This window comes from Schistocerca nitens, chromosome 3 (genome assembly GCF_023898315.1).
Source record: "Schistocerca nitens isolate TAMUIC-IGC-003100 chromosome 3, iqSchNite1.1, whole genome shotgun sequence".
In the NCBI taxonomy this organism is placed as follows: domain Eukaryota; kingdom Metazoa; phylum Arthropoda; class Insecta; order Orthoptera; family Acrididae; genus Schistocerca; species Schistocerca nitens.
Genome location: NC_064616.1, coordinates 213,081,331 through 213,153,419, shown reverse-complemented (window position 1 = coordinate 213,153,419; position 72,089 = coordinate 213,081,331). Strand labels below are relative to the sequence as shown.

The following is a 72,089-nucleotide window of genomic DNA, read 5'->3' as shown; positions in this document are numbered from 1 at the left end:
AAACAGCATATTCCAATCATAGATCAGTTCTCCACTCCCATCTCTTACAAATATGTTGCTCACCCTCTCACCTTCCTTGTAGTGTATCGTTCCCAACCGTAGACCTGTTTGGGTTAGATACGTTTAGCACTTTTGGTTTCTACATCAGTGATGAGGCAGATTGAGTGTCACATCAAGTCTCACATTAGCTACTGGAGTCCCTCTGCTCTGAGTTTTTGTCTCTGTTTTCCCCTGTGTTTGGATGTGCTACCAGTTTTAAGGTCCATATTACCGTGAAAAAGTCCACCGGCCCTCATTTTTTTCAGGTGCCACATGTGCCTGTCATGTTGCACTACTCTGTCAAGGCTGAATTAGACCATTTGAAATTGCTCGATGTCATTCAGCCTATTTCTTCCAATTAATGGGCTACTCCACTGGTTACAGTAAAAAAAGAAGCTGACGGGTAAGCTTCATCTCTGCGGAAACTTCAGTGTCACGATTAATGAGCACAGTCCGTGATAGGTACATACCTTTTGCTCTCCAGGACTAGTTGCTCACAAAAGCGTCAGGCAGCCACAAATTTTAGAAGGTTGATTTGTCAGAATCATACCTCCAGCTCCCCTTGGATGGGGCCACTAGGCACCTTCTCATTGTCAATACACCTTTTGGCCTATTCCAATATCAATGCTTGCCTTTTGGTGTCGCTAGCACACCCAAAATTTTTCAGCATTTTTTAGAACAGGTGACAGGCTCTGTAGGTAGCTGCATCAATTACCTCAAGAACATCGTTGTTTCGGGTTTTTCCCCTGAAGACCACCTAAGCAATCTCCGATCATTGTTTCCTGTTTTCAGATCTGCAGGTATCACGTGCAATCCTGCCAAATCTCAATTTTTCCAGCTATCAATTGAGTATCCAGGTTTTGAGATTTCTCACACAAGGGTCAAGCCAGTGCAACAATGTGTTGATTCAGCTGTGGCTTTGCTCCATTAAGGAACTGTAGGCATTTCTAGATAAAGTTGCATACTACCATAAGTTTTTACCAGATGCATCCACTGTTGCTCAGAGTAAAAATGTGCCTTTTTCTAATTCCCAGCATGTAACTGAGCATTCACTTTGCTTCAATCTAAGCTTCAATCTGCCCTGTGTCTGGCCATTTTTCATCCAGGTCAACATTTTGTGTTGGCTACAGATGCCTCTCAGCATGGTCTTGGCATGGTGTTGGCATCCAAATATGCAGATGAAACTGAATAACCCATTGCTTATGCTTCTAAGATCTTAACTCCTGCTCAGCAGCAGTATTCACAGTTTGAAAAAGAGGATTTAGTGATTGTGTTCACCCTCAGGAAATTTCTTGTCTTCTTGTATGGTTCTAAGTTCCATTTAATCATGGATCACAAATCATTGGTTGCTCTTTTTAACCCTTTGGCTTCCATGCCAGACAAGGCAGTGAATTGTTAGCAGTAGTGTGTGAGCCGTGTATGGCTCATGTTCCCATCATTATGTATTTTACACCCCATTTTCAACGTAAAGGAAAAGGATACAAGAAGGGAATAGAGTTTACTTTGTAACTATAAAACTCTTCAAAAACAGCCTTGTTACAAAAAGAACAAATCTCATTATACATAGCTCCCTAGTTTCACCAGTTATCACATATGGGTCAGAGGTATGGATTTGATGGAAGATGAAACACTCTAAGAACCTTTGAGTGAAAAGTACTGTGTAAACTTTATTGCTCAATAAGGGAGGAAGATGGCTGGAGGATATGCTATAGCACTGAGCTACAAGCACTAATACAAAGAAGAGATATAGTAAAATTTGTTGAATTACACCAAGTCTGACATCCACATGGAGGACATGGCAGATGAGTACAAAATACAATGATGAAACATACTATCTATTCTGCTAGACATAACGCAAAACTTAGGAGAATGTTGACTGATGATGTAATAGATCATTTCACCAACAGGGGAGTCTGTGGGTTGAAAAGAACAGCAAAAACCTAAAAAGCATGGAGCAAAATAATTGAAGAAGATAAGGCTAACCAAAGGCTGTAGCACTACTACAGAAGATGAAGTGCTCCTGAGAATGTGATAGTGAGTAAAGATGAATACATTGACAAACACGTAGGAGACAGTGAAGGAGATATACAAGCTGATCAAACATTTCAAGGCCACTGTGAATCATATGAGATAAATACTTTTTTCCCTCAAGTGTCTTTCAGTGTCATTCTTCATTATTTCAGTTTGTCAAAGCAACAGGATGAGATTTTAGTTTCAGAATTAAAAGGATGGAATGTTCTTTGTGATATGAAAGTAGGTATTTATCATGATTGCCATTTTTTTCTGAACATTTCACTACAGAAGGTAACATGGTATTTTATAATGATATTGAGTCTGGTGTGGTGACTCTTGGCCATAAGTTCAGTGTAAATGAATGTCACTTCTTTGTTGCTTGTTCATAAATTCCACAAAGTTAGCCTGAAAGTAGTACTTCTCCACATTGGGAACAATTTTACATCTGTTCCGGTTACTCCTACAGTTGATCTGAAGGTGGCATACAAGAACTTTAAATTGCTATGCACATTTATCCAGTATGAAAAATACAAATGGCATATACATGTGTGTCAAAATCTCAAGATAACTGCAGTTCTCCACAGCATGTACTCAAGTACACAAAAAGCATTGCTGTTTTCTCTGTGAGTCAAAGAGTGAGGACAGAAATAAGCACTATTATGTGGAAAAATATGACTTGTTCAGAATGTACTACCTGGATAGAATATTGTGGTGAACATGCATGTCATTAACCCTAAAAATGTGTGTCTACCTCTGACGTACATCAAATTGTGTCTTGTCAAAATCTCTGTGAAGTCATGGACAAAGCCATGAACTTTCAAAGACAGGTTTCCAATGCAAAAATAAGGGAAGGAATATTACTGGGACCGCACATTAGTTAATTAATGTCTGTTGAACATTCCCTTGAATTGCTGAATGACATGGAAATAATGGCATTGCTATCTTTTGCAAGCCTTTGCAAGCATTTATAGCCAGTCTAGAGCAGAAAACTATGTTACAAGAATAATAATAATAATAACAATAAAATTTTACTGTCACACAGCTCTTACAGCAGTAGAAAAAGTCAAAAGCACACATTTATACATTAACTACTTTCTCAATGTAATTTAGTTTACATGAAGTAGGTAAAACTAGAACCTACATGTTAGAAAGCAGTATTTTCATCTTTAAAAAAATTTTCAACTATGTAGAAAGGATTGTTTACTAGTCACTTATACAATTTAGCTTTAAAATATTTACAGGCAATTCTTTAAAATCTATTCTTAGCCTGTTAAACATCCTTAGTCCAAGGACTTGGTAGGAGTTATGTGATTTAGATAATCTGTGATGTGCCACATCTTCACATGTTCTATTTTTAGCGTTATAACTCCGTACATTACTTCTCAATACAAAGTTAGAAACACTGTTTCTGACAAACAGTAAAACATATAGATGAATAAGTTTACTACAGTCAGACATTCCAGTTTAATGAACAGAGATTTACAATATCCTGTTTTATCAGACTCAGATATTCTTCCTGTTACTTTCTTCTGAAAGAGTAAAATGTCATCTGCAAGACAACTACTATCCCACATTAAAATTCCATATGATAAGATACTTTCAAAGAAAACAAAATATGCTGATCTTATATAAATATTTGAAACATACCTTTTTAAATTTCTAATTTAATAAATAACCATTGTGGTAATAAGTAACTGTTGAAAGTCTAACAGATATATTTTTAATGTGTGGTTCTCAGGTCAATTAATTGTCAATAAGAACAACAAAATTTAACAGTTTTTAATTCATGATGGTTAGAAATCTCTTCCAGACTAAAGTTAAGTACCTGTGTTTCGCTTTCATTTAATAGGAAACCATTCGCTCTAAAGTATAATGAAGAATGAGCAAGGGTATTTTTGGTAAATGTTTTCATGTGATTGGGTCTGAGCTTTTATTTAGAAAACTTGTGTTTGTTGGCATATAATACTGCATGAGAATTTGTGAATAAAGGCAGATCATTAATCATTAATAAATACAATAAAGGTCCGAGCACCAACCATTGTGGCATTCCAGACCTAACATAAACCAAATCTGGCTTCTCACAGCCAACGCACGCAACTTGTTGGCGGTTCTCTAGGAAAGATTTGAACAAATTTGTTCTGTTGCCATCAAAACCATAACTGAATACTTTATTCAACAAAGTATCATGCTCTATGTAGACAAAAGCTCTGCTCAGGTCGCAGAATGTAGCCTGGTTGTAGCCCCTAGCCTTGAACACATCTAGGACAAATTTTACTAGGGAATCCATTGCATCAGTTTCCTGAATCCAAATTGTTTATCATTAATTATATTTGATTTATACCAGTAAACACTAACTTCATCATGTATAATTGCTTCAAAAATTTTAGACAATACAAGGGTTATGGATATAGGTCCATAACTACCAGGACTGGTCTTTTCACCTTTTTTATATATATAGCCACAACTCTAGAAATTTTTAGCATATCAGGGAACTTTCTATCAACTAGATATTTATTTACAGAATAAGTTAAAGAATAAATTACACAATCGATAACATCTTTCAACAAGTAACATGAATGATCATGGTAACCAAAACCGGCTGAGCTTTTGAAACTTTTCACTATTTTCAGGATGGTTTTTGGACATATTCTGTGTAAGTAAAAATGCCTAGGGGAGGCTTTTTAAAGCAGTTATCCATGCTAAGAAGTGGAGGTTTATTTATAGTACTACTAATGTCTTCAACAGATTGGATGAAAAATTTATTAAATTCTTCTGTCGTTATGGCAATATCATCATTTTATTAAGTACGTGCAATAGAGTTGATTACACTCCAGGCTTTTTTTCATTTGTTTTTGGACTTTTCAGTGTTTGCTATATTATGTAGTTTATTTACTTCATTGATTGCCTGCCTATACTTATACTTAGCTTTAGCATACAATTCTTTATACAATTCAGAATTTCTTTTTTGTACAGACCAGAATACAGCATGACAGTATTCTTCAGTTGCCCTAACTCTGGAGTATGCCATTCCTTGCTTTTCTCTCTCCCTCTCTCTCTCTCTCTCTCTCTCTCTCTCTCTCTCTCTTTTTTTCTTTTTTCTTTTTTTCTACTAATATTCACCATAGTGAGAATATCAAAGGGACAACGTTGAAGCCCACTGTAACAACTGAGGGCATGTCTAAGCCTCTTCATCTACTCCTATATGTATATAGTAGACTACTGAGATCATATCACCTTACAGGATGTAACAAGTGACTTCAACTACATTTCCTTGAATCATCATTTGGAGTCATCCCAGACAACTTTGGCCGTTTTAGTGACAAGCATGGGGAATGGTTCTACCTGGACATTTCTCAAATCGAAAGGCATTATCAAGGCAATTGGTGTACCAGCACCAAATTTTTGTCCGAATATTGATGGCCCTTATGAAGTAAGGTTTTCGAGGCAAAGTATCACAGAAAATGGCACTTATGCAGTTTAGGCGGTACATGCGCTGATCACAAGAAAAGTACCTATTTTTGAAGGAAACGCTTATTTCTGAAGATATAAGCATATATATGCATGGAGTACCAAAAGAGTACTTATTTTCATATGGATGCAAAAAAAAAAAGAAAGGATCAATTAACTATCTGCTTTCACCAACTTATTCATGTTGCTATGCCAATATGCTGCAGACACTTTAATATATTTCTTCACAGAGTTCTTTACCCATAGGTGCTATGCTGAATAACTACCTGGCGGAATTTCTCTGGCGTCATCGTTTTGGGGAAAAGCCATTCCACAATTTCATTGAGCATATTCGAAAAATCTATCCTAATGCTGCAAATTAACTTGAGGTAGCTGTTTTTATCTAATCTGTGATTCGAGCTTTAATGTATATCTGTGCAAAATAAACAAATATGATTTTTTGAGAAAATTTTGTTATTAATTCCTCTTTTTTGCAAAAAAAAAAAGTTTTTGAAATTCCGTGCATATATATGCAATACATCATTTTTTATAAAAAAATTTTTTTAAGACATTTAATTGATCTTTTATTTGCATCTATATGAAAATAAGTACCTTTTTGGTGACGAGCACATCAGATATGACTGTAACACACTATTTTTCAAGTAAAAAATTTTTTGGTATTCCGTGCTTATATCTTCAGAAATACGCGTTTCCTTCAAAAATAGGTACTTCTCTCGTGATCAGAGCATGTACCCCCTAAACTGCATTAGTGCCCAGAAACTCTGGAAGGAAATATTTTAGGTTTTTTCCCTTCTCTTTACTCGTGTGTAACTTACATCTTTGAGTCCTTCGTGTACTGACAGATTTTATTGCTATTTGCACTTGGAACACTTGTTGTGTTAACATGCCAAGTTTGGAGGCACAAATAATAAATAGACTGCCATAAGCATTTACAAAAACTGTTATTACATAAATACTGAGGCTACTACAGAAATTCTGAAATTCAATCTGGATTCAGGTGCGAATTATTTTCCAGAAACAGTCTAGTCTATATTGTTCTTGTGAATGAAAAGAAATAATAATTTACGAGTGTTATTAGCAAGTTTATTGCCTCCTTGAAGACTAATTAGTTTAGGTAGAGACTGCGTTTTTACTTCTTAACTTACACAATACTAGCGACCAGTTGCGGCTTCGCATGGGTAGCATTGAGTATCTTTATTTATTTATTTATTAGTCCATATAAATCTCTTTTTCAGTACATATATTGTACACAGGATATTGGGCAGAAAACCTTTTTAGCTATTGGTTTTTCAAATGTCAAACATACATTCTTTAAATTTTTATGACAAATTGGATCTATACAGTTAATAATTACAAATTTTTGAAATACTGTATATTTATAACTTATTTCTACAATTAAAGATACAAATTACATTTTTTCTTGCATAAGATACTGTGAGATTGAATAGTAGCTGTTTTTCAGAAGGTATGATGTCACAGACTTTTTAAAGCTTTGTAGTTCAGGAAGAGATTTTATGTCTTGGTAATCTGTTGTAAAGTTTTGTTCCTGCATGATATACACCTTTTTGGCATAATGTGGTGTTACAATGATTAACATGTATGTCACTGTCTGACCTGGTACTGTAATTATGGACACTTTTGTTTTGAGGAAAAAGGCTTTCTTTTCTCAGTACGCTTTTTTTGACATGCGTGACTACCTCCAGTATATAAATGCAGGGAACGGGTAGGATCTTTAGATCTTTAAAAAAAGGTTCGTATGGTTTTCTGCTGCTCACTTGTTTCATTATTCTTATAATCGCCCTTTGTTTCCTGAAAACTGTTATGGCCTGGTGTACATTTCCCTAGAAAATGATACCGTACTTCAGTATTGAATGTACGTGAGTAAAGTATACAGCCCTAACTGTTACTGCACCAGTATTGTTGCAGAGAATTCTTACTACATAGCTCATTTTTGCTAGTTTTGAATTTAAGGCTGTGATGTGAGTGCTCTATTGAAGATATTTCTGGATATGAATCCCAAGAAATTTAGTTTCATTGACAGCACTAATGTTTTGGTTATCTATGCATATAACAGGTTGTGCCGGATTTTTATGACGACTGCAGTAGACATATGAATAACATTCAGAGAACAACATTAAATAAATGAATATCACCACTTTCATATAACGTACGTGATACAAGCAGCGCACGCCAGGAAAACTGACTCATGTCATGAATGTTAATTCACACAGAAATGGCGTGGCGCGAACGCCTGGCGGCGGGGAGTCGATGACGTGTCGTGGATGGGACGGTAGCTACACACACAGCAAGTGGTGCTCAAACAGACGCGGGACGGTCATGCTACGAATGGATCAGACTATTTAGTCTTCATCAGACGAAAATATTGATGCACTGGATCTTTTGTAACTCATAAATATCAAGCAGCGAGCAAGATAATGGGTGTACATCCATTATGGCTGAAGAGAGGGAAGAAATATGGCACAATCGAGCGTAATGAAAAAACTGAAAATGTATCGCAAACATTTCCAGCTTTTTAACAGAATGTCGCAAAAGTGTTTCTACAGGGTGAAAAGTATTTAAACCGACAAACTCGTGGAGGTTGTAGAGGACATCAAAACAAATATTTTTCCCTAATGTCATTTTTTTCCTATGTGGATTATTTAAACCGTTGGAGGCCGTATTACGCTCTTCAGTTCTAGGCAACTGCTGTCCACCAGTTTAGTAGTGCATTGTCTCTGTTTACTAATGGAGCGATACACCTGGAGTGAGTACACTGATATGGTTGGTGCGTACTACGTAGCGCACAACGGACGAGCTGCACAGCGGGTTTATCAACAACAATATCCTAATCACCGTATCCCGCATTATACGACCTTTGCTGCTGTGTACCAACGTCTGCGTGAGACCGGGTCATTTAGCAGATTACCTGGACAGCGACGCCTTCGTACGGTAAGAACGCTGCAATTTGAGGAAGCTGTCTTGCAGCATGTGGAGCGGGATCCTTCAATCAGCACTCGTGCAATTGCACGTAACATGGGGACGAAACAGGCGAATGTAAGAACAGTCCTTCGAGAGCAATTGTTAAGTCCATTTCACTTACAGCGTGTCCACAATCTGGAACCAGTTGATTATCCACCCAGAGCACAGTACTTTATTTATTTTTATTTATTTATCTCTTGTTCCGGTGATCCATGTTGCGACACTATCACAGGATATGGAACGTGTCAATTTTACAAGCTTTTGGCCAGAATTTATGGTAATACATAAAACAAAACAAAAACAGTAACAGGTCCCACTACAAAAAAATACATTTTAGAGATAGATAGAGATTACAAAACAAAAAACAGTAAACAGTAACTTAGGTCCCACTACAAAAATACATTTTAGAGATAGATAAAGATTACAAAATAATAAGTGTTACAGAGAAATAAATATTGAAAAATATATGTTTACAATAAAAATATTCGGTATTACAAATACAAATTTGGGCATACATTTGCAATTTACAGTACAAAAAATGTTAAACATTGTAGTTCAGGAACTCTTCTAATGTATAAAATGATCCTTGCAATAGGAACTGCCTTAAGGCTTTTTTAAATAAGAGATCATCATCTACCAAACACTTAATTCTTGAAGGGAGGGCATTAAAAATCTTACAGCCACTGAAATGGCTGGAACAGTGTGAAATGCATTCTACATTTCCATTCTCCGTGCTGTTTGCCGATGAAGCAACGTTCCAGCGTGATGGGAGTCTTCAACATGCACAATTCGCATGTTTGGAGTGATGCCACAGTTAATAGCGCTCATCAACTGCGGTTCTTCGTTAATGTGTGGGTCGGTGTTGTTGGGGACTGTTTAATTGGGCCGTATCTGCTACGTAGGCCATTAAATGGCAGGCACTACTACAATTTTCTCGCCAGAGCGTTGCCAGAATTGCTGGAAGACGTCCCGCTCCCTACAAGACAACGCATTTGGTTCCAATATGACGGGGCGCCGGCACATTTCAGTCGTCGTGTGCGTCGATTTCTGGACCGACGGTTCCCAGAAACGTGGATTGACAGAGGTGGTCCTGTACCATGGCCTGCTCGATCCCCTCTGGACTTTTTTGTGTGGGGAGAGATGCGCAACCTTGTTTACGCAACTCCTGTTGCATCAGAAGAGGATCTGGTTACCCGGATAATAGCAGCAGCAGGAACAATTCAGGATACTCCTGCGGTTTTTGCCCGTGTCAGACAGAACATGAGCCGGCCGCGGTGACCGTGCGGTTCTGGCGCTGCAGTCCGGAACCGCGGGACTGCTACGGTCGCAGGTTCGAATCCTGCCTCGGGCATGGGTGTGTGTGATGTCCTTAGGTTAGTTAGGTTTAAGTAGTTCTAAGTTCTAGGGGACTTATGACCTAAGATGTTGAGTCCCATAGTGCTCAGAGCCATTTGAACCATTTTGAACAGAACATGATCCGACGGTGTAACCTTTGTTTACGTGTCAATTGAGGCATTTTTGAAAATCTACTGTAATTGAAATTGGGTTGTGTTAATCTGTTGTCTCTTGGTCATAAAAAATGGAAAAGTGTTTGTTGGTTTAATTAATTTGCCGCCAGAGAGATCGCCCTCTACCGGTTTAAATACTCCTCATAGGAAAAAATGACATTAGGGAAAAATATTTATTTTGATGTCCCCTACAACCTCCCAGAGTTTGTCGGTTTAAATACTTTTCACCCTGTATATTGCATTAGACAAGATGAAGGGCATCATCCGGAGAAAAACAACGAAATTGGAATGTTTTGATCATAATTCCTATTTTTCATATGATTTTCGTTTGAACCTAACCGTAAATATTGCTGGTTTTGTGAGAGATCTTCAAAACATTAGTATACTACTTCCAAAAGCTGATCATGCGTAAATATTTCACTTCTGTAGACCACCGGTTCCTCGTTATAGGACACAGTTTCCTTCCATTTTATTGAGATTTTTTCCTTATATAGAGGAATAAAATATCCTTTCTCTCAGAAAACTAGATGCCAATCATTACTAACCCCAAACACAACGGACTGCCTCTGTGCAACATGGAACTAGAGGGATCTTAACGCACTAGACCACAGGTTGCACAGAGGCTCATTCAAAATAACTGAGAATGTCTGAATAGCTACACATTTCGTCTGACAACTCTACTACACTAAGGGGAAGAAATTCAGCAACAGTGGATTTGTCAAAGCATCGCAAAGAAGCCGGCTGGTGCTCAGAAGAGAAATCTAGAGCTATACAGTATTAAAGTTTTTCCTATCTTGCGTGATAAAATTCTACCAGATAAAAGTGCCAAGAACAAAACTTTCTTGACATGTGACAGTATACCCCCAGCAGAAAAACAGAATTTCGAAGTACCAAGTGAATAGCGGATTTGCACGTCTATCCGGCAAAAACCATTGACTGAGGACAAAAAATGTAATGCTAACTGCCACGTTTAGCGTAATTACAACAGGAATACTGTTAACTTTTTCCGTAACTTCTGCTGCGGCTTATGGGGATTTGTATTGCAGTAAACAATGTGTGTTTTGACCTGTGTTGGGCTTTCTCAAAATAAGTTTCGGATTTCTGCAATGGGTAGGCCTAACACAGAAAAACCAGAGAATTTCAGCAGCACAACGTTGTAATTGCACAGATTCTACGGTGTTTGTCCAGGAAAATAATAAACAGATAGTGCTATTTTTCGAAGATAACACACACAATTATTAATAACTGTTCCAAAATTTGCAAAATAGCGAGATTTACCTCATATACACTGCCTGCATCAAGAAAGCCCAAATGCATAAGCATAAAATAGGTGAGCATAAAATATCCAGAACACAAAATACAAAAGCTATATAAATAGCAAAATCCCATTTCTTATTCATCGCTCCCTGGAACACACTCCATTTGTTCGACACTATGTGAACGGAAACGGTTATTAAATGTTTCGTGGATTAAACTGTTAGTGTCCACAAGGAAAATTAACGTATAAAGTATCTGCGATTGTCTGCCTCAAGTGAATATAACTCTTAATGGAATGTTAATTTAAAATGTAACTGACTTCATAAACAACATACCAAAGAAAACACGAGCCACAAATCTGCTTAGGGCACGGCCATAACATAGAGTATTGAGCGTCATACACTCCTGGAAATTGAAATAAGGACACCGTGAATTCATTGTCCCAGGAAGGGGAAACTTTATTGACACATTCCTGGGGTCAGATACATCACATGATCACACTGACAGAACCACAGGCACATAGACACAGGCAACAGAGCATGCACAATGTCGGCACTAGTACAGTGTATATCCACCTTTCGCAGCAATGCAGGCTGCTATTCTCCCATGGAGACGATCGTAGAGATGCTGGATGTAGTCCTGTGGAACGGCTTGCCATGCCATTTCCACCTGGCACCTCAGTTGGACCAGCGTTCGTGCTGGACGTGCAGACCGCGTGAGACGACGCTTCATCCAGTCCCAAACATGCTCAATGGGGGACAGATCCGGTGATCTTGCTGGCCAGGGTAGTTGACTTACACCTTCTAGAGCACGTTGGGTGGCACGGGATACATGCGGACGTGCATTGTCCTGTTGGAACAGCAAGTTCCCTTGCCGGTCTAGGAATGGTAGAACGATGGGTTCGATGACGGTTTGGATGTACCGTGCACTATTCAGTGTCCCCTCGACGATCACCAGTGGTGTACGGCCAGTGTAGGAGATCGCTCCCCACACCATGATGCCGGGTGTTGGCCCTGTGTGCCTCGGTCGTATGCAGTCCTGATTGTGGCGCTCACCTGCACGGCGCCAAACACGCATACGACCATCATTGGCACCAAGGCAGAAGCGACTCTCATCGCTGAAGACGACACGTCTCCATTCGTCCCTCCATTCACGCCTGTCGCGACACCACTGGAGGCGGGCTGCACGATGTTGGGGCGTGAGCGGAAGACGGCCTAACGGTGTGCGGGACCGTAGCCCAGCTTCATGGAGACGGTGGCGAATGGTCCTCGCCGATACCCCAGGAGCAACAGTGTCCCTAATTTTCTGGGAAGTGGCGGTGCGGTCCCCTACGGCACTGCGTAGGATCCTACGGTCTTGGCGTGCATCCGTGCGTCGCTGCGGTCCGGTCCCAGGTCGACGGGCACGTGCACCTTCCGCCGACCACTGGCGACAACATCGATGTACTGTGGAGACCTCACGCCCCACGTGTTGAGCAATTCGGCGGTACGTCCACCCGGCCTCCCGCATGCCCACTATACGCCCTCGCTCAAAGTCCGTCAACTGCACATACGGTTCACGTCCACGCTGTCGCGGCATGCTACCAGTGTTAAAGACTGCGATGGAGCTCCGTATGCCACGGCAAACTGGCTGACACTGACGGCGGCGGTGCACAAATGCTGCGCAGCTAGCGCCATTCGACGGCCAACACCGCGGTTTCTGGTGTGTCCGCTGTGCCGTGCGTGTGATCATTGCTTGTACAGCCCTCTCGCAGTGTCCGGAGCAAGTATGGTGGGTCTGACACACCGGTGTCAATGTGTTCTTTTTTCCATTTCCAGGAGTGTAGATCGTAGCGGCCAAACGTCAAAATATAGCACTTATTTACTTGGGAATGCGAAATAGTGTCGCTCTGCTTCCACTGTTAAAAACAATCTCGATATACTAGTTAGATTCCGTAAGCACCAAACTATGTTCTAAAGCCCACAGTACGTAAACTGGCAAGCGTCTACATTCTTCAGCGTAAACTTTTCATAGCATGCCCAGTGATTTATTTATTTGGGATGTATTACAATAACTATGGGCAATACCGGAAATAAAACCAATTGTGATGTGAGACTATAAGATGCCGATTTTTTATTATTTTTTTAATTTTTTTATTTATTTATTTTTTTATTTTTATTTTATTTATTTATTTATTTATTTATTTATTTATTTTTTTTTGCGAACAAGTTCCTCAAAATCAAACGGGAAAGACTGCATACCTGGCACAGAACATGTGCGAATCCCAATACATTGGTTTCAGACTTCGTACGCGCAAAGTAAGAGTTTCACTGAGAATCCATCTACAGAGGTGGATGTAGCTTTGGTTCATCTATATAAAGTAACTTTTTTGAGGCACATCGAATGAGTTATGACATTCCGCCACGCCTCCATTCGTGGCGACAAACGGATATGGCACGGACCACGAAGCAGCGCATTGTCGCCACGCCATCTCTTGTGAATTGCTCCATTCGTTGACATGAAAATGGCGCGAAATGCTGTCACTTCCGTTTCAGACTTCGTGTGGTGTAGACCCTAAAGATGGAAGAAAAACGTTGTTTCCCGTAAGTAGTACGTTTACAGTCTACGTACATGTTGTATGCGAATCATGGGTGTGCATAATGTGTGAGTGATCTGTAAGTATCAGAGGTTTGCTGAGTTGGCACAAATAAGGAAAAGAAACTTGCATAATGTACATGTTTAGCTCGTTTTGTAGCATTCCTCTTGTGAAGCACGTGATGCATTGTTGAGTCCCATTGCCACAATTTCTTGTCGTGGACCCTTTATGGCAGACCTCTTCGTTGTGCCAAGCAAATAATCGGGTGTACGTGTAGATTTGGTGTATGGAAAGCAGAAAGTTGAAAGTGGAATCATCTGCTGCGCTGCAGAAAGGACGTAATGTATGTAAATGAGGCAACATTGCTGAAGCGGTTTTTCAGAAAAGGTTTTACTTGAAGCGTAAAACATAAGACACCACATATTTTACATTAGCACATTTTTTATATATCCAATTGTTCTCAAACAATTGGTTAAAATTATGGGTTATTTCAAACCATGTCTCACATCACACCCTGATCATGGGTTGGTTATCATTTCGTTGTTGATCATATTTAGTAGAGTATCTCACTGCCGTTGTGTGAAGCATTTGCAGTGAATTAAGAGAGCGCTGCGATTGCTAATCTCAGGGAAGCACAAATTGCCAGTATGAAATTGTCATCGTATTTCGAAATGTGCCCCTCGACCATCTATAGAAGTGTTTCGAAATCTTTTGAATTCATCTGCAAGAAATTTCTTTATCCCATTGAAGAAGATGAAGCCCATGTCTTCGTGATCTCTAAAGGACCTAAATTTCGTTTTCACAAGTGCAGATTCATTTACCAGTCTTCTGTAGAAATTGAAAGTCTCCCACAAAATAATATAGCTTATTTTGCTCCACCACGCAAAGAATTGTGTTCGGACCTATGTTTGATACTAGGAAAGCAGAAAGCTGGAAGTTTAGTCTTCTGCTGTGATGGTGCCAAACTTTCTTAATATAAATGAAGCAGAGTTGTATCCCATTCTGAAGCAGACTGGCAGAAAACGTTTTACTTTATGGATAAAGAACTGAAAACCGCAGGTTTTGGGTTTGCATGTTTTTTTCACTGTACAGTTGGTCTGAAGAGATGGCACTCATTTGGGTGTCATTTAGGCGACCTGCTTGCCCCTAACCAATTGTCCAACCAGGGAAAGGGGGGCTACTGTGTAACGTGGAATTTGAACTTCATTTCATTTCTCTTCATCACTGAGAGGGGAAAGAAAGGTTAAGAAGCAGAGTGAAGAAAGAAAACCAACTGGATCCCAAATCTCTTTTTCCCACCACATGCTCTTCCACTAGACCACTGCATCATGTGCAAAGTTAGTTGGACTTGCTGCATTGTCAAGGAACAACTGCTGTCTCGAATTATAATGACTGTTTACAAGGTGACAATGGCGTCGTTTTCACAACATATATTTAATTCATCATAATTCAGACGATTTGTACGAAATATTTGTAAATTATGCACAACAACCTTCCTTTGAAATCAATGTATTTACTAGTGAAAATGGGATCAAAATCTCTACAGCCATTCCTGAGATTAGCCTGTACATACAGACAGATGCGAAAAGGTGGCTTACGTTTATGGATATAGGGAGGAGAAGAGATGGAGAAACTGATTGTACTTTTGATGCGACTGAATAGATATTTAAATAATATTTGAATTTCTTGTTTACTAACATCACTCCAACAATAGCACAGAGCATGATGTATATATTTCATGTATGTGGGGCTAGCAGCTATTATATTTCTGTGATCTGGTGCACTTTGCACTGTCACAGAACCATCTTAACCTCAAATGGTAACTGAAGCCATGTACACCTACTATCATACGAATGTTGTATATTGTTGTGTTTAACTCATATTGGACATTGTGTATGAGGCAGAGATGGGAATACAGCCAAACATTTTTGTGGAGAGGGGTGGGAAAATTCTGTACGTTAAGACCGAACGAGGTGTTGCAGTAGTTGGCACATTGGTCTCGCATTCAGTAGGATGACAGTTCAAATCCGAGTCTGGCATCCTTGATTTAGGTTTCCCGTGATTTCCCTAAATCGCTTCAGGCAAATGCCAGGATAGTTCCTTTGAAAGGGCACTGCCGATTTCCTTCTCCATCCCTCCCTAATCCGAGCTTGCGCTCCATCTCTAATGTCATTGTTGTCGATGGGACGTTAAACATTAATCTCCTCCTCCTCCTGTGAGTTCAGTAATTACATTGGACAATGAGAATTTTCAGCAGAAAGCCTCAACTCAACAAGCCTGTATTCAGTTCTTCCATTATTGCTTCCCAAAACAACAAAGAACTCCTTTTCAGATGTTTGTGTGTTTGATGAAGCCTGGAATTCAAACAGAAATAAGTGTCACAGTTGAATGGCCAGGAATGGTTATGCTGTTTCAGATAGAAATAGCATGCTCTTATCTACACAATAAATAGAACTGCAAGGGAATTCAGCTACCTTTTTAAGTTTTTAACCACTATGTTTTAAATTTATGTAAACCTTCAGAAACACTTGAATACTTGCTGTGAGTTTTTATAAAATTGTAGTTCAAGATAACACCAATTTTGAAATGAAATTTAAGGATTTGCTTTTGATCTTTTCATTAAGCACATTTTGCACATAATTTTTCTTCAGTGATGGAATACCAACTTTGTGACACAAATGCATTGTCATGCAATTACAGATTTATACGAGTATGCTGGAGTGCCAAAGAAACTGGTATAGGCATGCTTATCCAAAGTGAACAGACAGACTACGGCATTGCAGTCAGCAACACCTATATAAGGCAACAAGTGTCTGGCGCAGTTGTCAGATTGTTTACTGCTGCTACAATGGAAGATTATAAAGATTTAAGTGACCTTGAACGTAGTGCTACAGTTGGTGCATGGGCGATGGGACACAACATCTCCGAGGTAGTGAGAAATGGGCATTTTCCCATATGACATTTCACAAGTGTATCGTGAATATCAGGAATCCAGTAAAATATAAAATCTCCGACGTTGCTGCGATTGGAAAAATATCCTGCAAGAACGGGACCAACGATGACTGAAGAGAATTGTTCAAAGTGACAGATATGCAACCATTCCACAAATTGCCTCAGATTTCAATGCTGGACCATAAAAAGTGTTAGCATGTGAATCATTCATTGAAATATGATCGATACGGGCTCTTGGAGCTGAAGGCCCACTTGTGTACCCTTGATGACTGTGTGACACAAAGCTTTATGCCTTACCTAGGCCTGTCAACACCGACATTGGACTGTTGATGACTGGAAACATGTGTTACCTGGTCAGTGAAGTCGCGTTTCAAATTGTATCTAGCGGATGGACTTATGCAGCCTCATGAATCCATGGACCCTGCATATCAGCAGGGGAATGTTCAAGCTGGTGAAGGCTCTGTAATGGTGTGGGGCGTGTGCAGTAGGAGTGATATGGGATCCCTGATATGTCTATATATGATTCTGACCGGTGACACATACATAAGTATCCTGCCTGATCACCTGCATCCATTCATTTCCATTGTGCATTCCGACAGAATTGGGCAATTTCAGCAGGACAGTGTGACACCCCACACGTCCACAACTGCCACAGAGTGGCGCCAGGAACGCTCTTCTGAGTTTAAACACTTCCGCCTGGCACCAAACTTCCCAGTCATGAACGTTATTGAGCATATCTGGGATGCCTTGCAACATGCTATTCAGAAGATGTCTCCACCCCTTGTACTCTTACAGATTTATGGACAGCCCTGCAGGATTCATGGTGTCAGTTCCCTCCAGTGCTACTTCGCACATTAGTCGAGTCCATTCCACATCATTTTGTGGTACTTCTGCATGCTCATGGGAGCCCTACACGATATTAGGCAGGTGTACCAGTTTCTTTGGCTCTTCAGTGTAGACCCTACATCAAGCTGAATTACATGAAGAGTTCCAGATTCAGTTACCAAAATGTAATGTAAAATGTGACACAAGGAAGTGGTGGCATTAGTGTCTTTAAATAACTTTGCATTTTTGTGAAAATTAGTGACGTGTCCTGCATTTTAGTGTGAGACAGGTTAATGAGACAAGTCCTGGTATTTTAAGTTAAGAACTGTTGCCCTTGTACACTATGCAACATGGATGTGCTTTTTATGTGGTGCCCTGAAGTGAGTTGAGGCAAATGCTGCTTATGTCCTTTAATTTCTGCCTGAAAAATATGAGGCATGAGCAACATAAAAACACACATAACAAAATTTACATGATAGTCAACAGGTGGCTTAACACAATTTTCCCTCCTATTTGGATTAAGATAACAGAGCAGAAGCAGGAAGATTATCTATTGACATAAATAAACTAAATGTAAAATTCACATAAGAAAAATAAATAAATGGACTGGATTTCATGTGAGGCTAAGGTTAGGAAAGTAGAACTGTGTGAAACGAAAGTTGTGTAACTAAATATAGAAAAAAAGACCTGAAGTTGCTGAACTTAAATGTGGCAGTGAACTGAGAACCTTGATTGAACTCTTTCTTCTTCTCCAATTATTTCTACTTGAGCTTACAAAAGGTTAATGACAGTACAGTTATTTGAGTAGTAGTGGTGGTATGAGTGATGTGTTCTTTCAGTACAGCGGCTCATTTGTTTCTGTCTTCAAATTTTATGTGAATTTTTTTTTCAAAAAATAGGACTGCCCCCCACAGTATTGAGGCTGTGAGGAAAATGAAAGAGAGCCAGCTTCTGAGAGAGAAGATGGAAGGAAATGTAAATGAAAGAGACAAAGTGAGACGAAGGGAAGACACGAGAAAGCCACAACCAAATTTGGAAACTGTTGTTCACTCAAGGTAAGCTGTAATTAGCTTATATTTTTTCCTTCTTTCTTCTAGGTAATGATAAATTCAGTATTTATGCATATCCTCCTGACATTTCAATATAGGTCACGAGAGCCCACTGTAATCTTCTTTTGATGTTATACTGATACTTCAATCTGATTCCAAAAGTTTTTGTAGATTATGTTTATCGCTTTACATTTTGTCAAAATAGTTCACAGGTGAACTGCTGATTCATCAGCACACCTGTTGATGCCAACGTGGTCGTTCGCCAAAATACTGTGTGCGCTGGACACTGACATCCAGCAGCTCAGTCATGAACTATTCGGACATGAAGTATGCTCGGAGAAGCTGATAAATCACACTTTACATTCTACTGATGTCTGGCTTCTTTCTTTGACACAAATGTGTGGCAGTGGCAGTGCCCCACACTTTCACACTGGGAAACCCGCAACATTGAGACAGGAATTTACCAGATACTACAGAAAACTACCTGTGCTAATAATGGGAGTCTGCAACTTGTGGGTGACTCGGCCAGACAGTAATTGGAAGTGCTATTCAGTATGCAGTGACACAAATGAAACTGTATTTGAAAGTGTTTTTGTACCTCATGAAATGGTGATTCCGATACAAGAATGAAAACTTTGCAAATATACAACATGAGTAATAACAAACCAGGAGATGTGAACATTGGTGGCGCTCCATCATGAATTGCAAATTTAGGGCAGCTGAGAGCACAGGTGTAAGATATGCAATGGCAGTACCAGCTACATAATCACGAGCAACAAGAGCAGAAACAACTGCTGTATTTGCAGCCAGAATCCCTCCTGGGCCAAGTATGTCATCTACATCTACATGCATATGCTGCAAACCACCTTGAAGTGCATGGCAGAGGGTATGTCACATTATACCCATTATTAAAGCTTCTTCCTGTTCTATTCACATATGGAGTATAGGAAGTTAGGTTGTTTGAATGTCTCTGTGTGCGCTGTAATTTTTCTGATCTTATCCTCACAACCCCTATGTAAGCAATATGTAGGGGTTTGTTGTATATTCCTAGAGTTATCATTTAAAGCCTATTCTTTAAATTTTGCTAACAGACTTTCCCAGGATAGTTTTTGTCAGTTTCTTCAGTATCTCTGTGAAACTCTCCCATGGATCAAACAAACCTTAAACCATTTGTGCTGCCCTTTGCTGCATATGTTCCATATCACCTGTTAGTCCTATTTGGTACAGGTCTCACAAACCTCAGCAATATTCTACAAGGTGTGGCAGAAGCGACTAAGCAGTTTTAAGGAGCAATAAAAAGTAAATCTAGATGTATAGAGAAAAAATGTTTTTATTTTCTAAATTAGTATAATATACCATTTTACATTCATTTAGTTTTGAAAATAAAGTCCTCAATATGGCGGCCGTTAGCATCAATAAATCGTTGTAGACGATCCCTAAAGGTTTTAGCAGCTTTTGCACATATATTGCTGGGTATGCCATTCACTTCATAGATAATCCACTCTTTTAACACTGGTAGGGTGTGAGGACAGCTTTTGAAAACCTTTTTCTTCAGATACCCCAAAGAAATTAGTCACAAATGCTCATATCTGGTGACTGCGCATGCCACCCGACATCACCCCTCAAAGAGATGAGGTGTCCCGGAAACATTTCTCTGAGAACATCGAGTGAAATTCGAGCTGTCTGAGCAGTAGCTCCATTCTGTTGGAACCACAAGTTCCCCAGTAGATGTTCTTTGACAATTTCGTCCATTCTTGGTTGCAGAAAATTTTGCAACATTGAAACGTAACGTGGAATTCACTGTCACTCCTTCCTCAAAAAAGTAAGTGCCTACCACGGCAAGTTGTGATATGGCACATGATACTGTCACTTTAGGAGAATGTTGTGGTCTTTCATGAATAATCCGTGGGTTATTTTCAGCCCAGGAATGAAACTTTTGCTTATTCACACACATACTAAGATGAAAATGTGCCTCGTCACTATTGAAGAAAGCTGCACTCAGAGGGGTCTGAGTCTGAGGAAGCATTTGCTCACACAGATTTTGATGGTTGGCATAGTCTGCTGGGTGTAATAATTGAGCAATCATTATCTTGTAATGATAGAACTTCAAATCACATTGCAGAATCCTTCTCAAACTGCGGTCTGAAATCCCCAATGCAACAGCATGTCTTCGAGTAGAAAGTTATGGCGATTGTTGAACTGCTGTTCTCACCTGCTGCACATTTTCTGACGTTCTGATGGATCTGTGTTAGCCATGTCTGCTACCAGTTTTGGCCAATTGCCTTACCCTTCAGATATCCCCAAAGAAAGTAGTCACAAATGCTCAAATCTGGTGACCACGCAGGCCACCCGACACCGTGCCTCAAAGAGATGAGGTGTCTCAGAAACATTCTCATCCGCTGCACAATTTCTGGCATTCTGATGAATCTGTGTTGACCATGTGTATCTATTCTTATTGTGCTACCAGTTTCGTTCAACTGCCATATCCAGGACTGATTTGTGTTTGCATTAGGAATGGCATTGTTGCGTGGAATGTTGAATTATTGCCGTAAAGCTCATTGTGTAGCTATCACAGATGTGTTGTTTTCCTAATAAACATGAATGCCAAAACCACGATGTGCACTGGTCCAGACCATGTTGGTTACTGAAATGCGGCCAATTGAATGAACAAAGTTGGACCTTGTGCAACTGCCTACACTCACCACAGTCCCACCAGTAATAGGTAGAAACTGCTTTGTCTGTTCTGCCACACTTTGTAGAACTGGCTGCACGAGTGGTTTGTTAGCAGTCTACTTTGTAGACTGATTGCACTAACCTAGTATTCTAACTTTAAACAAGAAGACTACCACCTGCTTTACTCACAAATGAGCGTGTGTGATCATTCCATTTCATATTCCCACAAGGTGTTACACTATGGTATTTGGATAAGTTGGTTAATTATAACAGGGATGGACTGATATTATAGTCATAGGATGCTACCTCTTTTTTGCATAGTTTTACATTTCTGAACATTTAAAGCAAGTTGCCACTCTTTGCACCACTTTTAAATCTTATCAAGATATCATAAGAAACACCACAAGTAGTAACAGACATCACCAAAACAGTATGGTGATAAACTTTCTTTGGGCTAGCAAACCTGGTTGCAACTAACCCAACAACAAAGCAGGACACTAGATGTGAGACCAGTCACAGTAACAACAGACTGCCTGCAGTGATAATGCCAGTCAGCTACAGCTGCATTGTTTAAGGCATCCAGGTGCAGAAGTGCATTGTATAACTTTCAAAGTAGAGATTCTCTGGACTGACTGAGGAGACTATGGTTCAGTTATGTCAAGAAGCATTTTGCTGGTGACAGCATAACCCAGGATACAATGAAATATAATCACAATGTGGCATCATCTTTGAAGTGAACAAAAGGATCACGAAATACCAAGCAACAGACTGATATAAGTGACGGAAGAAAGAGATTGTGTGGCAGCTATCAGCCACACGCATGTAATGGTTGCAGCAGCTGCTGAACTAGTAGTGGCTAAGAGACAGAAAACCATCTTAGTTCCTGTCTCATCTTTGCCTGTTGGTGAGTTCAGAAGTGCCCAGCATCCCTGTACTCCACACAGATGATGCTAGCAATGTGCTGCACCTTATTGTGAATATGATATGAAATAGAGCTAACAAGCTCTAGGAGAATGTGAAGGATGGATAAGCCCACTGTTAGCCCACAGGGAAAGGGAGTGTCTTGCTTCTCATTGACCATCAATGTACAATCCTCACTTTCAACAGACTGGGAAAAATGTTACTGCCATAGCCAGAACATTCAGTGTAGCTCACCATACTCCAGGTCAAGAAATGTGAGTAGCAGAGTCCTGTATCTTTGATCTCTTTGCAGCAGAAGATTTCTCCAGTGAAAAATCTGAATCTAAGCTTGTGGAGGGCTTTCGAGTGATGGTCTATCATTGCTGATACACTCACATAATTGCATTCCAGGTTTTCTTTTCTTCTATGATCTCAAACTAGACATGCTGAATTGTTGTGTCCCGGACTGAAAAACTTCAGCATGAATGACCGGCCAGCTAATTCAGTGCAGTGATCCGACCATGCATTCACTTACAAGACTGCCTCTTAATGGGGTGTTAGTCTATTATGCTATGCATCCACTGTGTGTGTGTGTGTGTGTGTGTGTGTGTGTGTGTGTGTGTGTGCGGGCATGTGCACATGCATGCGTGCATGCGTGCTGTGTGTCAGACCTCCCACATCATTCAACAGTGTACTGTCTTCTGTGTACCATGGTATGTTGATCCTGACAAATTTTGAATAACCTTGTTGGAATTTGCCACGGTGGTTCAAATAAGAAAAACACAGTCATTGGAAAGCACATGAGCTTTGCTGCTTCACTTGGTTGTTGGCTATGCCATGAATATAGAGCACTGAGTGACCAGACAATTTTGAGACTCCGGTCCATTGTGACACACAGGAGATTTCATATGGTATCTTTCCAGTTGTACTGAATGTTTCAGTGCCTACAATCAGATTTCAGTGGCCCCAAAGGATAAACACAAAATGGTTATGACAATACCATTTGGAGTGTTTGCGTTACCCTACATGTTGTACGTGTTGCACAACACTGCTCAGACATTTCAAAGATTTCATGAAATAGAGCTAAGTGGCATAGACTACACTGATAATATGCTGGTGGTGTCATCTTTGACAGAAGAATATGAACATCACCTCTGAGAAGTTTTCTTCTGCATCATTGATTACAGAATACTACTGAATCCCACGAAGAGCATTATGGAAGTGAACTGCATTGAATTCAAAATATCTGCTGCCTGCTCATGCCCACTTCTGGAGTGGGACATCACCCTGGGCCCAAAGATAGTGTGAGAAGTGTGTTGATACCTAGGCATCAGAAACTTCTATTGCTGCCTTATACTTCATGCTGTGAAGTCCAGGTTCCACTCCACATGGTTCTGAGGCAAATCTGGCGTGGGTTGCATTGCTTGACCATCCTGATTCAGAATCCCCCTTGGTGATCATTTCAAAAGGTTTATCCGATTCTGTGTGTGCAGTTGTGCAGCAGAGAAGTCTTCCGAAGTAAGAGTGATTTCAGGTGTGCCACAGGGGAGTGTTGTAGGAACATTGCTATTCACATTATATATAAATGACCTTGTGGTTAACATCGGAAGTTCACTGAGGCTTTTTGTGGATGATGCTGTAGTATATCGAGAGGTTGTAACAATGGAAAATTGTACTGAAATACAAGAGGATCTGCAACAAATTGGCACATGGTGCAGGGAATGGCAATTGAATCTCAATGTAGACAAGTGTAATGTGCTACGAATACACAGAAAGAAAGATCCTTTATCATTTAGCTACAATATAGCAGGTCAGCAACTGGAAGCTGTTAATTCCATAAATTATCTGAGAGTAAGCATTAGGAGTGAGTTAAAATGGAATGACCATATAAAATTCATCATCGGTAAAACAGATGCCAGACTGAGATTCATTGGAAGAATCCTAAGGAAATGCAGTCCGAAAACAAAGGAAGTAGGTTACAGTACACTTGTTCGCCCACTGCTTGAATACTGCTCACTGGTGTGGGATCCATACCAGATAGGGTTGATAGAAGAGATAGAGAAGATCCAACGGAGAGCAGCGTGTTTCATTACAGGATCATTAAGTAATCACGAAAGCGTTACAGAGATGATAGATAAACTCCAGTGGAAGACTCTACAAGAGAGACGCTCAGTAGCTTGGTACAGGCTTTTGTTAAAGTTTCGAGAACATACCTTCACTGAGGAGTCAAGCAGTATATTGCTCCATCCTGTGTATATCCATGACAATAAAATCAGAGAGATTAGAGCCCACACAGAGGCATACCAACAATCTTCCTCTCCACGAACAGTACGAGACTGGAATAGAAGGGAAAACCGATAGAGGTACTCAAGGTACCCTCCGCCACACACACACAGGTGCCTTGTAGAGTATGGATGTAGATATAGATGTAGAATGTCAATGAATGCAGTGGAAACTATAGATTTTTCTCCAAAAATTTGACAGAAAAACAATGCTCTTGGCTACCACCCTATTTTCAGAGCTCCTGGCTATCCATGAGGCTAGAACTTATTTCTGTTTTATCGTCAAAGGCTACGTTTTGCACATATATGCACAACTGATATTCTTATTTTAGAAGCTCTGCCTATCCAGCTAAAACCATCTGAACTGAATTTTGTTACCCAGTTCACAACTGATATTTTGCCTTTCATTGGTGCTGAAAATGTGGTGGTGATCTGCCCAGGGATGGCCCAGTATTCCAGGGAATAAATTCCAATGAACTGGCAATGATAACACAGAACAGAAGTACCTAGGTTGAGGACTCTCGGCTGTACAATTGGAGCATGTGACACCGCCAGACACCAATGTAGCAGTGTACTGTGACAAAACCATTAGTCCAGTCAGTGAAGGAAAATTAGGGGAAAAAATCATGTAATCACAGTGCTAGGAGTGTTATGTACAAAATATTAAAAATCCAAACTGGTGGAGTGTGAGTGTTTGAGTGGAGGTTGGTTTGAAGGTTATTTTTTTTATAATTATCTTGAGTAATCAAAAACCATAGCTAAAATGTTTCCCAGCACAAGTTTAACTTACTTTAAATTTTCTACAGAAAAGGTCCTATACATTTGTTCTCAAGGACTCATAGGTTCTGCATCCAGGGGATGGAGAAATCACATATTATTAAAAATATTGTTCTAACAGTACCTAGGTTAAAAACAAATGTTAATGTCTGTACCACATCTAAATGCAGTAGAGCCCTATTAAGGGATAAATTGCGTTCTGGAGGTGTAACAGGGTGGAGGAGGAGATGTGTGGTGTAGAAAAGTGAAGGAAGGATGGTCACTAGCTTGTGTTCATACAGCTCCGTCTTTCATAGGTGTACAAGATGAAGGTCGAGTAGGTGACCATCCACTCTGTCTATCCAACTACATCACAAGAAGCAACTACAGGGTGTTTCACAAAGTTATATGGGCCCTCCACAGTGCATAGTGCACAGACATGTCTGGGGAGTGTTTATTTTGCACAAAATGAGTTAACACTACATGGAATGCAGATTTGAGTTACTAGTAACACTAATGCAGTAATGCATATTTACAGAATCTACATAAATCTCTGCATAATCTGTGCAAGAGGAGAAATAGATTGTCATCCTGCACAGCTGCTGTAGCATCGTTCCTCACCATGAATGCTGCTCAATTTTCAGTTTAACACACAGGCTGTAAATCACCAGCATTTTCTGTTCAAATGGTTCAGATGGCTCTAAGCACTATGGGACTTAGCATCTGAGGTCATCAGTCCCTTAAACCTAACCGAAGTACATCACACGCATCCATGTCCGAGGTAGGATTCGAACCTGCGACCATAGCAGCAGCACGGTATTGGACTGAAACACCTAGAACCACTCGACCGCAGCGGACGGCAGCATTTTCTGTCCGGTTCTCTAATGTGAGTAGCAAAATACCTTCACTGATACTGTGTTTACAAAGTGGAGTCATTTATCTGTTTATAAAGTACTTATTTGTGGTTATTAAGTGAGCTATTATGTAAAAAAAAAGCTCAGCAGCTGATGCTGTCAACTCTCTACCACACTGAAGAGTTCTTTTCAAGTCTAACATGCTGTCAATTTCTATTTGACAATGTTTTTTCATTCTCTCCACCATTTCTGCCAAAATATCAAGAAATCCAGCATGCTTAAATTATCTCAATCTGCAACATAAGTAGTAGTGGTAGTAGTAGTAATAGTAGTAGTAGTTTATTCATCCAGCAACAATGTACATACGTTGGTGCTATAGAACTTCAGGTATTTCAACATAAGCAGCAGATTTCTGTTCTAGACCTGAATATGATCAGGCCAACTCCACCAGATATATTCTCACCTGTCTTTGAAGGTACACTGTACATGTGTGGTAAGTGGCTCGACTCAGTGCAGTCCTTTCTACAATTGCCAGTGATTCCTGAATAGAAAAGATTTATGCAGTCTACCAGCAACACAATTAATGGTAAGAGAAGTGCAACAACTTCTTGTTCATTCAGTAATTCAATACCAAATGACGTAAACACAATTCCTTGGTTTTACAATAAGCTGTCAATAACAGACAGCAGCAATGTGTCACATTTACCAATTCAATCCTGTTGTCACCAACACTACATAAGTTACTGACAAAAATCACACTACTCATTAAACACTTAGGAAATAAGTATAAACACAAGCTCAGTGGAGTTATTGTGTCCACTCGCATAAGAGTAGTGGTCAGGAAATGCTGGTGAGATATAATTAGTTTGTAGACTGAAAAGTGAGCAGAACTTATGGTATGGGAAGCTCCCATTCCAGCAAGAACACTACAGCTGCCATACAGTATAACTAAAAATCAATTTGTCCTCTGGCAGTATAGAACAGTGTGCAGAGATTTACATAGTTTTTACCCATGTATGTTACTTGCATTAGTATTATTAATAACGCAAATCTGCATTCCATGTAGTGTAAAAGCCTTTCGTGCAAAATAAACATGCCCTGGTCATGTTTATGCAATGCATCACCAGTGATTTGTAAGGCATGTTGTATAGTGTCTGTATAACATTGTGAAACATCCTGTAGTTGCTTCTTGTGACATAGTGGGGGAGTTAGAGTGGGGAATCACATGCTCGACCTTCAGTTTGAAAACCTGTGAAGGAGGGCTGTGCACGAACACAATCTGGCGACCTACCTTACCTTGCTCTTTCATCCCACATAACTTCCCCCTCCACCCTGTTACACCACTGGAACAAAATTTATCCCTTAATATGGCTCTACTACATTCAGATGTCTTGCATACATTCAGTATTTGATATTTGTTTTGACTCACTTCATTTAAAGATAAATATTAATTTTACACTGCTAGAACAAGATTTTTAATAATCTGCAATTTTTCCATTTCCTGAATGCAGAAACTATTAGTCCTAGAGAAAAAACGTATAGGAAATTTAATGTAGTTTAATTGTGTATAGGGAAACATTTTTGCTAGAAGCCGTAGTTTTAGAGTTGTTTGAGAAAAACATAAAAAAGTGACCTGTGCAAAAATTTGCGACTACTCAATTTTTCCCCAGTTGACGCACCCCATCACTAAGCAATTGCGTATTTGAATCCTTGTACTGACTAAATTTTCCAGGCATCCATGTTATGAAGGCACTGCTGATAACACTTTTAATGGCTCGAAGTGCTAAAAGACTAGTGGTTGTGGACTCAGATATGCACCAAATGCCAGAAGTACAATATGACACACCATGTGCTCATGTGCTATCACCACTTGGAAACTTCCTTACTCCCAATACACAGTTTGCACACCAGCATGTGGATCTCATCTGCTCGCTTACCTTGCACCACAACAAATGAGTCATTTTTGTTTTAAAAGATCTGACAACAATGAAACTTTTTTTTGCCCCCTGGGGTCCATTATATAAGACTTTGGATCTCCTTTACCTAGGCCACATAGAATGGAGTGTCATTATACTGATTCCTCAGGTTAAAGGGTAAAAAGGAAATCACATCCATCAGTTGATGTAAATCAACATACCTGAGTGCTGCATTGCCAGCCACTATTGCTTGGGCTTGCATGCAACCATTACCGCCCACCCAGCATCTCATCTGGCAGCTGCCACACATCCAGACAGATGGCACTCTCTGCCATATGGCAAGAGAAGAGGGTACAATTCTGTTGACACAATACAGATGATGAGGTTTATTCCATCTGGATCCACAATCGATTTCATAAAATGAAATTATCTTTTGTTTCTCCCTACATGGTGATTGTGTGGTAATTTCAGAACATCACACTTCTTTCACATTGCAAGGAACTGGCAACAAAGGTGCAGTGATGTATCAGGTACTATGGTAGACTGTGAACACCATTCTGCACCTAATTGCTCAGTCTGTAGCTGTAAGCACTAATCTGTAAGCAGTTACACAATTAAAACCATGTGCTACCATATATAGTGAAAGCATTTTTGTACCACGAGTCCATCTCACATCTGCTTTGTGTGGTTGTATATAGATACATTTACATTTTTGTTGGTGAATCTAATGACAAACAAATCCTTAACATTGCTATATGTTTCACTTTTCAGTTTCCTCTTTCTTTCTTTCTTCGTATGTGTCTTCCTGTCCTATACTCTGTTTCCTCTTTAACATTCTTATGTTGAGATTTTACTTGTTCTGAACCATAGTTACCATTTCTGTTGTCTTTAATACTCTGCGGGAAAAAATGCAAAATCATCCAAATTGCCCTCTAGGGCAGGGTCACTTTATTGACAAGTGATGTGAAAGGTAGTATATCATTGTAGAAGTGTCTGATAGCAAATTCAGACGAAAAGTAACACATATGTCACGGTAAAGGATGCCCAAACTGTCACATCAGTACACAGAGTAGACCCTCTGGTGGCAATGCAGACATGTATTTTCACATGAAAACCATCACAAGGGTACTAAGTGGCATCCTGCGATAGATTCTTCCGAGCATGTGGCACTTTTTGCTGTAATTTGGCAGTGGCAGTTGCTTGCTCTGGAGAATCAGTTAGGTGTCACTTCATCATGTCCCACACTTGTTCAGATGGTGAGAGATCTGGGAATTTGCTTGCCAGGGCAGTTGCTGTACAGTGCAAAGAGTGTGTTGTGTAATAGCAGCCGTATGTGAACACGTGTTTTCCTGCTGAAAACCCACATCCCTTTTGTGTCAAAGAACTGGCAATAGCATGGTGATAACAACCTGTGCAGTATAGTGTGCACCAGTTTCTTTAACCTTCAGAAACACCAAATGTGACTGCGAGTTGTAAGTGATGACCTCCACACCACACCATGATACTTGGGGTGGGACTGTGTCAAGGGGGTGAATGCACTCGTGAATAGGCTGCTCAACTGGTCTCAGCCATATTCTCATACAGACAGAACCTGGATAGTCACTGAAGACAACAAAGCACCATACCATTCTCTAGTCAACACTTTCTGCAAGCAAATGTTTCCCAGTGGTCCTTGATGACACGACAGATGCAACATGTGGCCAAATTTCATCCTTGGATGATGTGTGGTCACCCAGCCTCACACAATCCATCGATCTTGACATGTATCTGCACTATGCACACATCCAGAACCTGGTCTACAGAGCACTACTGAAAGCAGACTCACCAGTGATACATTGCGCCCAACAAGTGTAGCAATCCATCAATATGTTTGTTCATCTTCCCCAGTCTGAAGTGGGAACCCATTCAAATGGCTGGAGTAGTTCAACAGGAGTGCGTATTCATCAGTGGGGCATGATCATACCCTGTAATGACTGTTGCTAACACTGTTCACCTCTACACTCAACATAGTTACTGCCCGCAGAGTCAAATCTGAAAATGCATGAACAGATTTTTGATTATATCTTTTCCTTCCATGCCAGTTTAATCTGACAATTAAAACAGTCCAGAATAATTGGTTTCTGAAATAACCAATTTTCATTTTTTTGTTTCTATTATTTCCTGTAATAAATGTAGAAGTCAAACAAAGAATGAAATATTTTGACTATCCAAGTTTCCTCATACATAGGATCAAAATATTAATTTAAATAGGCAAATAAAAGAATTCACCATTCACTGTTTTTCTCGAAAAGAGGTAAGTGATTGAATATTACAAAAAGAAGATCACCAGTATTCTCGTATCGATAAAAATTTTTCGAAACTGCTCAAAACTCATGTTGTAATTGGAGATCATACCACTGTTTGGACATTTCAAATAGTCAGCGCTGAAGGGTGATAACTGAGATTGAAGAGCAGACAAAGGCATATTATGTAGATAGAGGCAGTGGATCATATACTTTCTGTTTTTATTGTATACTATGATTGAGTTGTGTTAAGTCTGTAATATAATACTGTTACCATAATTTACTTCCTCTTTTATTATTTCATAGAAATGACGGACAAATCTTCAATCTTGTAAAGCATAAGAAGCACTGTACCTCATTGCTACATCAATTAGAAAAGATATATCTAGATTGGGGTTGGTGTCGTTCTGAAATTCAGTGGATGCCTGATGACAACAGTGAAATTACCGTATAGCCCATGTGGGGACAAATCTTGCACACAGCACATACAAGCATATCTTAAGCCACGTCACAAAACAACAGGAAGTTATTGTATCAGAAATGCTGTATTGATTCATGTGCCACATGGTTCATACTCATTTCTGTCAGCATTGTTATTAAAATAGCACTGATCATTTTTCCCATTTTTATAACAAGACAATATTTCAAAACAATACAATTTCTATGAATAAAAATTACTCCACTTTTAAAAAATATTTTATTTAAAAACGAAAAATTTTAGTGCTGCTGCTATGGATAATTGATATTTTGATTTTGTAAAAAATAGAAAAAGACACTTGCTATATCTGAGACCAAGCAAATACCAAAAAATATTTGTTGTTCAGAATGTCAGTTTTAACTGGTTGGTTTTTCCCATTCCGGCACTGAACAGCATCCTTGAGGCAGTTGTATTGTTCTAGACAGTGTATTTTTCTCTATTCTTGCCTTTGGTAATGCAACATATAACTGCATTCCTTCTTCTAGGGAGTTGAGGCAAGTAGTCATGTTTCCTGTCTTCCTTGCCTCTACTCCATTTTGCAGCATGTTGTGTTTAGTAAGGTTCAGTGGGCATCATGTTAACACTCCATTTGAGCTATAAATATATTCAAGACATTGAACTCCATGTATAACGTGTAAGTATTTGGACAGTATAATATGGACATGGCAAGAAAAAAGGGTGTTTAGTTGGAAAAGGGATGCACATTATGAGATGGATTAGGAAAGATTGTGGTAGAGTGTTGCACATAGGTGTGTACCAGAAAGTGGCAGGTACTGAAAGACGAGCAGAAACATTGAGGAAAAAAGTACAGTGAAAAGGGGTAAAGTGCTACTAAAGAGGGAGTACAAAACTAATAGTTAAAATGTGAGCCTGGAGTGGTTGCAGGATGACGGATTGGGGTGATAACAGGAGAGAGCATGGAGGCAGGTTGAGAACAGGTACTAATGCAAATTTAGTCTGTGAGGATCAGTCGTGTCTCATTAGTATACATTTCGGGCATTCACAAATTACTAGTCTGAGATCAACTTGAAAGTGTGAAACATTATGTCTTGTGTAACAGTTATGCTTATGAACAAATTTATGCAACTGCAGCCACAGCCTATAACAATAATAACAGTAACATGCATAATTTGTCTGCCTAAAGAAAGCATTGTTTTTGTGAATGTTTGTTGTTTAACTAAGTAGTGTCTAGAGTAAGAATGAAGTAATGTGTAAGCTTTTGCTACTCTCCATTCTGTCAGCCAAATATTAATATTTCTAAAGTACTATCACACACCAAGTCCCATTTTCTGAAGCATGAAAATGGTATAATTTCTTCTTATGAAATGCCTTGTTCTTCCACATAGTCCACACAAAAGTTAATATTCGTATACATTACACTGCAGAGAAGGTACATGTTAAATAGAGAAAGCTGTACTGCAGCATGACTGATTCTACCTATTTGTAAAGAAAATCCATGTACCCGTTTTTCAGTTGCTCAGATGTCTTCATCACTCTATGGTTGATGTCTTTATTATCATTCACAACCGTTGTCTCAATTGCAGGCATTGCCAATACTGAAAGCCAATTCTCTGTCCTTGTGTTTTGAAGTAAGGCTTTTATGCTTTGTTGAGAAACAATGTCCAGGTCTAACTGTTGTTAAAGGAGTTTTTATAATTATTTTCATTAGTTCACTGAACTCTGGAAATGTGTGTAGACCCAAGTTGTTCTCTAGTAGAAGCTGAAACATTTCAACAACACCACCTGCTTGTTGAAAGTCTTGTCTGCTGTAGAGTTAATCTAGCTCTGTTCTCAGTTGTGCCTTCAATAACTATGAGTAAATTTTAACAGTAACATCAAGTTCTCTCTGGAATGCTGGAGAACTTAGAAAAAAAATCTAGCAGATTTGTTTATAGATGCAGCTCTTTGCAGGATAAGATTAAGTTGATAAGGATAGCAGTGGATATAATAAGCCACAGGATATACCTGCTTAATTCTTGCCTGAACACTGTTAATGCCTCTGCTCATAACAGCAGCACTGTCACAGCATTGTGAGATCACCTTTTCATTCTATGAATCAACATGCTTTTGCAATTCATAATGTATCATTCTAAATAACATCTCAGCATCCTGAGCATCAGGCTTAAAAAAGCCTCAAAATCTCTCCACAACAGAACCACAAAATTCATATCTATACACAGTCACCAGTTGTTGCCTGGTAGACACATTCATTGTTTTGTCCACAATTATAGCCAAATAATGCACACTTAAAATTTCTTACATTATTACACTACTGGCCATTAAAATTGCTACACCAAGAAGAACTGCAGATGATAAACAAGTATTCATTGGACAAATATATTTACTAGAACTGACATGTGTTTACATTTTCACGCAATTTGGGTGCATAGATCCTGAGATATCAGTACCCAGATCAACCACCTCTGGCCATAATAACGGCCTTGAAACACCTGGGCATTGAGGCAAACAGAGCTTGGATGGTGTGTACAGGTACAGCTGCACATGCGGCTTCAACACGATACCACAGATCATCAAGAATAGTGACTGGTGTATTGTGACGAGCCAGTTGCTCGGCCACCATTGACCAGACGTTTTCAATTGGTGAGAGATCTGGATAATGTGCTGGCCAGAGCAGCAGTCGAACATTTTCTGTATCCAGAAAGGCCTGTACAGGACATGCAACATGCAGTCATGCATTATCCTGCTGAAATGTAGGGTTTCGCATGGATCGAATGAAGGGTAGAGCCACGGGTCGTAACACATCTGAAATGTAATGTCCACTGTTCAAAGTGCCGTCAATGCAACCAAGAGGTGACCGAGACGTGTAACCGATGGCACCCCATACCATCAGGCCGGGTGATACGCCAGTATGGCGATGATGAATACACGCTTCCAATGTGCATTCACCGCTATGTCGCCAAACACGGATGCGTCCATCATGATGCTGTAAACAGAACCTGGATTCATCCGAAAAAATGACGTTTTGCTATTCATGCACCCAGGTTCGTCATTGAAAACACCATCACAGGCGCTCCTGTCTGTGATGCAGTGTCAAGGGTAACCGCAGCCATGGTCTCCGAGCTGATAGTCCATGCTGCTGCAAACATCGTCGAACTGTTCGTGCAGGTGGTTGTTGTCTTGCAAACGTCCCCATCTGTTGACTCAGGGATCGAGACATGGCTACACGATCCATTACACCCATGCAGATAAGATTCCTGTCATCTCGACTGCTAGTGATACGAGGCCGTTGGGATCCAGCACGGCGTTCCGTATTACCATCCTGAACCCACCGATTCCATATTCTGCTAACAGTCATTGGATCTCAACCAACGTGAGCAGCAATACGATAAACCACAATTGTGATAGGCTACAATCTGACCTTTATCAAAGTTGGAAACATGATGGTACGCATTTCTCCTCCTTACATGAGGCATCACAACAACGTTTCACCAGGAAACACCGGACAACTGCTGTTTGTGTATGAGAAATCGGTTGGAAACTTTCCTCATGTCAGCATGTTGTAGGTGTCGCCACTGGCACCAACCTTGTGTGAATGGTCTGAAAAGCTAATCATTTGCATATCACAGCATCTTCTTACTGTCGGTTAAATTTCACGTCTGTAGCATGTCATCTTTGTGGTGTAGCAATTTTAATGGCCAGTAGTGTATTTCTTTGCATACAGTTAGTACATAGTGCAGAAGTTCGTTTTGAACTGTTTTGGATGTACTGTTAAACACAGAGCAGTTTTTTAATTTTACAAGCCCATGAAACACTCACATGTTTTCTGAATCTTATCTTTCATTGTAATCACATTAAGCTAATTCAAACGCCTTGCAAAATTTTTTGCAGTCTATTAACATGGAGAGGATGCTGATAAGTCTGTTCCTATCCACTTGCAATTATTTCATGAGGCCACTCGAATAATAAACAGTCATGAAAACACACTTGACCTCTTAACAACAAATAATCCTGAGCTAATTACGAACATCGAAGTGGGTACAGGGATTAGGGAATCTAGGTTTGTCATAGCGAGACTGAATACCATAACTCCCAAAGCCACAAAATACAAATGAAAAATATATCTATTCAAAAACTCAGATAAAAATACACTTGATGCCTACCTGAGAACAGTCTCCACTTTTTCCAGATTAACAATGTGAGTGTATACCAGCTGTGACTTGAATTCAAAGAAATAGTATTGACTGCAATTGAGAGATTTATACCAAATAAATTAACAAACCACAGAGCTGATCCCCCATAGTACACATAAAAGCTCAGAACATTGTTGCAGGAACAATGAAGAAAGCATGTCAAATTTAAAGAAATGAAAAATCCCCAAGATTGACAATCTTTTGCAGAAACTTGAAATTTAGGGCATACTTCAGTCTGAGATGCTTATAATAGTTTCCACAACAAAGGTTTGTCTCAAAAACATAAGAGAAAATCCAAAGAGATCCTGGTCGTATGTAAGGTATACTAGTGGCAAGACACAATCAATGCCTTCTCTATGCAATGCAATGGCAATATTGTCAATGACAGTGCTGCTTGAGCAATGTTTCTAAACACAGTCTTCTGAGATTCCTTCATGTAACAAGATGAAGTAAATATTCCAGAATTCAAATGAAGAACTGCTACCAAAATGAGTAATATAGAAGTAGATATCCTCAGAGTAGTGAAGCAAGTTAAATAACTTAATAAAAGCTTGTGTTCTGGTCCAGAGTGTATATCTGTTGCATCTCTTTCAGAGAATGCTGATACAGTAGCTCCATATTTAACAATCAAAGTGCTTGCTCAACAAAAGATCTGTATCCAAAGACTAGAAAGTTGCACAGGTCACACTAATATTCAAGAAAGGCAATACAGTCCCATATCACTAACGTCGATATGCAGCAGGATTTTTGAACATGTATTGTGTTCGAACATTATGAATTACCTCAAAGAAAACAGTTTATCGACACATAGTCAACATGGATTCAGAAAACATCATTCTTAGGAAACACAACAAGCTCTTTCCTCACAAATAGAATCAACAAATTTCATCTTGACACTGCACATAGAATCTGATTCACTGTTTTGTGTTTGTACTGTCACGCACCCATTAAACAATCAACTTGAGAAGCAAACTGCCTTTTTGTGGAAATGATTAAATTAATGTAGTAATGTCTACCAACATGGTCACGTGACTACAGATAAAAGAAATCCACTAAACTGGTGCACTCTCCTGTTAGGAATATGAAAGGATTACTGTATTATAAAATCCAAAACTTAGTGTAACATAACTCATTCAGCACCCCACAAACCAGGTTTTTCTGTCAGTATAACTGTAACATATACTAATATCAGATCTAATTTTACTGTATGGTGAGTGAATTGTCATATCTAAGGAGTGTGCTACCATCTAACAGGATTTATGTCAATTGCCAAATGAATTATGATAAACGCCAGCCACAATGTGGTACCACGTAATGGCATTGACATAAATTTGTAGTTGAGGGGTAAGGCCTCGCTGCACACGCCATGAACTGTGCATGTTGTTTACCAAATCTGTCTATATTTGATCCATAAGGCAATTATGTCATGCCAGTTGAACATGCGTTAAAGTTCCTTAAATTGTGCACAACTGAAATTGTGTTTGTGACCCTGATGCCAAGTTTCATGGAGTCTAGTTGAGTAGCAATGTAGCATAGAATGGTAGATTTAAGTGTAGTATATTTCAGATTACTGCATATATGTCATGTTTAACAGCATTCAGAGGAAAATAACCAATAAATCCACAAGGTATCAAAAGCGAGGGTGTTCACGTGCTCTTGTGCTACTACACAGCAGCTGCCACTGATGATGATTATGGGAATGGAAGTTATGTTATGGGGAGAGTTCCCATTTGATTAATTAAGAAAAGTGGGTGGTAACAGGGGATAATGGGAGTGGATATTCTCCATTTCAGGGTACAATAAGATGTAGTCAAAACCGTGGTAGAGAATGTTATTCAGTTTTTCCAGTGGCAATCTGTATTCAGTGATTCAGTTTGTGTCCTGTAAAGTGGTAGGACTGCTAACTACGGATTGGGGGGGGATTAAAGATTCATTTGAGTGGAAGAGAAGTTTCACTCTGCAAAGGTCTTACCAAGACTTTCAGTGTGCTAGGAGAGGGACTACTTATAATTGCAAACGTGGCATCCATGGATATTGCAGTGGATATATTCTGATGTTAGGCACTTCAGATGTGAACGGATGATCTTGTGGAGCCATCATAGAGGTGTTTTCCAAGATTGCAAGTGAAACACATGGGCAAGAAGACGTTAAGGATCTGAATGAATGAGAACAGTGTGTCCTTGCCTTGGGTCCAGATTACGGAGACAGAATCAGTATATCTCATCCACATGGCAGGTGTAATGTACTGGGTAACTAGAAAGGGTACTCAAATCATCCATTTAGGCTGGCGGCATATGATCATTTTATGAATTGCATGATAGGTGATATCATGAATAAAGTACTTGCAATTGACAATGTAGCCAATCACGGTTATTTGGGAGGAGTTTGTGGGTTTGGCGTAAGTCAAACATTGGCAGAGGTAATATTTGATGGTGGAGAGACCAAAAAAATTGGGGCTGTTATAGAGGTCATGGCACTGACAGTTGCTTCATTTTCTATCCTGCTCCCAATTCATTACACTTTCCTGCCCCTAGGCCCACCCCAGACTTTGACAGTTACTTTTTTAACCCAACTTAACTCACACATTTTAACATTTCCTTCATTCTTTCTGTTATTCCATGTCCTCCATCTATCTTCTACATTTTTCTGCTCTGTCTTCCTTCTATCATTACTGTATCCTGTCCTGCTATTGTCTTTGAATACATACACATTCCACACCACCCCTCACTCCCTCCATCCTGTTTCTCATTGTGTGTGTGTGTGTGTGTGTGTGTGTGTGTGTGTGTGTGTGTGTGTGTGAGTTTGTCAGTCAGTCATACTGCCAAACAAATTGGCCAAACCGTCAGGAAACTTGGAATGAGTCTGAGGATTTTCCTCAGACTGTGAGTCAGTGCATGGATGTATGTGTTTATATTCAGTTGTGTTTCTCTTCTGTAAATGAAAGTAAAACAGACTTTGATTTTCATTTTCAGATTTCGTTATTTTTGTCTATATTTGAAATTTTCTTCTATTCACTGCCTGACAAAAAAGTGAACCACCCAGAAGAGGAAGAAGAAAGAAATGAAACTTCATGGGTTGAGAGCGTATGTGATCTTACTTCAGCATTACAAAATCGGTCCAGATTATTCAGAGCTTGGCAGTACAAGCCCACATACCATTATGATGTTGTACCATCTCTAGCATGGATGTAAGCACTGATTTGGGTTTGGAGGGTATCATAAAGCCATTGTATCCTCTCCTGAGCCAAGCTAACCACAACGGTTGTAACTAATCCTTGATATCCAGGATACTGGCACTGATACTGAGTTGATGTCTGAGCTGATCTAACTAAAGTTCTATCAGTAGCAGATCTGGGGATCTTGCTGACTTTGAGAATACCTCAGCATCAGCAGACAGCCCATAGAGACATATCCCATGTGTCAAGAAGCATTGTCCTGTTTTTGAAAAATGGAAGTACAATACTGTCACATAAGAGGTTATATATGAGAACACAGGATGTCTGTCACATACAGTTGTGCCATCAGAGTCCCCTAAATCACTACCCACACTAACCTGAAGTTACATCCGAAAGACTCCCCACATCATGACTCCAGAATTAACATTGCTGTGCCTGTCCAAAACATAGGAAGAATGGGACTTCTCTCCAAGTTGCTGCCATGCATGCCATCCATTCAGGGTAGCACAGAACTGCAATTCATTGCTGAACACAATGCAGTGCTATTCATCAGTAGTTCATGCTTCCTGGCCACAACACCACTCCAAAGGCAGCAGTTTGTGTTGAAGTGTTAATGGGAGTCTATGCACAGGATATTAATTTCATAGTTTGGCTGCTGTAGTTTCTGAACAGTGGTGGAGGATGACAGGGAATGGTTTAGGGAGTCCATTACTAGTTTTCAGATGGCAGTTGCAGGTGTGAAGGAGTTATGATGTGCTTGGTACAAGATATGGTGATCCCCCTTTTTAGTGCTCATACATACTCAGCCAGAACCTTGATAATGAGAATATCTCCCCTCACATTCTCATGCAGTCCACCATCAGGCCACTGTAACAACCAAATGCTCCACAAATCTGGATATTGCACAATTTGACCAGTCGGTGATAATGAGGCACCTTAAACATTCAAGTCTCACACAAGTGCACAGCATCACCATGTATTTTGCAATGATCGCTCAGCCAACATCTGACACTGTCAATGCCCTTTGTATACACCACCAAACTTGGTAATGATACGAAACACAAATAACAGTAATGCACTCTGGTGGCCATTCCATCTGTCACAGAGAACTGCAACTCTAATAGTGTCTTCTGGAAGCTTCACTTTTTTTGTCACACTATATACATAAATTTTCTTTCTGCAAAATGCAAATGTTTTTCTTCTACCCACGTGTTTTGTCAGTTGTGTGTCTCACTTTATTTGATGTTTGTCATTTTTATCAGAAATTTGGATGTTTTATTTTATTTTATTTTATTTAGTCCTTCAAATCCTATATGTATAGAATATATACAAGGATATTGGACATGGTTAGGTATTTACAAGATAAAATACAGTTTGTATTGGAATCTTAAGGACTAGATATTGAAGTAATTTAGCACAGATTCATAAATACAACAAACATTACAGGCAACATACAAATTAGAATATTAATAATACATCTTTATTTTTGTTGTTTGGCTTTTATATATTCTGTCAGACTGTAAAAGCAATGATCAATTAAATATGCCTTTACTTCAGCCTTAAAACTACAGAGTTTACCTATTGATTTAATATGTTTAGGTAGACTATTGAAAATCTTTATCCCAGTATGTAGTGTGCCTTTTTGGCACAATGATGTTCTCACCCGTTTCACATGAAGGTCAGATTTTTGCCTTGTATTGTGTGCATGTATATCTTCATTTTTTAATAAGATATCTGGGTGTCTATTGATATATTGTTTGATGAAAACTGATGTTTCATAGATAAAAATGCAAGGAAGAGGAAGAACTGACAGTTTCTTGAATATGGGTCTGCACGATTTCGTATTGTTTACCCCTTCAATAATTCTTAGTATTCTCTTTTGCATCCTGAAAAGTTTAATATTTGTTGTTGTATTGCCCCAGAAGATTATGCCATATTTAATTACAGAATGCACATAGGAGTAGTATACATTTAACAGGCTGGCTTTGCTGCAACAAGTTTTTAAGATCCGTATCATGTAACAGGTTTTGCTTAGTTTTCTTTGCAAATATTCAATATGTACCGCCCATTTTGTGTTGTTCTGGAGCCAGAGTCCCAGAAATTTAGTGCTGTCAACACTTTCAAGAACTCTGTCCCTAAGTTCTATTTCTATGTTTGGGTGGTGTCTTCCTTTTACATTATAGAAATTTAGTGCTACTGTCTTTTCTTTGTTTATAATTAGCTTGTTGTAGCTGAACCACTGTTCTACACTGTTCATTGTTTGGATAGCGGAGTCTTTTAGTTTTTCTTCTGTTTTACCACTAATAAGGAAGCTTGTATCGTCTGCAAATTGGAGGGTAGTTTGGCAATACTTGTTGTACATAAGATCGTTGACATAGAGGAGAAACAGAATGGGTCCTAATACTGATCCTTGAGGGACACCATATTTCACATTTTCATATCCTGAATAGTAGTAGCTGATTTTGTTATGGTCAGTATATTGCATTTCAACCACCTGTTTGCGACCACATAGGTATGTCTTGAGCCACTCATTGGATATACCTCTAATTCCTAACTGGTCAAGCTTCTGCAGTAGGGCACTATGGTCAATGACGTCAAAAGCTTTAGATAAATCAAGACATATGCCTGTCACAAACTCACCTGCATCCAGTTTAGTATAGATTTCATTAAGAAATTCAAATATTGCACTTTCAGTTGAATAGCCTTTCCTGAAGCCATGCTGTGAAGGAGAGATTCTTTATTAAATTATGAGTGAAACAATGGAAAACCCAGGATGGAATAATGAATAATGAGATCATTATAAAAAGGATAGATTGTTACATATTATAAATAGGAGACACTGAGTCAAAGAAAGGCGCAACAAAGAGACTGTTATACATTTGAACTTTTGGCTTTAAGGCTTTCTTGTGAAGTAGAAAACACACACACATTCACACATACATGAACACTGTCTCTGGCTTCTGAGGTCTGTATTAAGATCATTCTATTACTAATGAGATTATGAAAGACTTAGGCATGTAAAGAAATGGAAGCAGGAGATCTAAGTGTGAGCCTCAAGTGCAGTATTATACTGTAGTGAAATCCAAACCTTGTAATACCATGTTGCTGACTGAATAGTGAAACCACAAAGTCCCTCCATTTTCATTATGTGTTCTTTTGTTCTTCCTTTCACCTTTGTCATTTTCCTTCTCCTTACCTTGGAAACTTATCATGGACTTACTGTCATTTTTTTATCCATTCCAAGTTGGCATTTATATTGAGTCATTACTGGTTTATGAAAAATTTTAGAAAATTTGAAAATGATTTCATGAAATATGATATTTTGTTGATCTTTAACTTTGAAAGCAAATCAAGTCATTTGCAATTTCTGATTACCTATTTAAGATAACGTGCCATTGCAGGTCACCAGGAAGGCATAAATGTAGAGAGCACTCATCCACTCAAGAACCCACAAAGCTGCGAATAGGGCAGCTGTCAAGGAATGTGACAAAGGAGCATATCTTTGAAATATTTACAGCATTTGGAAATGTGAAGAGAGTGGAATTTCCAATGGATAAACTGCATCCAGGCTGTGGTACGGGGTCTGCATATGTTGAATATGCAACGCCAGCTGAAGCTCAACGTGCAATGAAGCATATGGTTGGTGGTAAGTAAACTCTCTCTCTCTCTCTCTCTCTCTCTCTCTCACACACACACACACACACACACACACACACACACACACACACACACACACACACACATGGAGAGCGAGAGAGAGAGAGAGAGAGAGAGAGATGTTCTTTATAATACCATATTATATTAAAACTCTAATAGTGTGTGCGTGCGTGCATGAGAGTGTGTCACGCATTGGTATGAAGGTGTGCTTCTGTATGAATGATATTTAAATGTGTAACTTAATATTTCATCTTTACACCTCACATCTTCAGTTAAACACTAGACTGATCCATAAGTTATTGAATGGAATGTTTCAGTCCGTTCAGTTACGTTATGTAGAAGCAGAACTTCTTAGTCTTTTCTTATAGATCTTTCATCAGGATCTGACTGTGGAAGTTATGGGATTCATGCATAGTTTCCCTTGCAGTTGCATGAATTGCCATTATCTTTCCTCTATCAGTATCACTACATTCTCATTTGTAGGTGTCTTTATCTTTGCAACATTCTCAGAATGTATAGGGTGGCGCACAAAATGTGTTACTGTTTTGGTTTTGAATATAAACTTTATTGTCAATACAATCTGAAAGGAACATATACTACAATGAAGAGCCGTCCATGGAGATTTGTTCTAACTCCTCACATGCTCAATACGTCCACCATTTCATTTCCTAACTTCCTTCAAACGAACACTGAAGTTAGTGATTACCCTACGGCACATGTCTTCCGTAATTTCACTGCAAGCTTGAAGAATAAGTCTTCTGAGATCCATTAAATCATGTGGATGTTTCGGGAAAATTTTTTCCTTTAGGTACCCTCAGAGAAAAAAGTCACATTGATTGAGGTCTGGACTATTGGGGGGCCAATTTTGTCTGTCATTGAAGCGACCTAGAAACCTGAGTGAAATGATCTGCATGTCGAAATGCTGGTGTAAAAACTCCAACACAGTGTTTGTAGTATGTTGCCTTGCTCCATCTTGCAAGAACCACTGCATGTTGAAGGGCAAGGCAGTAGCAAGAAGCTGTGGAATAAAGCTATTGTGAAGCATGCTGAAATAACGTTTGCCGTTCACAGTTTCTTCAAAGAAAAAGGGTCCAATAAGTCCGTGACTGGAAATTGCTGCCCACGCTGTAATCCTCGGAGCATAATGTTGTCATTCATGAGGCACTCGTGGGTTTTCAGTGGCCCAAAAGCATACATTTTGTTTGTTAACCACACCATCTAAATCAAAATGCGCCTCGTCTGAAAACCAAACGTTGTTGAGAGTTTCTTCCCTATCCTCCGCCCACTGAGCAAACAGTAGTCTCTGCTGCTTGTGTTCTTCAGTGAGCTTCTGTGCACAGGTCATCTTGTATGGGTACATATGGAGGTCACTTTTAAGAATGCATTGAACAGAGCGTCTGGATATTCCCAGTTGCACTGCTGCCTTTCTACACGATTTCTCGGGATTTCTCTGTACAGCAGCTCGTACCGCTTCAATATTCTCCGGCAAACAAACAGGCTTAGGCCGAGGTCACTTCACTTCGAATACTGTTCCTTCCTGCACAGATTTATTGTACAACCTGTGGATGGTCTTCTTGCAAGGGACCCATCGTGTGTTAAACTGTTGTTGAAAACGCCTCTGAGTCACAACAAGGCTTTTTGTTTCATGAAAAAGTAACACAATTGCCGATCGTTGCTGTGTCGTCAGTCTTCCATTGTCAGCCATTGCTGCTTACTAGTCTCCTAGTGGCAGTATTGTGAATTACATGTCATTTCATAACTCATTTGTTTTTCCAATCTCAGCTGGTACAGCTGTAGAGATCCCAGCAGGATATCTAATGTGCGTCGTAAATTGTGAAAGAAACAATTTGTAACACATTTCGTGCGCCACCCTGTAGCTTTAAGTCAAGGTGACTCTTTAGCATCTTTTATTACTTTGCTTGTTACATATGTTTTCAAGCCACAGTTTATGATGTCTTTGAGCTTTAACTATAGTTGAAGTCCTCTGGGTCATTATTCTACATCATGTTCCTTTTAGAACTGCTTCAGTGTCTGACATTTCGACTCCCCTGGTGGGGTCTTTTCAGGAATCTTGAGGTGTTCAACATCTGGCTGACCACTGACAAAAACCAGCATTGTGTTCACTTATAAAAGGGTGTTTTTCTACACTTGTCCCAAAGAGCTACTATTGGTAAGCCATTATCATTGGATAGGTTGTGATAACATGTAGTAAAGGAGAACAGGTATAGGTACCAAAATATTTTTGTCATGCTACCAAGATGGCTTTCCGGTATCTGTTTGTTATTCGTTGCACACTATGGCTGTGCAACTCCTTCCCTGATGACAGGAATCCATGAAGCTTAAGCCATCATCTCCATTCATATTGCTTTCATTCTTGCTGATGTCAGCTGTATCTCTGAGTCTGCTGACATAAATGTTATATTCTTTGGCAAGCAGTCATACATTATTAAAATCTAAACACCAGATGAAGCTCTCATTGGTATTTTGCTAAAGTAGATCCACCATTTGTTTTATATGTGTATAGCATTCATTCTCTTTAATATGTTTCTTATTGCTCTGCCAGTTTTACCTATACACAGTTGTTTCAGCAACATGTCAATTCTCTTTCAGAGGGGAGGTGATCAGGTGCCTCCATTGTAGGTCAGAAAAAGTCTTATTTTGTACTGACTAAAAATGTTGTATTTATAAAATTTTTCAAAAGAATTATCCCTACGTAGTCAGTAACTCTTGTAACAAATCGTAACCTAACAGATTGATAAGAAAGTTCTTGTTCTGCTTGTTTACATAAGTAATACTACTTTATTTGAAGATCCTCTAAATGGAAAAACTACCATAGTTGTTGACCATGAGTGCATTTGTGTTGGTAAGCTTTCTATATGTCCTGTGCCTCAGAGTGTTTTCGAGTTTTGTATAGACAAACACATCAAGGAATCGGATACCGACCTCACTCTTATCTCAAAGGTGAAGTTGATTTTGGGATGAGTGTCATTTAAAAAAAGCGGGATCTTTGTAGCTCTTTTTTACTGTGCAGCCATATCATAAATGTGTCATCCACAATAAGGCGTAGATGCTACATTACTTAAGGCCCGTTGTTTGAGATGGCTCAAACATTTGTGTAGAACAGCAAAGCTGTGTAAATCACAAGCTGAAGTGGTGAAGACTAACACAAGATGCCAGAGTGAGGTAGCCCATTTAGCAAGTAGAGTGATGACATAAATTGATCGAAGAACTATAAACCAGAAACAAGCAAAAGTTGTCATGAACCAAATCCATAGTACCAAGAGAGAATTCTGAAGGTGTAATCTAAGATAATAACGCTGGGTCATTATACTTTTTCTGTTATTATGCATGATCAGTAGCTTCATAGACAGCAAGAGATAGGTTAGTGGGCTGCGTGATACTTTAAAGCCACTTGTCAGAGGTTGTACATTGATTGTGATGGCTCACTCTATCTAGTAAGCCCAGTTTACCTACCACTGGTGCATCACATGGAACTAAGCTGAAGGTACTAACTCAGATACAACTAAAGACTCTGCCTGGTAGTCTGTATTGGCATTGTAGACACTAAAACTAGTAGACTCAATAATTTTACCAAGTAACTGCGCTTCTGTGGAACAAATGGAGAAAAGACTTCCTTTTATAAGTGAACACACACTAGTTTTCATCAGTGTTCAGCCAACTATTGGACACATGAAGATTCATGAAGAAGATCCCAGCAGTGTGACTGAAATTCTGAATATCAAAGAAGAAGAATTGAAGAGGAACATAGTGTAGCCTTATAACTTGGAAGACTCTAGTTTCAATGGCAAAGGCCACAAAAGCATGCAGACTTATATTTAACCACAGTTGTCCCTCATTTGTCATATTTGTACTAAATTTTCTTAGTTGGTCTGCTAAGAATTTTTTTCAAGCACAAATACTCCCTTTACTACCTTGATGTCCTTTTTATGTTTGGCTACCATCATGTCTCCAATAAAATCATGATCGATAATACTCATAGTTTTCTCATTGATTAAACTGTCTTAGAGATGTCTGTCTTTAGCCAGGAGGCATAAAATGCTTCTTAAGTAGCTCCCACTTGCTCAGTATTATTGACACAATAATATTGTTTGAGGACTGCTTTTTTTTTCAACTTCTGATAGTTTATGAAATGGAAGCCACAATGAAAATCAAAAATGTTTCATTTGCAAAATGTAGTTACACCTTCTAGCTACTTCTCTACATAGTCACCACTCCCTCTTAGACATTTGTTGTAGCATGGTACCAACTTTTCAGTACCCTTGTCATAGAAGCCAGCCACCTGTGATTTCTATGTATTCTTTACACTGATCTGCAGCTCATTGTCTGTGCCAAAATGCTGTCCTCATAGCCAGCGATTCACGTGAGTGAAGAGAGGAAAACCACAGGGAGCCAAGTCTGGGCTGTGTGCTGGATGATCAAACACTTCCAGTTGAAAACACTATAGGAGCATCTCAGTTGCACCAGCAGTACGTGGCCGAAAATTGTCATGAAGAAGGAAACACATAACAGTTATATTATATGGGCCGCCTAAAATCAGGTGAAACTCCCCAGCAGGACTTCATACTTGACAGGAGACACTATTATCTAGGTATCTTTACAAGTTCACTGAGCACTCATAACTGAAAAGTGGGGTGTGATGTGATTGATGGGCATACCACTGATACTGCAACATGTCTCATAAGACTTCACGGGATTTTCACTATCGTTTTAATTTCATTTATTTTTTTCATTTATTTATTTATTCATCTGTGGAACAATATATATTTTGTGGATGTCGTCAGTTTATAATACAAGAGCACACATTTACATTTATAGTGACACAGATTTCTCATATTTGGTGTAGTTTTTATAACTAGTCATGCACACATTTATAATTACATCATATTTTGGTGATAATGCCATATGTTGCTAATAATCTACATCTATGTTAAATATTCTTTTACAGTATAACAACTTTTACTTACTAAGAAGGTTTTAAGCTTTTGTCTGAAAGTGAGGTGCTCATTTATTTCTTTAATTTCCTGTGGTAATTTGTTATACAGTTTTATCCCATTATAAAATATACCTTTTTGTGTCTTTGCCTTGTTCTTTCTATCTAGATGGAGGTGGTGACAAGATCTTGTTTCATGGTCATGTATTAGGCTGTTTGTGTTATACATGTTGAGATTTTTCTTAATGAACATTATGTTCTGAAAGATATACTCACAAGAAACAGTTAGAATGCCTAGCTTTCTAAATAATTCTAGACAGTGGGCCCTGTTGTTACTGTTTGTTATTATCCTTATGGTTCTTTTTTGTACTTTGAACACAGTTTGTTTGTATGTTTCCCAAAACATGATCCCATAGCTGAGGACTGAGTGTAGATATCCGTAATATGTTATTTTAAGACAGGTATTATTGCATACCGGTGCAAGGATTCTAAGACCATAGCATGCTGTGGATAATTTCTTTGCCAAAATATTGACATGGTTTGTCCATTTCAGTTGGCTGTCTACATTCATCCCTAAGAATTTGGTACTTGTTACACATTCTAATTCATTATTATTAACTTTTATTCTAGTGGCATTATGTTTCTTGTTCAATTGGAAGTTAATATAGTTAGTTTTCTTTACATTTAGGGTTACTTTATTTTTTAATGACCAGTTGTGGACATCATTGAGAGCCTCGTTTGCTCTTTCTGATAGTTGTGTTGGATTTTCACCTGTTATTACTATGTTGCTGGCATCAGCAAAAAGTATTTTTTCTTCATGTCTGATACTTTGTGGGAAGTCGTTAATGAATATAAGAAACAATATTGGGCCTAATACACTTCCCTGTGGGACGCTTATATTCACATGTTCTGGGTCAGACAGGTGTTTTACAAGGGAATTCTTCGAAACTTGTGATATCTCAACTCGTTGAGCTCTGTTTTCCAAGTATGATTTGAACCACTTCTTTGTCACACCTCTTACTCCTATTTGCCCTAATTTATGAAGTAAGATTTTGTGGTCAACTGTATCAAAGGCCTTTGACAAGTCTAAAAAGATACCACTTACATTTTCACCTTTGTCCAGTGCATCTAAAATTACTTTAGTGAACTGTGCTATAGCAGATTGTGTGCCTTTTCCGGGCCTAAAACCAAATTGGTCATTGGAAAGAAGGTTATATTTATTCAGGTATTTTAGCAGTCTCTTTTTGACTAGTATTTCTATTGTTTTAGAAATGAGAGACAGTATAGAAATTGGCCTGTAGTTCTCTACATCTTCCACATCTCCGTTTTTAAGGATAGTTATAACTTTTGCTTGTTTTAGGTACTCCAGAAAGTATCTAGATTCGAAAGATTAATTAATTATGTCTGTTAATGGGCCCTTTATGGAGTCTATACATTCTTTAATTACGCAGACTGGGATTTCATCAAGTCCTACTGAAGTTCTATTTTTTAGTTGGTGTACTACTAGTGCCACTTCCCTTTCTGTAGTTGGCAAGAGCACCACTGAGTTTGTTGGCTGGTTCTGAGTAGGTAAATCATATGTATCTGGAAATTTCTGCTGTTTTTTTGCAATACTACTGAAATATGAGTTTACAAAATGAGCTAATTTTTTAGGGTTACCTACTGGTACATCTTTCTTTTTAATATGTGAATTGAGGTCCTTTTTAGCAGAGTTAGATGTTTCCTGTTTGACAATGTTCCAGGCTGCTTTGCTCTTGTTTTCAGCTTGAAGTAATATTTTGTTGTTTGAAAGTTTTTTTTGCGGCTAGCAGCACCTTTCTGTATATTTTCCTGTACTTTTTGTAGAATTGCAGAACTTCTTGGTTCGATTGATTATTTTTTATGGAGGTGAGATATCTAAGAGTTTCTGAGGATTTTTTGATACCTGTAGTCACCCACTGATTTCTCTTTGTAGTTTTAATTTGATAAAGAGTTTTGGGAAACATCTCTTCAAATCTGAGTTTAAAAATTGACATGAACTTGATAAATTTCTGATTTGCATTAGTTTCTTCATAGACTTCCCCCAGTCTTCATATTCTAGCTGGGATTTAAACTCATACAGGGCTGAATTGGAAAACATTCTTTTTTATGTACACAGTTTAGGAGGAGTTTCTACATGAATATTAGTTTTTAAGATCTGGCAGAGGTGGTATGAGGGCCCAGGTTTTGGACAACAATATGACATTTTTTAGTATCAATATCTGTAGATACATGATCTATAGATGAGGAAGATTCTTTCGTTATTCTAGTTGGACAATTAACAAGGGCGGATATTCCATAACAGCTTAGAATATTCACATATATGTTGCTAGCCTTATCAGGCTTCATCATATTAATGTTTAAGTCACCGCAGATAATTACATTTGCTTTTGGTCCAGAAACCTTGTCTAAGCTTTGATTCAGTTTTGAGAAGAATATATCAATGTCTCCAGTTGGAGAGCGGTTTACACAAAATATGACTAACTTTTTTGCTGTGCCAGGTCCTATTATTTCAACAGCAGAAAGTTCAAAATGTTTGTCCTCACCTAGATCTAAAAGATCATGTCTAACTTTAAATGATGTACCTTTTTTTTACATATATACATGAACCTCCACCATTCATTGAGATTCTGCTATAGTAACGTGCAAGGTCATATGAGGCTAATGCAATGTGTTCAATTTCCTTCCCTTTGCACCAGTGTTCGGTGATACACAAAATTTGGCTATCAAAAGTTTCCAATTCTATTTCTAGCTGTTGTGCTTTGTTCTATATGGCTTGAATGTTTTTGGGAAACACTGTTAGGCATTTGTTTTCACTTATATCTTGGTAGCATCCTTCCCTTTAGACCTGATGCTAAAAAATCCTTTAGATGAGCTGGTGGCACGGTTATTCTTCTGTTGATGACAGTGGAGGTGAGTCGGTTGCACATTAGACTTGGAAGTTGGCATATATGAAGGTATCTGCCTTATGTTAGTCTTGTAACTGAGGCCGGGTACCAAAAATCCTGCAGAGTTGTAAGTTTCCTTGTTCTTGTGCTTCTTCTGTTTGCTTTTGTTACTGCTGATGATGGTGAAGCTGGTGAAAAGTCTTTCACTGTTGAAGACTGAGGAGGGGCCAATACTGATGAAAGGTCGTTGGCTGCTGGCACATCAGGCGTTTTTTTTTTTGTTTTTTATTTTTATTTTTTATTTTATTTTTTTATGCAGTTGCGTAGTATGTAGCTGCTTTGGAAACTTCTTTCCTAGTTGAATCATTTATTTCAGCTGCTTTTGATGAAAGTGGAGATTCTAGTGCTGGACCTGTTGTCAGTGATTCAGTTTCATTTTCTTGTTGGAAATTTTCAGTTGCTGTGTTTGATGGTGGAAGTGGTATGGTCATGCTATTCTTGTCCTTAACTGCCTTCACTGCATTAAGGATTTCTCGACTAATGAATGATTTTCTGAGTTTATTTCTGTGAAGCCCATGCCTGGTAAAATGACTTCTCTCTGTAGATGGTACGTCCACATATGTGGCATTTGGGAGGCTTCGGCAGATTTTCTCAAATTTCCTATTAGTAACTGTGATTTCTTTGTTGACACAGGATTGTTCTATAAGATCATGTCTTTTTGGGATACTGGCAATGTAATTTTCTGTAATGTACTTCTTAGAGCTCTTGTGGCAAGTTTGCCCTCATTCCTATAAACATCATTAGCACCTCCTATTATTGAACAGTAGCTTCCCGGCTTCAAAGAATGTTCACAGTTTTTTGAAACTTCGCGTAAAGAGGTTGAAAAAGAAATAATTGCCCTTGGATATCCAGAAGAATGAGCTATAACTCTGCCTTAATACCAAACATATTGGTGCTCAACGATGTGGAGCTCATGCTTCTGCAACTGAGTTGCTTGCCTTGCAAAAATCAAGCAGAAATTATGCAGACTGAGTGAAACAAATCCAAAGAGCTGCCAGTCAGTATTTCAATAGACTAGGGCAGGGCTTCACAACATACGTGCTCGCGGAGCAAGCTGTGAGCAGCAAGGCGCGAGCACTGAGCAGCGCGAGCACACTACCCCCACTACCGGACCAGAGCGGAGAGTGGGGAGAGTCACGTGGGGTACACAACAGCTGCCGCCAGTCGATGTAAATCCGCGGCCACCTGCAGGGATATCACTCACGAATTATTACTGCGACAAATGAAACAAATAAAGGAGAATGTACACGTGCCACATAATTTTATTAGCTTAGTGTATGCCTCTACCATCTGTAGATACTGAAACTAAGAATTCCACGACAATCCTATATTTTGAACACTTTCTTCAACACTACTTAAAATATCACCTCCGGTTGTAGTGTTCTTCATGGCTACTACATCGAGGAGCTCCTCCCTCACATGAAGATCTCTATTAACAACTCTAATAAATATGGCAAGCCGCGCTGTTCCAGTGATATCAACACTTTCGTCCAGAGCTAGAGAATACGCCATAACTTCTTTACAGATATTTGCAAGCTGGCTCTGGACGTCGTCTGCCATGTCCTGTATGCGATGCATAATGGTCATGTTAGATAATGGCACAATCCGAAACTGTTCAACTTGAGATGGACACAAATGTTCCGCTGCAACTACCAAACATTCCTTTATTAAATCGCCATCAGTTAAGGGGCGCAGGGATTTTGCTAAAAGCAAAGCAATTTTGTAACCCACTCTGAGAGCTGCCTCAGTTGATTTTTCTTCATCGTCCAGATCTTCTTCAGATAGCTTCCTTTTAAGTTTAATAACTTCCTGTGCACGATCTGGTCAATCACATTTTCCACGTCCGTAGTCTTTTGCGTGGTACGACATATAATGTCGCTGCAAATTAAATTTCGTAAAAGAATTTAGCGTTTTGTGACATACTAAACATTTTGCAACACCATCTTTTTCTGTAAACAGATACAATTCCCCCCAATGGGGGTTGAACTGCGAAAGCATGGTTGGGGTTACACAACGGCGACTTCACATGATTCTTAACCAGCAAAGTGACTGTTAAGAGCTGATCGTAGTACTTTAAACGTTACACAGTCGGCGCGAATACAATAGGCACGCTGCGGCCCTATTCAAACGTGCACGCGCATTTCCCCTCCCTCCCCTCCCTCCCTACTCCGCGACCTTGCAGCTGCTCGCGAGCACGTGCCTGAGCAGATGCGAGTACTCGCGCTCAAAACCGGCCCGTTGTTAAGCCCTGGACTAGGGGCTAATTCGTGGCACCATAGATTTGCAAACCACAACAACAAATAATTACAAGTTAAACAAGTGAACTGTGTAATTTGTCATGTACATGTGCTATTTTCTGTGTATTTCTATACTGTAACTACTGTTGCAAATGAAATAAAACAATTATTTATTGATTACTTATTGCAAGTGTACATGATCTTAAGTCAATCCTCTGGTAACAGAAATAAAGATGTGATTCTTCAGTTTCTCCCACCGTATTTGTTGCTTGAACAGTCCACAGGTATACTACCGGTTCATAGTGTGCAACGGGCACAATATTTTGGCGATCATACATGTTGCCATCATCAGGTGCGCTGACGAACTGAGCTCCTGATTGCGGGCGGCCGATTTAAATCACCTTCCCCTGCGGGCCGCTCTCTTCGCCGTCCGAGCCCGTGCGCCGGTGGTCGCGAAGACGTGGGCGTTGGAATCTGTGGTAGTGTCGATGTGCTTGCTACGTCCGCCCTGGTTGCCAGTTCGTACTTCTTGCTGAGAGTCTTCTTAATTACATTCAACGCCAGGTCCCAAGCCTTACTGAGATTGTAGCCACAATCTTGGTTGATAAGATCTTCCCTGGTGCGAATTTCGATAGCCTCCCTTATAACGCTGTCCCAATATTTAGAGATCTGAGCCAGGATCTTGGTACGCTCATAATCCACCTCGTGTTTCTCGGACAAACAGTGCTCTGCTACGTCCAACTTATTTGGATATTTCAGTTGAGTGTGCCTTTGATGTTCTCGGCAACGATCTTCGATGGTGCGTACTGTTTGTCCGATATAAGTCTTCCCACACGCACAGGGAATTTGGTATATGCCGGCCTTCCTCAAACCGAGGTAATCTTTCACACTTCCCAGTAATGCCCGTGTTTTATTGGGCGGGCGGAAGACGGTTTTAACTCGTTGTTTCTTTAATATACAGCCGATTTTCCCCGATAGTGCGCCATTGTACGGAATAAAGGCAGTGGCTACCTCTTCTTCCGTGACTTCATCCGCCTCCACAGGTTGTGCTGTGGTGGTGGGACGGAGAGCGTGTCTAATCTGCCATTCCGAGTACCCGTTTTTTCGGAAGACAGTTTTGAGGTGCTCCAATTCCTGGGGCACATTCTCTGCATCTGAGATGCTGTGCGCCCTGTGTACTAGTGTTTTTAGTACTCCATTCCTCTGACAAGGGTGGTGACAGCTGTCTGCATGCAGGTACAGGTCAGTGTGCGTTTTCTTCCTGTACACACCGTGGCTCAGGGTACCATTAGCTCTTCTCTTGACTATGACGTCCAGGAATGGTAATCTTCCTTCTGCTTCGGTCTCCATACAGAATTTGATGTTTGCATGTATGGAGTTTAGGTGTGTAAGGAAATCCAGGAGCGTGTCCCTACCATGGGGCCAGATGACGAACGTGTCATTGACATAACGGAAGAAACAAGTAGGTTTCCAATTGGATGACGCGCAGGCTTCCTCCTCGAAGTGCTCCATGTACAAATTCGCGACCACCGGCGAGGGTGGGCTGCCCATTGCGACTCCATCCGTTTGCTCATTGTATTCCCCATTAAACAGAAAATACGTTGAGGTTAAGACATGCCTAAAGAGTTCGGTGGTCTTCTCGTCAAATTTCTCCCCAATAAGCTCGACTGACTCTCGTAGAGGCATCCTGGTGAATAGTGAAACCACGTCGAAGCTCACTAGGATATCAGTGTCTTTCAGTCTGAAGTTGTTGAGACGTTTCAAGAAATCCACGGAATTACGGATATGGTGAGGGCATTTACATACATGCTGCGATACATCTCCTCTCTGTAAAGGTATATGATGTGATTCTTCAGATTATCCCGGCATATTTGTTGCTCGAACAGTCCACAGGTATACTGCCAGTTCATAGTGTGCAACGGGCACAATATTTTGGCGATCAGACACGTCACCATCATCAGGTGCGCTGACGAACTGAGCTCCTGATGAGATTGTTATCTTACCTGCTGACAAAGGCAATGCCACTGTTGTTCTTTCCCGTAAGGACTACATTCAGAAGATGCAGTGCCTGCTAGATGACGACTCCTATAGGAAGATCAACACTGACCACACGAAGAAGGTGGAGAACAAGACCAGGGCTCTACTCAAGGATGCGGATCTATCAGAGGGGGACAGCAAGAAATTGTCACCTCAAGGACCTGTACCAACAAGACTTTATGGACTTCCTAAAGTCCACAAAGACGGGGTACCTATGCGCCCGATTGTCATCAACATTAGGGCACCTACTTACTTGCTGACAATATATCTGGCTGAATTACTTAACCCCTATGTAGGTAAATACCCTCACCATATCTGTAATTCCATGGATTTCGTGAAACGTCTCGACAACTTCAGACTAAAAGACACTGATATCCTAGTGAGCTTTGACGTGGTTTCACTATTCATCAGGGTGCCTCTACGAGAGTCAGTCGAGCTTATTGGGCAGAAATTTGACGAGAAGGCCACCGAACTCTTTAGGCATGTGTTGACCTCAACGTATTTTCTGTTTAATGGGGAATACAATGAGCAAACGGATGGAGTCGCAATGGGCAGCCCACCCTCGCCGGTGGTCGCGAATTTGTACATGGAGCACTTCGAGGAGGAAGCCTTGGCGTCATCCAATTTGAAACCTACTTGTTTCTTCCGTTATGTCGATGACACGTTCATCATCTGGCACCCATGGTAGGTACAAGCTCCTGGATTTCCTTACACACCTAAACTCCATACATCCAAACATCAAATTCTGTATGGAGACCGAATCAGAAGGAAGATTACCATTCCTGGACGTCATAGTCAAGAGAAGAGCTGATGGTACCCTGAGCCGCGGTGTGTACAGGAAGAAAACACACTCTGATGCATGAAGACAGCTGACACCACCCTTGTCAGAGGAATGGAGTACTAAAAACACTAGTACACAGGGCGCACAGCATCTCAGATGCAGAGAATGTGCCCCAGGAATTGGAGCACCTCAAAACCGTCTTCCGAAAAAACGGGTACTCGGAATGGCAGATTAGACACGCTCTCCGTCCCACCACCACAGCACAACCTGTGGAGGCGGATGAAGTCACGGAAGAAGAGGTAGCCACTGCCTTTATTCCGTACAATGGCGCACTATCGGGGAAAATCGGCCGTATATTAAAGAAACAACGAGTTAAAACCGTCTTCCGCCCGCCCAATAAAACACGGGCATTACTGGGAAGTGTGAAAGATTACCTCGGTTTGAGGAAGGCCGGCATATACCAAATTCCCTGTGCGTGTGGGAAGACTTATATCGGACAAACAGTACGCACCATCGAAGATCGTTGCCGATAACATCAAAGGCACACTCAACTGAAATATCCAAATACGTTGGTCGTAGCAGAGCACTGTTTGTCCGAGAAACACGAGATGGATTATGAGTGTATCAAGATCCGGGCTCAGACCTCTAAATATTGGGACAGCGTTATAAGGGAGGCTATCGAAATTCGCACCAGCAAAGATCTTATCAACCGAGATTGCAGCTACAATCTCAGTAAGGCTTGGGACCTGGCACTGAATGTAATTAAGAAGACTCTCAGCAAGAAGTACGAACTGGCGACCAGGGCGGACGTAGCAAGCACATCGATGCTAAGACAGATTCCGACGCCCACGTTTTCGCGACCGCAGGCGCGCGGGCTCAGACGGCGAAGAGAGCGGTCTGCGGGGGGAGGTGATTTAAATCAGCTGCCCACCATCAGGAGCTCAGTTCGTCAGTGAACCTGACGATGGCAACATGTCTGATCGCCGAAATATTGTGCCCGTTGGACACTATGAACCGGCAGTATACCCGTGGACTGTTCGATCAGAAATAAAGATGTACACTCACTGGGTAGCTAACCTGATCTTACCTGTCAGTTCTGAGTAGTTACAAGTAAAATAAACATGCCTGCTTACTGCCATGATACCATGATCTTCAGTTTCCTCTGCTATTGTGGACAACAACGTATCTGGTGTTCCCTGATCACTCAGGAATTTTATTTTCCAAAGTACCACATATTGTTTTTATATCAATATCTTTAAAGCTTTGTAGTCATCTTGAGTATATTGTGCAAACTGTTAAAAATGATCTCACACAGTCAATATTATTGTGCAGAACTCAGTATTGCACAATAAATATTGAGCATTTGAAGCCCCTTTACATGTGTGGTGTGCAGACGTATTCTTGAAGGTAGCTGTATAACAATGTGTTCAGTATTACTTTGTGAGAATGTTTGTCAATACCATCAATAGCAAGCACAGTTTTCTCAATTGATACTAGGCAAATGAATGTCATCATTACTTTACGATCAGAGTGTTTCATGTTGTTGGGATTAGGTTATTTTTAAATGACTCTACAACAATTGTATTAGATTCTAGTGGATGGTTGAAACATCTGATCATTAATCTATACCAACAAATGCTATTTAGTCTTATCCATATGATACTGCAGTCAGATTTATTTTCGGCTTCGTAGACCTAATGTTTGCACTTCACCACTAGAGTAACTATTTTTATCATGTAGTGCATGCTTAACTTATTCAGGATAACTTGACTAGTCTGTACTCTGTGGCACAGGTTGAGGATTCTACAGCTGAGCTTTCTAGAGAACCAACCAGCTTTGGCTTAGATGCTCCCAAATGATTCCCCCGAACTATGGTGAAAGTCTGTAGCTGTGCTGACACTGCGTGATTTATGCTAGCTGTCATCACATCTCCAGAAAGTGCCCAGAATGGTCACATGCCCTAGGATGTCATCAGTGTTAATGTGGGCAATTATTCAAAGCTGACTGTAACATGTTCTCTCAGTTGCTTCTGGGAAGGCCCATTCCCTCTGGTGGACTATTCAGCCTGAGGTACTCACCAAGAACACATTTGATTCATTCCCCTCCTGTGTTATTACTCTAAGATGGGCCATTATGTGCCTAACATTTGAACTACCTACAAATAACAGCCCCCTCTGACTCTTCTGTGACTGTCCACATCTTGACAGAAGAAAGACTGTTCTCTGACCATCAGAGGCAAAGCTTGCTGGATCTGTCTTGTATCAAATAAAGGCTGTCCCTAAAACTTATCCATTATAAATATGGTGCTGTCCTTATGGGCATTTGCAGCTTACAGTATTCTCCATGAAATGGTCATGAATGCTTGCTAAACTGGGTTTCTCTACATACTAAGCTGGCAACAAGAATAAATGGTAAACTCATTGGTCAATTTGTGCCAACAAGGGACCAGTCCTACAACTCCATCATTGGTACAGTTACTTATTAAGCTAGTATGCAGTTGCCAACACAGCTTCCATATTACAGCTAACTCCTCCAGCAAGACACCACAATGGGTCATAAGCTATAGCCATATCTACTAATGAAAGCTATATATGAATCTACCTAACTGCACAGCACAAAACTGCAGCTGTGGCTAATGCAAGTTATGCTACTGACTAGGGCTGATGCCTAAGGAGCTGCTGTCCAAAAGTTGATAATTCTCTTTGCAGCAATAGCAGCATCTGATGATGATGGTGGTGATGAAGATGAAGGATTGTTGTCATTATCATCATCGGCTCTGTTTCTGGTTTCCTTTTTTCTCTATTTCATTTTTTCCTTTGGTGATTGATTTCTTTCTTCTAATGTCTTTCTTCATCCCATCACACTATATGTACACTTCTTTTCCTCCCCCTTGGAAATGGACCGCCAAATCGTCGTAGTTGGATATTTTGCTAATTGCTGTAATCGCACTATTTCACTCCAATTTACGGAGCTTGTTAGCACTTGATGTTAGGTTGGCGCCATTACAAAATATTGTATTGTAGTAATCGCTGCTGCTTGCTGGATCGCTGCGGTGTCTCGTTGCTGATGCTGGCTCTAAATCTGGTTGTCTAGGGTAAACACATGAGGTTCCGTGTTTTTCATGTGCTTTTGATGATAAAGAACGAGCGAAACCAACACGTATGTAAACATCAAACATTTATTACTTTAGTGGCCATATTGATTCCACTGTCCACCAAAGACCATAACACAACACAAAGTAGTACTTCTTTTACATGTTCTTTGACTTGTTTTGCCAAACAATAACACAGACACACACTTCAGCAAAGTGACATTCCGACTGCCCCGACTGCCTCCGACTGGTCTTCTCGACCCTTCTAGCTGCTTGTATTTATAACATTGTCAAAGAACTACTAAAAAGAGATACAGTTTATGAGTCACATGTACATCTGTTATCATAATTTGTGCAGAAAAGTTATTAATTTGCATCGAGTGACATAATTTAACATGTTATTAAAATGACAGACAGATTTGTTGACTTGACAGAATAATTCTTTGTTACAAAAAGGTCGTTTTTTAGAAGTTTGTCAATTGACTTCTCTAATTTGCATAAATAAGTAAGTAACGTGAATTATGAAGAATTACATAGGTTTTCGTCTAAAAATAGGATTGATTACGTGAATACTGAGTGAAAACGCTCCTAGTGAACAAATAGGTTTCACTGGGTGATTTTTATTTAATGAGATCCAAAATACTTAAGTTGGCCACTATTTTTCATACTTCATATTAATTATTTAAGATAAACTTAGTGTTTTTCATGATGACATTTGCTGTATCAGTGATCAAGTGATATAAACTTTTGTGTGGGTCAGTTATTCAGTATAATTTAATGGGTTGACTGTTTATGGAGACATGTTGTGCAATCATTGTTAACATACACAATAATTTTTCTATAATCATAAATACTCATTAAACTGGTTGAATTTGGAAGGGATCGCATACTTCATTAAAGTAAAGCCTTTAATATGTATCGTTACAATACCCCCCTCGGGTAATATCATTTACAGAATGTTAATGATATTAGCCGACTAGGACAAATGTGTCAATTACTGTGCATAATGAGTATGTATACAACAACCGTTACACCGTTTCAAAATGACTTTTTCCTGCAAATATTTTAGTTGTGTTGTTTGAAATGCACTTTGTGTTATGTCAATCAGTATGACAGCATAATAAAATTATTTAGTAATATATGAAAGTAAAAAAATTGTTGCTTTGCTCCCAGTGAGCCACATGGAAAATGATCAAAAACAGACACAAATATATCACATGCGATTTTAAGATATATAAAAAATAAATATGTAAATTATTTCAAAGTCAGCTCTCATTGCGTCACAGATTAGTCAAGATAATAGAAGGAACATAAATATATTACATAGATGGACAGGTCAGATGTCCATAGGAAAATATTCCACCTGTCTGCTCTTTTTGAGCCACATAAAGAAAATGAAAACAAAGAACATAATTATAAGTATGGACATGATATATAAACACAAACACTAGAGAAGTCACATGTATGAATATAATATGCCTTTAAAAAAAAAGAAAATATTAAAAAAAACTTGTCTCCCATTGAGACACATATTCAAGATAGTACAAGAACATATGAATACTAAAATTGGACACTTAAATTGGTCACAACATAACACAAACATCAAATTTGGTAAACATCTGATTGGCTGTAGAAAATTGTCCACAAATCTTATGCCTAAGAAAACAATAGTAACACAATGATGGGTCTTGCACAACAATTTTTACAATGTCTTTTATATTTGGTGCAAGTATGTCCCATATTCAATAATACAAAAAGAAAGTAATAAATGTTGGTCACCTTCTTGCCCATTGCAAGTAAAGAAGATGTCTCCAAATTTAATATTCAATAGTGACAATAAAAATATAAAAACATTCTCTCAGAAATCTGGAACTTTTCCAGGGTCTGTAGTATGAGTGGTAGTTGCTACTTGACACATCCAGTAAAAATCTTTGCTGATCACATGCTTTATGGAAAATGGGTAAGTAACTGTATTTAAACAGGGAAATGTGCTTAATCATGTTTATATGGTTTCAATTCAGTGATGTTTCTTAATCCAAATAACCTTCTTGATCTGGGGAAGATAAGTCTATACGCATTTAGGATGTGGGCTTTCTTTTATTCAAATGGACAAATGTCAATGTTTACTTTAACATATAGCCAACCTAGATCAACATCTTTGTCTATTTCAGTATTTTCAAACAATAGATCATTTTCAATTTCTTTAGTTCCTAAGTCTAATGTCTTTTTCCTACACTTAGCCACATCCCTCTCTGTTTGCAAAGCATTGACATTTAAATATAAACCTTTGTTTTTATCTGTTCCTCTTAACACTCTGTTGCCACTCAACAAATTATTGTTTTCACCCCATTTTTTATAAAGTCCACTACGGATTCTTATCCACCATATAGGATACAAGGTTGCACTTACCTTTGCTAATTCTTTCCAAAAGGCATCTTTCTTTATACAGTTCCCATAGTTGTTCCACAAAACTTCTAAAAACTTTTCCCCTTTTTCTTGAAAACACACATTTACATTCAATCCCTTTATATTTTCTTTAATATTATTCTTATTACCATTCTCATAGATTAGCGTTTCATAGTTCCCAATAGGCACTAGCTTGTCCTCAGATACACATTCCCTAGTCTGCATTTCACTTAAATTAACCTCATTATTACCCATGTTCGTCACATCACTTACCTTTATCTCATCATCACTTTTCAATTCTACAAATACTTTTATTTCTTCCTCTACACTCTCATCAATAACATCACTTGATTTAGGATCATTATTTAAATGTCCCTCTATTACTTCTTCCTCCTCCTCCACAACAACCTCATCTTCAGTTTCCCCCCTATGTATCTGAATCTCAGCAATTGAGTCTTTGGCTCCATTAAACACTTCGTCATCCCCCTTCATATCAAATAAACCCCCCAAAATAGATTCTACTTGTGGTGTGTCTGACTTGTTATTAACACCAGTATCTTTTTCAGCCCAACTATGGAACTCTGCAATACCTTCAACTTCTGCACTTTCACCAACTACCTGTGCTTGAATACAGTTTTTATTAACTGTATCACTTTTACTCATAGTATCCCAAAACCTTTTATTAAATTCTAATTTATTCATTCTAACAACTTCAGTATTTTCATGGTATTTACTCTTTACATTGTATCCTCTCCTTTTCCAGTTTCGGTTATGTGTTGTCCTGTCATAATATTGTCTAGCCCCTAAACTACGGACATCTAGTGGGACTGTCCACCATTTCCCGGCTGGTTTCCTCGGTCTGTCCGTTTGTAGCTGTCGTTTTGTTCACTAGTTTCAACAAACCCCCTTCTATCTTGTTCTCTTCCCCAATACCTATTTCTATCATTCCTGTTATCTCTCCTCCATCCTCCCTCCTGTGTATTGTTTCTGAAATTATTTTCATATCTCCTATCTCCCCTATTTGGAGCATTATTTCCAGAATTTTCAAAGTCTCTCCTCCCATAATAATCTCTATTTACATTCCTGTTCCACCCCCCATACTGGTTGTTGCCAGAGCCAAAACTTTGGTTATTTTCTCTTTCCAAGGCGCTATCTAATCTATCTACAAATTTCAGGAACTCTTCCATTGAATCGTCTGGTCCATGGACCAATTCCCACTGCAGTCTCTCTGGTAATCTTCTTTTTAAAACATCAATTTGTGTCATAATATCAAAAGAGTTATTTAAGTGAGCAAGTTTTTTCAATTGATCTCTGCAAAATTTTTGCATTCCCCCTACTTTCCCTCTATACACTGGTCCATTTAGAAATTCTGACTTTAATCTGGCTTGTATGGACTGTGACCAAAATTTACAAATAAATTTGGCTTCAAACTCTTCAAACGTATTCCAAGAATCATTATTCTCATTTGCCCAGGATAGGGCCTCCCCTTCTAGAAACCGTTTTACTAATTTAATTTTTATGTTATCAGACATTCCTACAACAAACATATCCTTACATTGGTGAATAAAGTCAATAGGGTGGAGATTTTCACCAGGAAAGCATTTCACTTGGATGTGCCCATACATTGTATTTTGATTGTAAAACGTTTGTTTGGACATCACTGCATCTTCCAATTGTGAATATTTAGTGTGCATATTTTCTACTTTTGTATCTACATTAGTGGTGTACAGGTTGTATTCCTGTTTAAGGTTTTCTGATGTTTTGTCTATTCTCTGATCTAATCTTTTAGTTTCAGTATCTACTCTGTTGTAGATGACAGCAATGCTGTCTGTGTTCGCTTGCATGTTTTCATTTAAACTTTCAACTTTAACTTGAAATTCTTTTCTGAAGTGTATCAACTGTTCGCTAGTGTTCTTGCTGAGGGTAGTTTTAATTTCCTCACACTTCTCATTGAGATGAGTACTTAAGAGATCAAAATCCAAGCTTAACTTATCCAGTCTATCTGTGTTTTCTTCATGTTTCAAACTTACTTGTTCACTTAATTGTTTAGAATCCAAACTTAACTTATTCAGTCTATCTGTGTTTTCTTCAAGTTTCAAACTTACTTGTTCACTTAATTGTTGAAAATCCAAACTTACTTTTTCACTTGATTGTTTAAGTTGCGAGCTTATTTGAGTTGCAAACCCTGCTAGCCACTCTGTTAAGTTTAATTGTTCACCATCCCCTGGTTCAATTTTTACATTTCCTACGCTCTCATCCCTCTCAGATAGAGACATTTTCACTAATAATTATTTTAAATGACAACAACAAAATACCTTGCTTTATGCTATGATGTCGTGATCGGTGTTCTTGTTGGCTTTCTTCACTTCTATTCAGTTTTATCGAAGCTGTAGTCTTGATTGATGAAATCCATTGACATAATCCAGACGTTAATCTTCTGAGCGGTGTGATGATAGTTCTTCGTAGTCGCACAAACACACTTTATTTATTTATTTTTGACATATTTTCACTGTTGCCACACTGCACAAATAAACTTTTTTTTTTTTTTTTTTTTTTTTGGAATGCTAAGCACTTACGAAATTTATTGCTGCACTATTATCATCGATGCACTTAAAGATCCCGGACGAGCCCCCACTTTTGTAAATGGACCGCCAAATCGTCGTAGTTGGATATTTTGCTAATTGCTGTAATCGCACTATTTCACTCCAATTTACGGAGCTTGTTAGCACTTGATGTTAGGTTGGCGCCATTACAAAATATTGTATTGTAGTAATCGCTGCTGCTTGCTGGATCGCTGCGGTGTCTCGTTGCTGATGCTGGCTCTAAATCTGGTTGTCTAGGGTAAACACATGAGGTTCCGTGTTTTTCATGTGCTTTTGATGATAAAGAACGAGCGAAACCAACACGTATGTAAACATCAAACATTTATTACTTTAGTGGCCATATTGATTCCACTGTCCACCAAAGACCATAACACAACACAAAGTAGTACTTCCTTTACATGTTCTTTGACTTGTTTTGCCAAACAATAACACAGACACACACTTCAGCAAAGTGACATTCCGACTGCCCCGACTGCCTCCGACTGGTCTTCTCGACCCTTCTAGCTGCTTGTATTTATAACATTGTCAAAGAACTACTAAAAAGAGATACAGTTTATGAGTCACATGTACATCTGTTATCATAATTTGTGCAGAAAAGTTATTAATTTGCATCGAGTGACATAATTTAACATGTTATTAAAATGACAGACAGATTTGTTGACTTGACAGAATAATTCTTTGTTACAAAAAGGTCGTTTTTTAGAAGTTTGTCAATTGACTTCTCTAATTTGCATAAATAAGTAAGTAACGTGAATTATGAAGAATTACATAGGTTTTCGTCTAAAAATAGGATTGATTACGTGAATACTGAGTGAAAACGCTCCTAGTGAACAAATAGGTTTCACTGGGTGATTTTTATTTAATGAGATCCAAAATACTTAAGTTGGCCACTATTTTTCGTACTTCATATTAATTATTTAAGATAAACTTAGTGTTTTTCATGATGACATTTGCTGTATCAGTGATCAAGTGATATAAACTTTTGTGTGGGTCAGTTATTCAGTATAATTTAATGGGTTGACTGTTTATGGAGACATGTTGTGCAATCATTGTTAACATACACAATAATTTTTCTATAATCATAAATACTCATTAAACTGGTTGAATTTGGAAGGGATCGCATACTTCATTAAAGTAAAGCCTTTAATATGTATCGTTACACCCTCCATTGTTGTTGTTATTGCAGTAATCATTTCTAGTAATTGTTGCTGTTTATAATGCTTCAATTCCTGTTTTTTTTTCACCTTTTTCATTCTGGATTCCATTTAGATCATAAATTGTTATTAGATCAGTAATACTTATGTTATTATGAATGAAACACATGTAACACTGGGGAATTATTCTATACTATTTATTATTTGTAATACAGACTGATGATGGATAAAAACTGGCTCGTGTAACAAATAATAAATATTATAGAATATTACACCAGTGTTGTGTGCATTTATTCATACTGCATAATATATTCTATCACGAACTGCCGGGACAGTCAATCAATGTATTTATGTGATTGATTGTAAATTGTGTAATTCATTTGTGAATTGTATTTTAAAATTTGCAGGGCAGATAGATGGCCAGGAGATAACAGCTGCTCTGGTGCTGATGCCACCAAAACCAAGACCACCTCTACCTCGCCCCAGTCCTCCCCGCAGACCTGTGCATTGTTGGTCTCGGTCACCTCCCAGGTGAACAGTGAAATAATATATATATAAAGTACTGAAATATTGTAATTCTTCTCTGAAAGTGTTTTTGTTGGCAGACATTTAGTATTTATAATTACTGTACAAGTGCCAGAAATCACAGCTGTAGGTTTTAATCTGATGGAATATTTCCATGAAAAACATGTCTTCCCTTTCTGTTTATTTTCTTTTCTTCCTCTTCCTCCTATGCATATTGATTTTTTTCTTCATCCCCTCTCACTATGCTGTGTCTCTTTCCTAAGAGCCATAAGGTGCATTTTCTCTGGTGTTTCAGCAATATTTGCAGTTTTGTTTTTGGACTGCATAACTGAAGTCAGCTCATACAATTACTGCCTGTCACATCTTTCATGCAGTGATCAGTAACAACAGAAAGTGTCAGTTTGTTTCCTGTTACAAATGAAATTATTTTTAAATTGCAATTTTATGTGCCTCTTCAATACATCACTCCCAAATACTTATTATATCAGTATCTATTAACAGGTATAAGTTCATTGTCATATGGAATAATTTTCTGGGGCAATGTCATACTTAGAAACAAAGTATTCATTGCACAGAAATGTGTTGCAAGGATATCATCTGGTTTCCATCTTGAACTTCATGTAGGCAACTATTGAAAAATTAGACGTACAAATGAAGATTTCGTAATGCATTTACTTTCTTCTGTTTTTTGTGAAGACTTAGGCACAGTTCAAAACTAATAGTAGTATTCATAAATATAACACTGTGAATGAAAATAGTCTACACTATCCACAACTGTTGCACAGAAAGTGTCAAAGTATGCACCCATTAACAGATTGGACCACTTCTCTTGTGATTTAAAATTGCTGGCAGATAGTTAAAGTTTCAGAAACAAACTGAAATCATTTCCCCTTGACAACTGATTCTATTCCATAGATAAATTTCTGAGAAGCTAGTATGTATGTAATGCCAAATTTATTGTAGACTAGCTGAATACTTGGCACTAACCGGTTATGTATTTATTTCAGTCTTCAGTTAGTCCATCTCCCTCTTCCTCCTCTCTCTGTCCACCTCAACCCCCCCCCCCTCCACCCTGCACTCCCTGTCCATCTCCTCCTGCCCATTTCTGTCCATCTGCTTCTCCCTCACCTGTCTAATTCCTCCTCTCCCTTCTAATTCCATCACCTCCTCCCCCCTCTCTCTGTCTGTCTCCTCCTTTCCTCTCTCTCTGTCTATCCCGTTCTTCCCCCTCTCTCTGCCCATCTCCTCCTCTCTCATCCTTTCCCCATTTTATCACCCTCAGCACAATAGGAGGCTGGTGATTCTTACCCCCATAGTACTTCTTTCCAGATCAGAACTAGTATGTGTACTGTATTTGACTGAAATCGTTCAAGGGATTTAGAATCAGCTTTTTAACCATGGTTTTGCCCACTTACACATATATTTCATATATACTTAACATATTTTAGACATATTTCACATGTATCTCTAACAAATTTCACCCTGTATTTTGCACATCTCAATGTTTATAAAGTCGTATCTCATGAACTATGTGCTGTACAATTACATCATTTTGCAGGTACATCCAGCAGCACATGTGCCTACTGTATGCAAAATTCATTGTGAATAGAGTTTCATAGCACACAAGTAATAAATTTAAATGTAATGCATGATGCAGCAGGTTATCACACATATCAGTGATTATGACCTCATATCACGTGAACTGTGTGTCGTACAAGTTTTTTTTTTTTTTTTTTTTCTAGCTACATTCAGCAGCAAATGTGGATACTGTTTACAAAATGTGTTGTCAATAGAATTAGTAGTAACTCAGAAATAAATTAAAAGGTCATGCATGACGCTGCAGTTTTACAGCATGAACACCAAAAACGTAGTAAGTAAGAAACTTTTTTTGTTTTATTACTATGTGGAGATTGTCAGTGAGAAAAGGTTTTATAAAGATTTGAAATTATGCATAAAGTTTGCTGGAAGTCACTAAGTGCTCTTATTCTCAAATACTGGGTGAATAAAGTAAGGGCATTTGCGCATGGTAGGCTGCACTGCTTTTACATTCCACTCTCATCCTTTTGACAGGTAGGTCATTCTTATCCCCACAGCAATTCTTTACAGACAATAAGTGATATATGTACCAATTGAAATTGGTACAGTGGTTTAGGAGAAGATGTGGAACATACACTGATAAGTTAAAGCATTATGACCACTGCCCACCGCAGTGTTTGGATGCTGCCTGGTGGCATTGCAGGCATGTGACACGGTAACAAAAGTATGTAAGCAGAGCAGATGCAGATGGGGGGGGATCACCCTAGCAAAGATGTGGGCTGCAAATGGAGAAACGCATTGAGATGAGTGACTTTGACAAAGGGCAGATTATTATTACACAGATCCTGTGAACGAGTATCTTAAAAATAGTGATGTTGGTCGAATATTCAAATGCTACTATTGTGAGCATCTACGCAAAGAGATAGAAGGAGAGTGATATTATCACTAGGCACTAAATGGTTGGACATCCATGACTCTTCACAGAACATGGGGTTTGGAGGCTTGTCTGCTCTGTAAAGTATGATAGATGGTGACCTGAGGCATCTCCGCTGAAAGAGCACAATGCTGGTGCACACACAAGTGTTTTAGAGCACATCATTCATCGTACATTGTTGAACATGGAGCTCCACAGCTGAGCACCCCTACATGTCCACATGTTGACCCAATGACATTGTAAATTACATTTGGAGTGAGCACGGGAATATCGGGATTTGACCATTGATCAGTGGAAGCATGTTAGGTAATCGAAGACACATTGACAGCTGTGAACCACCTGCATCCCTTCATGTTTGATATCTACCCTGATGGCTATGTCATTTTACAGCAGTATAATTGTCCATGTCTTGGAGCCAGAACCATGCTACAGCAGTTTAAGGTGCATTATAGTGCACTCACGTTGATATCTTGGTGACCAAATTCACCCTATGTAAATTCTATGGAACCCATCTGCGCTGCTATTGAGTGCCTTCACCATGTACGCAAATCAGTGGCCCATTATTTATGTGAAATACATTACCTTCATGTAGACATCTAATGTCATATACGTCATAAACCTACCAACAAGCTGTCTGACCCGTGATATGCAGAATCAGTGATGTTTTTCATTCCAAAGCAGGACAGACGATCAGTTAAGCAGGTGCTCATAATGTTTTGGCTCATCAGTGTATGCAGAAACATACATACACATACACATACATCCATTTTTATAATACGTATGGATTAAGTTTAAAAAATCTAGTCATGTGAATGGCTATCATTTCACCATGTTTTGACAGAGAAAACAAGTATTAATTTTACAGCTACTGGCACTTTCTTTATCATTGTGGACTATCATGAGTATAATCCATGGAACATACAAAAATTAAACTAAACTCTTGATAGGATTGGAAATAGCAGCGAACCAATTGCAGAGTTTGATTTTTATTAACCTTTTAGCATGCTTTAAACAACCATAAATTTGTCTTCTTCACAATGAATGTTGACCTATTGAACATATTATAATAAAATGGTTAGAGATATCAACCAGAGAAGGAACCATACCAGATAAACAATAATTGCAAAAAGTTTTAGATGAGCATACTCACTTGTAAATTCTCATACTAACATAAATGGATGTTGAAGCTATGAGGATCTTATCTAGTACAATGTGCATGTTACCAACAAATATTAGTAGTTAAAATGCATAAATGAAGGTAGTAGCCCAATGCTGTAGGGCTTTGTTGTAAAATTTTAACCATATGACTTGTCAAATGACTCCCTCCATTGTGAGAGAACAGATGCCCCTGCTCTGCTTCTTGATCCTTGTTCCTGGTCTGTGCAGCTATGCATTCTCTACTCTCCACCAACCATCCCTATTCCACTAACGGCTACACGACACCATCAGTAGTCATGACATAACATTAACACATATGACACTGCCTTCAGAAAACATTTTATGGCACAAACAAGGCTCGTACCAAGAGCTGAATAACTAAGATTGCAAGCACAGGCAGTGGTAGTGGTGCTTACTGCGTGAACGAATGTGCGCATAGCTGCACTGAGCGGCTAATGCCTGGGTCAGCAGACAAAAATGGTGAATAACTAAAATTAAAACAGAATGAAATTAATGAAAATAGGAAAAAGGAGGGAGGGTGTGCTAGGGAGAGGGCAGGGAGGTCCAATTTTCCTTCTGAAGAAAACAAATCTGTGTTTGTCAGACCCATGGTAAAGGGTTAATAAATCTTAAATTCTTCTAAGGGTTGGCTGTTATTTTCCAGTGCTATTAACTTTTATGTGAACTCTTGCTGAAGGGCAGCCATGATTAAAAATTTTAAACTAAACTCTCATGTCCTGTGTGCAAAATTCTCCCTCCCTCCATTGTGAGAGAATAGATCCCCCTGCTCTGATCTTGATCCTTGTTTCTGGTCTGTGCAACTATGCATTGTTTACTCTCCACCAGCCATCCCTATACCACTAACATTGCCTACATGACACCATCAGTAGTATCTGTGCATTTCTAAACCCTTGTGCTATGAAGAAGGTAATTTTAGAAGCCTAAACAGCCGAAATTGCTCTTCACATGACTTGGCCACATAGTGCTTCATCTCAAAGATGAATGTGTTCCTGTACCCCTATAATTGATTTGATTGTTTAGTATGTATAGTTTTTTAACCAAACTGAAGATGTTAATGAAGGCATTTGAAATGTTATTACCTGCTTTAGTGTAACAGTATGCACATGTGATGTAGCTAATTTTTGTAATGTCGATGAATATGACATAGAGTCTCAGCTGGGTAATATACAAAGCAAGCACTGACAATCACACACTTGTCTTTTAACCATTAAACACTGAATAGGAAGAACTGATTGCACCCAACTACTAGTGCTGCCAACAAGGGAAGGAGATCTGTGTTTTTTATATTGCTTTTGACAGTGATAATGTTAATGCTCAGAAGTTACTGACTGTCTTTATGAACAATGTGCAATTCCTTCTTCATATGGAATATACAACACAAAACAGAAAAATTAAAGTATAGTAACAATCTAATCTCTGTAATGAAACTGTTGTACCTTATTTGTGCATATAATAATGTGAACCTAAAAAGTACTAGGAGCTGATGATTGCTGAATCCAGCCAATTTGATGTCAAACTGGCAGAAATCAACAGCTTTGGAAAATTTTTTGGCAATTGAGTGCTCACTGGACCTGTTTGGGCACATTTATTTCAAGGGGTTGCAGTGAGTGAAATTCAGAGAAATTGTACAGAAAGTATGTTTATGTTAACCCCTCAAGCTTGGAACCCGAGCGTGTACTCATGCTCTGTGAGTGTCCCCACTGGTGATATCCTGACCTTGTACTTGTCAGATGCCATTTTGCAGGTAAAACTGCATTGCTCTGCCATCTGTTAACAATGAGCAATATTCCTTTGCCAGCTAACTGTAGAAATATCTCTGCTGACTGACCTTTAAGATCTTTGCTTGGAACCAATGAATGAATACTAACAATGTAAATGACAGGGGGAATGATATAGGTATTGATGATGACAATACTATTATGTTTTGCAGCAGACACTAAAAAAAATGAAGAAGAAATGTTGGATAGTGAGAAAGAGATCAAACAAGTTTTATCAGTGAAAAGCACATGGTATGAAGAAGACTGGAAGTGGCCATTCAAGCTGCATTTTGGTGAAATTATTCAGAAGCCATCCATAAAAATATTGTTTTAGCAAGCATCCACTTTTCAACATACCAGTTTTTTTTACCATTTACTATGCACGAAGACAGATTTGAACTACTTAGTAGATACTTTCATTTTATAACAATTTTGCTTCTTATTGTTCAGTTGGTTTATGCACAAAATGTTCCTCATGCAGAGACTCTTCATCACCATATCACCGAGTTTGTTAAATGATTTGAAAACTTCTGGGGTGCAATTGAAATGTTATGAGAGTTCATGATCTAATGAGTGCATGTGTGTCTGTGAGCAAGGGGATGATATTTTGAACATTTGTTGTGAACATCTATCAGTATTTGGTTTTATTTTTTAGTTGCTTTATGGGGGCTACTCTGTTGACTTACTGCACATGTTCAAGCTTAAAAATGTTAATGCTGTGTTTGTAAATTAACTTTTTTTTTTAAATAGAAGAATAATATAAAAAGGAGAGAGAATAAGAATAAACTTGAAGAAAGATGAAGAAAAACAAGTTTTCTGCAAATATTAATCTCTTTCATTTCAGGAGTTTGACAGCTGGACATATTAATACGAAACTGGATGAGATATTTAATTCTTTTGTTGCAATGAGAGTGTACGCTGCAATGACTTTATGTGATAAATTAAAACTGTGTATCAACCCATAGCCTTGATTTTGTGTAAGCAGTGCAGTAACAATTACATCATCCAAAGACACCTCCCAGGCTGATTCAGTTTTTCACAAGCATGTGTCTGTGCTGTGCCTCACCTTTGACTGCTTTCCTTCAGTATCTGCACTTCTGGTGTTCAGCATCTTGCTGTAACTTTGCATTAATGATAAATGTGAAACGAAGGACTCAACATTGCAGTACTTAACCTGACACTTTTCCTCATTTATTGACACATGTATTATTTTCATGATCAGCTTTTCTTAGATAATTTATACAGTATGTTCATAACAGGTAAGCATAGAGCAGCAACATATTTCTAATAAACCTTTTGTACACACTCCTAACAAAAACACAACATGAATAAAATCCAGTTAGCTGTTACCTGCACAATGATATTACGGAAATAAATGTTCATTGTGGACTGACTTTGCACTGTTTGCATGTTGGTAACTAAACAAGGTCTGCTTGGATCATTGTCCAGTACTCCTACTAATAGAAGAGTGTATGAATAATTATTGAAATGTGCTATTAGGTTTTATTTTATTACAGGAATGCTAGCAAAATTAGTGAACTTATTATTACAATGAACCAAGAAGTAATCTGGCTAGAAAATTGACAAAACTGTAGCTACTATTTTGTGAATGCTGTGGATAATCCTGCAGGGATTCCCAGTAGCTGCCAAAAATGGGACACAGTATGTCATATTCTAGATTGAATAATTAGCAAACTAAAATGTTCTTCTAATGAATGTCGGAATTTTGTAATTAGAAAAATAAGGGCTACAAGACTAGGTGACTGAATTTTTGAAATAGCACCAGTTAAACGTAGAGCCTTCTGGAAAATGTAAAGTTAAATTATGAATAAATTTTGAAATGGAGATTTTCGAAGAAAAAACTTTTTTTTACTGAAAACAGGCACAAAATGGCATTCAGATGTGGTAATTGCAGCATTCAGAGTTACTTTCTAGCTCTCTCCACATGTTTATACTGATATTCAAATTAAGAATATTTACTTACAAAAATAATTTTTAGGCAAATTAATTAGCTTCTTAGCATCAGCAATCTTGAACTCATGTTATGACTTTTTGTATTTCAGCTTCAATAAAAAAATTACTGTTTTATGTATCATGTACATGTTATTAAAAATTGAGATAAAATAAAGGAAAAAATAATATT

The 72,089-nt window shown here is 38.9% G+C and overlaps 1 protein-coding gene across 1 annotated transcript; it reads left to right on the top strand.

Annotated features, from left to right (window-relative positions):
• The first annotated feature begins 13,823 nt into the window (after positions 1-13,823).
• Positions 13,824-70,280, top strand: LOC126249151 (RNA-binding protein with serine-rich domain 1-like). Its single transcript, XM_049950806.1, has 5 exons — positions 13,824-13,846; positions 18,516-18,671; positions 41,534-41,778; positions 64,423-64,524; positions 70,120-70,280. The coding sequence occupies exons 1-5, from the start codon at positions 13,824-13,826 to the stop codon at positions 70,278-70,280; spliced, it is 687 nt and encodes a 228-aa protein (XP_049806763.1).
• Positions 70,281-72,089: the final 1,809 nt, after the last annotated feature.

Excerpts from the sequence above, each read along its gene's own strand:
- LOC126249151 (XM_049950806.1), top strand. The coding sequence starts at position 13,824 with ATGGAAGAAAAACGTTGTTTCCC. Across the intron at positions 13,847-18,515 it reads GAAGAAAAACGTTGTTTCCC|GACTGCCCCCCACAGTATTG; the intron begins GTAAGTAGTACG and ends TTCAAAAAATAG. Across the intron at positions 41,779-64,422 it reads AATGAAGCATATGGTTGGTG|GGCAGATAGATGGCCAGGAG; the intron begins GTAAGTAAACTC and ends TAAAATTTGCAG.